Below are 72089 nucleotides of genomic sequence, written 5' to 3'. Positions count from 1 at the left end.
TGGAGGGAGTGGGTGGAGGGTGGTGTGGGGGTGTGGTTGGGATAGAGAGATTGGAGTGGGCTGCAAAAGACACGTAGCAAAGGACACTGTTGTCTTGGCATGGTGTGGTGGTTAAAGGATATTATGAGTGAGAGGGATGGGTGGGGACAGAGAGCATGGAGTGGGCTGCAAAAGACATGTAGCAAAGGACACTGCGTGTGGTGGGTTAGAGGATGTTTTAAGGGGGAATTTATGTAACATACATCCAAGGGCAAAATTTTTACTTTTAGAAACTTTACTTTTTACTTTTCAAATTCAATGGATTTTGTAAAAAATAATTAACATTTCATACATTGTAATAGTGATGTTGAGGCCCTTCCAAAAATATCCTCATACACTTTGATATAATTAGGAATGGCAACGTGACGAGTTTTTTCGGGTACCCGCCCCTAATGGAACGGGGTTTAAATTTAATAAATGGGTTTGGGACAGGTATGAGTTTTTTTTTTAAACCCAGGGCGGGTTCAAATATTGCTCCATCCTGTCCCGCCCCATTTACATATAAAATTAATTTTAAAATTTAATTTAATTTATAATTTAAAATTAATTTAATTTAAAATTTTATTTTACTATTTTTAATATATAGATAATAATAAAAAATTAATAAAATAATTTATAAAAAATATAATAACTTTATTATTTATAAAATATATTTATTTTAATGTAATTAAAAATTTTAAAAGTAATTTTAAAAAAAAAATTAAAAAAAAAAAACTAAACGGGGCGGGGCGGGACGAGGCAAGTATGAGAATTTCCCATACCCTCGCCCCGTTTAATTTTTTAAATGGGACGGAGATGGGAATTGCTTTTAATAAACGGGGCGTGGTTGGGATGAGAGTGACTCATCCCGAACCCGCCCCGTTGCCATTCCTAGACATAATCAATTGCTTAGAAAAGCCATGTTCCACTTAAGCCAATGACATGACTCATTTACATGTCATCGGCTATCTAGACACTCCACGTGGTAATATTTTTTATAAAATATTTACTAAAATATAACAGTGAGATTTACCCGAAATCCTTTCTTTTGTGTTGAACCAAAACCCTAAATTCCTTCTTCTTTCTTTGAACCAAACCCCCCAAATCCTTTCTTCTCTCTTGAACTAAACCAAACCCCCAAATCCCTTCTTCTCTCTTGAACCAAACCCTAACTCCAAAAACTCATATTTTTTCACAACCACAATTCGCGAGGGGAGCTTGCAGTAAAAACAGAGAGAGGTGGCCCGAGCTGAGAGGAACTTTCCCATGGACGAATGTAATGGATTTATGAGTTAATTTGGGTTGTTATCGTTGCTTGTTGAGATCGGATCTAGCATTCCTCCCTCATTTTTGTAACTGTCAGCTTAGTACTTGAGACGAAGGATTGAAATGTCGAAAAATTTTGGTGATATTTTGGAGAAATATCGCTTATCGGTCGACTTCGACACAATATTCGTCACCGATTATCAGTTGATAGAAATTTGGGTAAATTTTTAAAAATATCGCCGAGATTTCGGTATTAATAGGTATTTTTTACCCATTTTTCGGAAATTTCCCAATATTTCCTACCAGTCTAGCCCGCACACAAGATACAAAATCCTGGAAATTTACCGATGTTATTTTGTAATCTGAACATGATTTGTAGGCAAAGGTTGTGTTTTTCAGCCTGGCTCAAAAATCATGGATTTAGGGTTTGTGAAATTTAAATCCAATGGCACAAAAGCAAATAGACCCCTAGAACAGATCCAGAAAACGCAGGGAGCAAAAAAACTAAAAGCATTTTTTTTTGTTTTCCTTGGGAGTTTTGCATGGATTTTCTCGGAAATCAAACGAGGATGAATTTTCCCGAAAATCAAATGGGGGATGGATTTTCTTGGGAAGCAAACGCGGGTTGAAAAGAAATAATAATAAAATGATTAGATTAGTACCTACGAGGATTGAGAGTGGCAGAGGAAAATATGACATTTTTCCGGATGCTCGCTTGGAAATCAAATTCAGAAAAGGGCTTCTTGATGCCCGAGTGAGAGAAGTGGTGGCCATTTTGTTTTTTAGATTTAGTAGAGATATATAAAAAGGAAACAAATCATAAGAACAATATTATAAATCAAAATTATTAATTATTAATTATCCATCTTTATTTTGGTTAAATCAAAATTTTAGTTTTCATCAGTGATATTTTATAAATTAAAATTAATTTGATAAGATAAATTATTAATAATATTAATTATTTAAATAAATTAATGTTAATAGAAAATTTTGTTACCACATATTTTTAATACAAATGTAGAAATTAAATCTCAAAGAAAATATTTTATATAAATTAATTTGTTCTTTGGTCTAAATTGAGAATTAACCTTTTAAGTTGTTCCCATTTCAGGGACTTTGTTTTTCAAACATTGTTTTAAACATTTAAAACAATATGATTTTTATTTATCAATATAAAAAAACATTATATTTTAATTTACAAAAAAAATCAAAATTTACATGAACTGTTATATATATACATTATATATATATATATATATATATATATATATATATATATATATATAATATAACATTTTCAATGCTATACAAAATTTACTACTACTTTATAATTTTAATAATAAATTTAAGAAATTATATCCAAGACACTAAATAATGAATAAAAAGAATCTTTGTATTGATTTGGTGTCCACTTGAATACTCACTTGAATACTCATTAGTTTTTACTTTTAACTGTTATTTCTAAATTGTAATACTATAAGCTATAGGGAAAAGTGAGATTTGATTCACTAATATGAAAATATATAGAAAAAAGAACCTCAAATATTTGAAATTAGTATTATCTTCATCTATTTAAAAATAATTTAAAATGCATGTGCTTTTTAATTTGTGATTTAATTATTCCCAAAAATAACCCTTTACTTGTCATGTCATCCTAATCCATTGACAATTAGAATCCTTCATATAGATATTTCCATTCTTTTTAGATATTTTATTATTATTATTATTATTATTATTATTATTACTTTATTATTTTATTATTTAGGAATTTTTTTTCTCTAGAAACATTATAAAGTAAAAATTTGAAAAAAAAAAAACAGAATTTATTATAGTATTAATAAGTTAAAAATAAATTCATATTCTTGATAATAAATAAACCAATAATAAAGTTGTATTTATTATATAATATTAATAATTGTTTAATATAATAATGAATAAAATTTGTTATAAGAGTTTTTCAATAATAAATTTGTTATAATATTAAAATAATTATATATTACGAAGTTTACTATTTATTATTTAATAAACAACCTTATTACCTTTTGAATTGGTAATTATGATTAAATATGATTTGTTTGACAATATTTCCTAAACTTTTAGAAAACTAAAATAAGAATCTTATAAGGTGTTTGTTTTTAGAGGAAAAAAATCTTAAAGAATAAAATAATAAAATAATAAAAAAAATCTAAGAAAAAAAAAAGAAAACATTTATATGGAGGAATCTAGTTGTCAATTGATTTGAATAATATGACAAATAAAATGACATTTTTTGGAATAATTGGATAACTCAGTGCATGTATTTCAAATTATTTTTAAATAGATGAAGATAATACTAATTTAAAATATTTGAGATTCTTTTTACCATATATTTTCTTATTAGTGAATCAAATCCCACTTTTCCCTAAACTATATTGATTTGGTTAGATGAGTACGTAAATTTGAGGCATACCATTTGTTTAATTGGCTGACCCACTGAAATGCACATTGTGTGTTTTTTTTTGGGCAGTGGGTATCATAGTGGGTGACCCTATATATAACAATTTCACCCTTATTGATAACCATATTATTGAGAGGCTGAGGAAAATCGATCTCAATGATTTTCATTTACATGATGTAACAAAATGTTTCCCATTTCTTTGTTAATATATGTTATATTTGTGTAATAATTATGATGAGTGTATATAGGAACACTATATTCACGTTCACATGTCTTTAACATTTGATTAATTTATTAATGAATTATGGTTGTTTAATGCAGTGATAATATGAACATACGGTGTCGTTGTTCTGGCCGTAGATTCCTCTCTGGAATCCATTTGCTCTCAGAAGTGAAGAAGGATGTAATAAGAGAACTTGGTTTTGGTGGGCTATTACACACTACAAGGAAAAAGGTATATGGTGACATTTATAACGAGTCACCATAAACATAAGGTATCACTACAACATAGCGTCACCTTTTCCACTGACACCATAGAGGGTACCAATTGGTGACGTATTTGGAAGTGACACCAAAGTAGATAAATGATGACCCATTCAGAAGTGACACCATATATTTCTAGTGATGATAGGGTGTCACATTAAATACATCATCTTTGAGTTACGATGTCACATTAAATGCATCAGCTTTGAGTTATGGTATCACATCATTGTAAATTATTGTGGAATATATGATTGGTTTTAGTTGTTGATTTTTGTAATGCTTATGAATTAATAAGATTAACCTGTTTATATTTTGTCCATAAATATAACAATCATATTATATTTAACTCATTTTTCTGTAATGTTTCTGGAATAACTCATACTACATTGATCATCTAATAATATTTGTATATCAAATGTTCACAAAAGGATAGTACGTCCAACATATCAAACCCATCAAAACTAAAAAAGAAGAGTGAATACATACCAAAACATGATTTAGAAATGTTAAAGATCCCAAGATTCATGTATACCTCCATTTCATAAGCATAAAACCGGCTAACCATAAAATGACATAGAAATCCCATCTAAAAATCTAAATTTCTCAGTTGCAATTAAAGTAACGTTTATGTCCTACAACGTATGACATAAGAGTTGCATTTAAAAACCCAAAATCTTGTTGCTTTCTTCTTTCTTTTTATTCTCCATTTCACCCTCCCAAGAGTGTATACCTGTATTTCAAGATTTAATGAGTTTTAGAGATTTTTATTGAAGAAAATAAACATGGATCTATGTTATCATAAATGAACAAATCTAAGAATTAATTTTTTTTTTCAAATAGAAACATTATTCAAAGAATAAGCATTACTATACAATACCTATGGAAAAATTCATGTAGTAGCTAAGGGACTCACCATGCATGGTGATCATGATGCATCAACATGATTCATGATTAGTTGTAACATAAAAGTAGCCCGTTCTCCTCTAATTTCATCGAATTCTACTTGAGAATATGTTTTTTTTATTACCAAACTGAAATCAAATAAGAAAATAACATTAAAATGCATAACATTTGGAAGCCTAAAACTATGTACAATTCATTAAATAAGTAATACCTTTGAAGAAATAATTGTAGGATAAAAAATTATCTCTTTAATGAATCTCATAACAAAGTAGCCACATTCGAACCCTCCTTCTTGTCTTGGACACTAATCGATCAATTATAAAATAACATTAGTACTCACATATATAAATGGTGCAAATGCATAAGCTAACGTGTAAAGAAAAAATTTTGGATGTCACCTGCACTAGTTGCTAAGATGGCTCCCTCTTAGATGTTTTCTTTGCAGATATTCGAAGAGCCCTATGTAAATAAGTTCAATGGGTACATTTTTAAAATAGGTAAATGTTATATGTTTTAATATATATAAATAATAAAAAAAAATGTGTTTGAGGTGAATGTATTTTTTTTTATTTAAAAACAATACTATGAAAAATAATAGGAAGAACTTACATGTTTACGATATCCTTTAAGTCCTCACATGGTTTGTGATGCATAGGGTCAAGATAGTGGACTATCATTTTCCTTGGCTCAAGCACTACCTAAATATAAACCCTTTAAGTCCTCATATCTATTTCTATTAACAAAATATAAAAACTTTCCAAAACTCAACTATTTAAACATAAAAACAAAATCAAATAAAATATCTAGCTAATTGGATTTTAGAAACTAAATAAACTATAAATAAACTAAATATAAAAATTAAATAAAATATCTATGCCCATGAATTAATTGAAGAGGATAGAAAGACATAGAGAGAACATGGCTATGGTTATGATTTCCATCTTATCATTTCCTGTCAATACCACACATGCCCATTTTAAGGTTGGACACTACTTTTGTTGCTGGACTTGGAAAGGGAACTTTAAAATTGAAAACATAAATAAACCCTTATGTAAAAAAAAAAAAACATTAAAATATAATTGAGCATTAAAATATTTACTTCTTTCATCACTTTCATTTGAATATTAATAATCTCTTATTAAGATAGATACTTACAATTTAACAAAATAGAAATTCCTAATAATAAAAAGTATAAAATTTTTATTTCTATTAACAAAATATAAAAACTTTCCAAAACTCAACTACTTAAATATAAAAATAAAATCAAATAAAATATCTAGCTAATTGGATTTTAGAAACTAAATAAACTATAAATAAACTAAATATAAAAACTAAATAAAATATCTATGCCCATGAATTAATTGAAGATGATAGAAAGACATAGAGAGAACATGGCTATGGTTATGATTTCCATCTTATCATCTCCCGTCAATACCACACATACCCATTTTAAGGTTGGACACTACTTTTGTTACTGGACTTGGAAAGGGAACTTTAAAATTGAAAACATAAATAAACCCTTATGTAAAAAAAAAAAAAAAAACATTAAAATATAATTGAACATTAAAATATTTACTCTCTTTCATCACTTTCATTTGAATATTAATAATATCTTATTGAGATAGATACTTACAATTTAACAAAATAGAAATTCCTAATAATAAAAAATATAAAAATTTCTATTTCTATTAAAAAAATATAAAAACTTTCCAAAACTCAAATACTTAAATATAAAAACAAAATCAAATAAAATATCTAATTAATTGGATTTTAGAAACTAAATTAACTATAAATAAACTAAATATAAAAACTAAATAAAATATCTATGCCCATGAATTAATTGAAGAGGATAGAAAGACACAGAGAGAACATGGATATGGTTATGATTTCCATCTTATCATCTCCTGTCAATACCACACATGCCTTCCCGGATTGGTCTTTTTGGGGTTGGATACTCTAAACGAAATTCTATATCTCATTCCCACTTAGATACAAACAGAAAAATCATTCTTTTTTTTTCCTCTCTCGTTTTTTAGAAAGGATGAAGATTATGTGATAGTATATCTTAAAAAAATTATGTACCTGTCATTCTCACACAAATACATATTAAAAATCATTCCTTTTTTTTTTTTCCTGTTTTTCACTTTTTTTTAAGGACTTGATCATGTGTTTGGTTTAGATTAAAAAAATCAATTAATCTATAGTTTTTTCTTCCATGCTAGAAGATTAAACCTAAATTTTTCTTCCCTACAACTCAAGAAAACACAATTCACAAAAACCATAATACAAAGATGTTGAAACAATTAATATAATGACATTAATAAAAGAAAAAAAAAATGATAGATCCAAGAGATTTTGGGTTACCTGGGAGTCCACAAAGTGAAGAATGTCGGTTTTGAGCGTGTTGACTATGGATGGGTAAGAGAAAAGGTTGAAGAAGATCGTGATTTTATATATAGGATTTATATATTGAGATTTTTTGGATTGTGGGTGAGATATGGAAACAATGGGATTTTTATATAGTATCCATCATTATTAATTCTAAAAGTGGGCTCATTAAGTTATAATACTTTAAAAAATTTATTTTATATGATGTCACTTCCCAAAAAATGACACTATAAATATAAAATTAATATCATCTAACTACCTCAATTGAAGATTTTTTATATGATGTGTCACCTTTATTAATTATAAACCCTATGGTGTCATTATTTTAAAAGTGACACCGTAAATAGTGACACCATAAACTATTTTTGTAGTAGTGACAATTAGATTGTAGGGAGGTTAATTTAGATTTATGTTTTTGGTTGATAAAAAATACAAACATTGCTTATTCTCAACTCGAGTTATTTAGGGGTAAGAAGGTCTCTTTGACATGTCATGATGTTGGGATGATGATGGGCATTCCACATAGTGGAAGAAAGTTAATTGTTGACAAGGGAATTATTAAAGCTAGTCAAATGCCGAGTTTGCAGGATATAGAGTCAATGATGGTTGGCATTGAAGATATTGAGGAATTTAAGCAGGTCTTTTTTATTTTCACTTGTGCAACCTTATTGGCACCCACATCTCGTTTGGAAGGTAGTCATTTGTTATGGTATACACCTCAAGAGCAGTTACTTGGGAACATAAATTGGGGAGAATATGTCTTAGAATTTTTTATTCAAGCTATACATGGACATAGGAGGAAGGAAAATGTTTGGATTAAAGGGTGTTTGATGTTTCTACATGTAACTTTTTATCTTATTTTGAAGTATATGTTCAAGTATTAGATATTTAATAATGGTTATACACTATGTTGGCCATGATGTTACCACTAATTATGTTTTATATAATGCAACAGACATTCTACTTTTCAACATCTAATTTTCCAGCCATGTATGTGGAACTTACCACTCCTCGCATTGTTGCATGGAATGATTTTTTGGTCAAGCAACGCATAAAGTTGGAGTTGGAAATGCTTGGAGGATTTGGCAAAGTTGAGGTATAATTAGCTTTTAGTTATATTAAGATAGTTGATTACCATTGTAATTAGATTATTGGGATGACAATTTACATGTTTTGCAATGATAGTTGGTTAGCACATCGGCGGAGCAAGATGAAACAGAAAAAAATAAGGTTCCTACAGTTGACCCAGATGAGAATGAAGACTTTGATGTAATTCTTCATACCTAATGACTATGAATAGTAACTTATATTAAGGCTTAGTTTAAATATATGTCATTTAATGTTCTTTCATTATGTTTGACTTAGGTTACTTGTGCTCGCATGGAGGCAACACAACATCAAATCACCGATGCATAAAGTCATCTTAATAGTCTTATTGCATCATACAACCTTGACATGAAAGTGTTGAGGACTCGTTTCACCTCTTCACACTATCGCATAGATGAAGGCCAACCGTCGAATTGTCATGAACATGTTAATGAAAGTGGTGCACCATCTTATACAAATAATCCACAACATTCATCTGTTCATTCTGGTGGTCAAAGAAGATCTTTTGAAGATGACCTTGGATGTACAAATGAAGGGGTGTCAGAAAGACCCAACGTAGAAGAGGGTGTGTTTTTTGCAAATGAGGATCCCCTTCACCCTGGGCTACACAATATGTTGGTGTTAGTGCAATTGTGCATGGACAACAATGCGGATGTGTAGACCCTTAATTTTGTTCCTTGACACTTGTATTTATCCTATGAGTGTCACATGCACCCATGTTTTCATATGGCACCACTAGGGCCTCCTTTTGGGCTTAGTCGATTTTTTTGAGCCTTGTTTAGGTTCGTATGTGGTTCATTGTGGTGCGAGTATGGTTCATTTTGGAGTGCCATCGTGGCCATTTTCCTAGTTGTTGGCATCATGCCATAGGAAGAAAGTGGGGCCATACCGAAGTTTTAGCTCAATTGGAGTTTATCGGAGTGTGTCTGAGTTCGGAGCACTTGGGCCTGTTTTGGCCATATCTCCCTCATCCAAACTCGGAATTGCACACCATTTTTTTTTCATGGACTCCTTATTCTTCAGGAAAAATTCTCTAAAAATTTCATAATTTTTATCAACCGGCTCGACCGGTCCCCAAAGTTTCAGTTTAGGCAGAATGCATGGGAGCAAGTCCGAATTCGGAGTACTCGGGCTTGTTTTGGCCATATCTCCCTCATCCGACCTCGGAATCTCACACCATTTTTTTTCATGGACTCCTTATTCTTCAGGGAACATTATGTCAAAATTTCATAATTTTTCTCAACCGGTTTGACCAGTTGGCATCCGGTTCAACCAGTTCATCGAGCTAACTTGTATGGAGCACTGGTTTTGATGATTTTGAAGCCCAATTCCTACATGGCTTGGGCCCATAAGCTCCAGATCAGTCTTGGGCTATATTGTGGGTCCATTTTGGGCCTTGGTTTGGGTTCCTTGCAACCCACCATGAATCCATATGGATCCTTGGTGGTGAAGCAAGCTGAAAACTTAAAGGAGTCAGCTTGCATGGAAAATTGGTGAGGAGAGTTATTGAGGAGTGTGGTTTTGAGGTTGAAGGGCTGTTTTCTAGAGCTGAATGCATGGGAAAATGAATGGAAGCTGGAGGAACAAAGGGGTCTAATATAAAAGCCAAAAGAGGGGAAGAAGAGGCGGACTTCTCTCTGGATTCTAGGAAAAAACTCTATCAAAACGGTGAAAGCCAAAGGAGAAGAGGGCGAGAGCTTAAAAAAAAGAGAGAGAGTGGGGGAAGATTTCTAGACTTGAGAAAGTTTTGTGTGTTGGGAGAGAAAGGAAAAGAAAGAAGAGAGGAAAAAAAATAGAAAAAAGAAATAGAGGAAAGAGTGAAGGAGATGGAGGTTTTGAGAGATTTTCTGGTTATAGAGGGAGTAGTTTCTTGTTCGTGTTGTTGAAGGGGAAGGCCTTGATTTCTGGAAGCGGAACTTGGACGTTTGCTACCCTAGTGACTTCATTTCTACCTCAGCATCTTCAACGCATGCATATGTAACTCTTTGATCCTGCTTTCTGCTATTTTATATTCTCATTCTTTTTGAGGTTTGTTGCAATAATCTATTTAGACAAGAAAATGAGGGCCTTTGCTTATTAGTCTTTGGGTCAAGTTTGTAAGTTGTCTGAGACTATGCATGTCTGATTCAACTGAGAGTGAGTCTGTTATTTTTTGAGCATTCAAAACGGTCATTGGAGGTATATGAAAGATAAGGCTGGGATCCTTGCATTTTCGTTATTGCATGTCTAAGCTCCCATGTATGGTGTGATTTGTTTTGTGAACAAATCAAGTATTTCTCTCATTAGGAACCAGTTTTGATTTGCTTTGAGTAAGCAAAGGTCTCTCGTGCTCGAATTTAGGTTTGAAATGAGGGTTCTTTAGCCCTCAATTTAGGTTTGTTTTGCTTTCTTCATAAGGCCTTCGTGGTTCCCCTTGTCATTGAATCTAGAGGACCTTTGGGGTTTTGGTGCCCATTTGTGGGTAAGGATATGGGTTTTAGAATTAAACTGATCTCTTGTGTGATTTGGTTGTTACTAGAGATCCTCTGTTTTTTTCTTTATTTTTTTTATTTCTTTTTTTCCGCTATTATTTTCTTCTATTGTTATTTGTGTGTGGTTTTCTTGGCTAACTGATCATTGATTGGGTTTCAAAGGCTGTCCAAGTTTAGTTTTTTTATATTGGCCCTTGAGGCCTTAACCTTAGGAGTTTGCAAATAAAAAAGGGGCATTGGTTGACTATTTGATGCATTCGTTTGTTTTAAGCCTGAATGTGGAAAGAGAATTAATAGTCCTAATGGCTTATAAGGCAATTGTTTAAAGCTTTGGTCATATATGATTGCTTATGAAGGCAAGGCTTTTGTGCTCATTAAATGGTATTCTTTGGGATCTTGGTTGCATGTATGTTTGGGGTAAGGACTCCATTGTTTGGTTGCATAGTGATGGTGGAATTTGCATTCTGTTTGTGGCATTCAAGTAAGGTCCTTGCTGCATTATTGGTTTCAGGTTTGGAAGTGCAGTCAATTTTTTATTTTTTTATTTGGGTTGCCATTGGGCTTTCATGCTAGGTTCCAAAATACCAAAAAAGGGGCTTGCACCTTTAGTTTAGGGAACCATTCCCTTTAGTTTTGATTTGAGAAAAAGTTTCTTTGGACTATTTTGTTTGGAATTTGGGGTAGACCATTTCGGTTTGAAAATTAGGATTAGAGGTTATGGCATATTGGTTGAGCCACTGTGCTCATCATTCAGCCATTGGGGCCTCGTTGGTCCTAGATTTAGCAAGGGAGGGGACATGGTGTTAATTTCCTTTGATTGTAGGAAATACGATTAATTTGTTTAGGAAGTAGGCCCTTTCATTTGTGGCCTTGCCCTTTTAGGCATGCATGGTGAAGGCTTATGGAAAAATTGCATCTACTAAAGCATTGGCTTAAGTGGCGAATTTTAAAGAAAACAATGCATTTTGGGTGGCTCGGGTTTGGCCTTTTATGGAACACATCGCATTGTTTCGGCCGGTTCTCCCTCATCCGGGCTCGGAATTGAGTGCCGTTTGTTTTTTTTGGATTCCTTATTCTCTGAAAAATATTCTGGTAAAGTTTCAAATTTTTTCTCAACCGGATGAACCAGTTGGGAACCGGTTCAACAGGTGGCTTGGTGGCAGCCCTGTTTTATAAATACTTCGCATTGTTTCGGCCGGTTCTCCCTCATCCGGGCTCGGAATCGAGTACCATTTGTTTTGTTGGATTACTTATTCTCTAAGGAATATTTTGGTAAAGTTTCAGATTTTTTATCAACCGGTTCGACCAGTTCTGCTAGGTAGTTCCAGTTTTAGCGTGTTTTGACCCCCATTTTTGTTATGGTTTGGGCACTTAGGCTCCAAGGCACTTGTAGGCCACCTTTAGGGTCTAAATCCAGATTTGGTTTGAATTAATGTGGGCCCACCTATGAGTTAAGGGTATTATTGGCTAGGAAGGTCGAGGGGGTTTATTGTGAATGTTTGGCTTGGGCACATTTTGATGTTTGTTTAAAAAATGTTTGCCACGTGTTGACTAACCCCTCATTGCAGCGCTTGGCTAGGGACCCAAGGTACGTACTTTGACCCATGGTTTGAGCTCATTTGTGGGCCTTGGTATCTAGTGATTGATGTTTTGACATGTGATTGCCGTGCATGCTTGTTGAGTATTTATTCTTATTGGCTAATCATTTGTGCAGTGCTTGGCTAAGGACCACAGGTATGTGTTTGATTGTTGGCTTTTGTGTTAGTATGCCCACATGTCATTTGGATTGCGATGCTTGTTGTGCATTGATGCTTATTGATTGATCTTTTCTGCAGCGCATGGCTAAGGACCTCAGGTACGCCATTTGTTGATTTATTGAGTGCCTATGCATGCTAGACATCGAGTAGGTTTATGTGATTCGTGTTGTCTATGATTAGCCTAAGAGGCTATTTGATCCTTGACCTATATACTCCCACATGCCCAATTCAATAGTAGAGACCGAGTTTCAGGCCTAGAGGGGTGCTACCTCACATGAGGTACCTTCCCGATAGGTAACCTGATCCCCGGACCCAGACTCAAGTTTTGTAGACCGCTTTTTCCATACTGGAGTCATCAGGGGTTTTTGTTCTTACTTAATTTTTCCCCTTGAAAAAATAAAAATAAGAAGTAAGTGGCGACTCCAAACAAAACCGTTCCTCATCGGGGACGGATTTTTCAAAACTCGAAAACCACTTTTCCATTCCATTCCACACTACTTTTTAAAAAAAAGAGATAGCGAGTCGCGCCATCCGAGTGGATTGGGTGAGGGTCCATAGGATGTAGCACCACAAGCCTCAGAAGAAATACGACCATGAAGAATAAAAATGAAATCACATCGTCATAGGCAACGAGCAGCTGTGTGCAAGTCACCTTTTGTACAATTATGTGTATCAAAATACAAAAGGTTGACAGAGGAAGAGACACATGTTGCCGACTATGTGTTTGACGAGTAAAAAAATCCTAGGTTAGTCCCAAATCACAAGTTTAGTAAGTATTGTTCTTAAAAGACTATGATTATGGATTTGTCTAAAAAAAACAAATCACAAGTTTAGCAAGTATTGTTCTTAAAGCTTCATTTGATGTCTCAGTGTTTCAGTTTTTTATTTATTTTTATTTTTATATGCTACGTTTACGTGTTTGTATTTTGCTGAGGTTTCCCTCTGTTCCTGGTGACTATCTTTGGCGCCCACCAAGTGGTGCATTTTCACCTGGGGTAATTCTGGTTTGCTACCCGAAGACAAGATCCTCAGGGTGTTTCCATCTCTGAAATCCATAGGCTGCTGACTCGCTTGTATGGACAGTCCGAAAATACTCTGGACCCATTTCTGGTCATTCCTTTCATCAGGAGGTGCCGGGACTCAAAGCAATTTATATCTTCATGTTCTTGAATCAAGAGCATTGATGGACTTGGTTTCTTTTCATGGAGGAATCGGCAGCTTGTTTCTTGATACAGTTGGTCATACTTTCAGTCAGAAGTACAATCAGTTCGGCTTTGGGAAAAGAAGTCCCAGACTTGGATGTTCCAGTTTACAGGTGTTCTGGCTAGGAACTCGAGAAGGAGCCAGTGTTTTTGAAAAATGGCGATACTGATTTTATCAAGATGATTCTCATTGAACCCATAGTAGTGGAGACTTTCTCCTAATATCCTCCATTTGGGTGCTTTTCCGTTCGGAACAATGCGTTAAATTGTTGCCGTCGGCGACATCAAGAGTGTTGAGAGGAAGAAAACTGTTCTAGTCTGGATGGAAAAGGAAGCTTCTCTCAGTGGGCATGATGCAGACGAAGTCTAGAGGCTTGATGATAGCATGTTTCTGAATTGGGTAATGAATTTTGATGATCGTTGTCACAAACTTATCGATGGTGGTGGCAATGAACTAGAAGCTGAAAGTGCAGGAGAAGCTGAAGATGAAGATGAAGGAGGACAAGAATATGGGTACAAGGCTGCAGAGTGGACAGAGGATGATCAGAAGGATCTCATGGATCTTGGCACTTCCGAGATAGAAAGGAGCAAGACAATAACCTTGAAACAGGGAATCAATAAGAGACTCAAAGAGGTTAAGGATCGTGCTGATATAAAGGAGAAGATTGAGGCGTTAAAAGCTGAACTTAATAATTCTAAGATGCCCTTGTGTGGTAGGTATCCAAGTGATCCAAAGCTTGTATTTCTCACGAATGATGACGGTCAAGGAGTACTGCAGATTTCGGGTCCCATACCTAAGCAATTTAGAGTTGACTTCAGTTCAAATTCTAAGTCTGCAGCATGTGGAGGATGGAAGAGTAAAAAAATGAAGTTAGCAGCTCAGTGCATGAGTATCTAGTGTTGGAAATCAAGCCAGCATCTTCTGTTTACTTCCCTAATTAGTGTAATGTACAACCTTTATTATAATTGATTTAGGAGTAATTCTAGCAAGGTAGTTTATTCACTTTCCATGTAAGAGTAGTTTATTCACTTTCCATGTAAGAGTAGTTTATTCACTTCCCATGTAAGAGTTTATTCACTTTCCATGTAAGGGAAATTCCATTCCGGAATTGTCTCATATCTGTAGGTTATTTATTTATGCTTTCATTCATTGTAAAAAAAAAAAAAAAAAAAATTATAGAATGAATTGAGGTGTTCCTCCATATTTTGTCTTCAAATTCTTCATATTTTTCTTCAAATTCTTCATGGTATCAGAGCAGGTTTAATCCTGTCTCATCGTCTTCATCTTTAGTCAGTTTTTTTTTTACTCAATTCTATTCTTCTAATTTATGCCTAAATACGCCACAACCTGAAGCTAGCCCTTTTAATAAGGAGCAAATGGAGATGCTTCAGAAACTACTGTCTCCTCTTTTGTCAGTACAGTCACAAACTGGCTCATCTTCCAACCAGGTCATTGGTTCAGGAACCTTGGCTCACAAAGGTAATTTTTTGAGTGCCTTCACTGCTGGTAAGAAACGTAAAAAACCTTGGATAGTGGACTCAGGAGCATCTGATCATATGACGGGAGATGCGACAATTTTTGATACATATAGCTCATGTCCAAATAATTTAACAGTCCGAATAGCAGATGGTTCACTATCAAAGGTTGCCGGAACAGGTTCAGTTGTGCTATCAAGGGATCTTACTCTCAACTCTGTTCTCCTTGTTCCTAACTTGTACTGTAATCTATTGTCAATTAGTAAACTCACTAAGGAAAAGAGGTGTATTACTAATTTTTCCTCCACTCACTGTGAATTTCAGGATTTGGATTCGGGGAAGACGATTGGCAATGCTGAGGAATGCTCTGGACTCTACATCCTTAAGGAGCGCCACGATCCACAAGAACAACCTCAAATGACAGTTGGTAGTAATTCTTTTTCGGTTTCATGTCAAAATAACGATAGTGCAATTAGGTTGTGGCACTATCGCTTAGGTCATCCAAATGTTATGTATCTCAAGCATTTATTTCCTTCATTATTTAATAAAAATCCAAAATCCTTTGAGCGTGAAATCTGTCAATTATCAAAGCAAGTCCGGTCTCATTTTCCCATTCAACCCTATAAAGAGTCTAGTCCATTCTCAATGATTCATAGCGATATCTGGGGTCCGTCAAGAATAAAAAATGTAACTGGTACTAGGTGGTTTGTCTCATTCATAGATGATCACACTAGATTAACTTGGGTATTCCTCATGAAAGAAAAATCTGAAACGAGTCAAATTTTCAAAAATTTTAAAAATATGATTCAGACCCAATTCCAGTCAAAAATACAAATTCTAAAGTCTGATAATGCTAGGGATTATTTCAACTCCATTCTAGGAGAATTTCTAGCACAAGAAGGGATAATTCACTTAAGTTCATGTGTTGATACCCCACAACAAAACGGAATCGCTGAAAGGAAAAATAGGCATTTGTTAGAGGTGGCTAGATCACTAATGTTCTCCATGAATGTTCCAAAATTATTTTGGGGGCAAGCTGTCCTTACGGCAGCCTACCTCATCAATAGGATGCCGTCTAGGGTACTAAAATTCCAAACACCTTGTCAAACACTCCTAAAATCCTTTCCGACTACTCGTCTCATCTCCACCGTCCCACCCAAAATTTTCGGGTGCTCTGTCTTTGTTCATATCAATCAACAACATAGAAGTAAACTTGATCCTAGGTCACTCAAGTGTATCTTTCTTGGGTATTCTTCAAATCAAAAAGGGTATAAGTGTTACTCTTCGGTCACAAGAAAATTCTACAATTCAATGGATGTCACCTTTTTTGAAACCCAGCCTTACTATCCCAAAAACGATATTCAGGGGGAGAATTCAACTCAGGAATATCAATTTTGGGATCTTGAGTCATTCAGTGAGTCACTCATCACCACTGAAAATCACATCCCTCCAGAGTCATTTAATCAACCCGAGTCCATTGTTAACTTGTGGGATAAGGAGCACATCCAAGAGGAAACGGAGGAAAGAGCACTTTCTCAATAAACCCATGAGGCAGAACCGGGTCCTAATCCAAGCAAACTTCCAGGTAACAACGCTCCTGATGGTACTGTTGATTCCGAGTTAGAAAATGATATTCTTAATATGCCCATAGCTTGGAGGAAAGGAGTTAGATCATGCACTCAACATCCCATTGGAAATTTTATTTCTTATGATAAGTTATCACCTACGTTTCGTGCATTCACTTCTAGCATCACAGATATACAAGTTCCTCAGAATATTCAGGAAGCTTTCAAGTATCCTAAGTGGAAGGCGGCAGTCGATGAGGAAGTTCGGGCGCTGGAAAAGAATGGTACTTGGGAAATTACTAACCTCCCAAGAGGTAAGAAACCAGTTGGGTGTAAGTGGATTTTCACAGTAAAGTACAAGGCAGATGGTAATGTGGACAGGTATAAGGCTCGGTTGGTCGCCAAAGGATTCACCCAATCCTATGGCATTGACTATCAAGAAACTTTTGCTCCAGTTGCCAAGCTCAATACTGTTCGTGTACTTTTATCCTTGGCAGCTAATCTCGATTGGTCGCTTCACCAACTTGATGTGAAGAATGCCTTCCTCAATGGTGACTTAGAGGAAGAAGTTTACATGGACATTCCTGCTGGACTTGAGACGACATCAAATTTCAACAAGGTTTGCAGACTCTGAAAATCCTTGTATGGTCTCAAACAATCTCCCAGGGCCTGGTTTGAACGGTTCACTAAGGTAGTGAAAGGGTACGGATTCGTTCAATGTCAATCCGATCACACATTATTTGTGAAACACTTCCCAGAAGGGAAACTGGCAATTATCATTGTATATGTGGACGACATAATTTTGACAGGTGATCATGAAGAGAAAATTGACTTACTTAAAAAATTACTGACAAAGGAATTTGAGATTAAGGATCTTGGAAACCTCAAGTACTTTCTCGGAATGGAGATTGCTAGGTCAAAGAAAGGTATAGCAGTCTCACAACGCAAATACGTTCTGGGCTTATTGAATGAAACAGGAATGCTAGGATGCAAGCCGGCAGAAACACCTATGGATACAACTGTCAAACTGGAAGAAAGTGATGGAAGTGCGCCAGTTGATAAAGGAAGATATCAACGTCTTGTGGGGAAACTCATCTATCTTTCTCATACAAGGCCAGACATCGGCTTCTCCATTAGTGTGGTAAGTCAATTCATGAATAATCCAACCGAAAAACACATGACTGCTGTGATCAGAATATTGAGATACCTCAAGATGACACCGGGAAAGGGTCTCTTCTTTCAAAGAACAACAAAGAAAGAGATTGAGATTTTTTCAGATGCAGATTGGGCAGGTTCAGTGACTGATCGGAGATCAACTTCAGGCTATTGTTCATTTGTCTGGGGGAACTTGGTTACATAGCGAAGCAAGAAACAGTCAGTGGTAGCCCGTAGCAGTGCTGAGGCAGAATTTCGTGCTATGGCACAAGGTATCTGCGAGGGAATCTGGTTGAACAGGGTGTTAGAAGAATTACAGGTTCCATTGAAGTATCTCATGGTGTTATACTGCGACAATCAAGCTGCCATCAGTATCGCTAAGAATCCGGTTCATCATGATCGAACTAAGCACGTGGAGATAGATCGACACTTTATCAAGGAAAAGATTGAAGAAGGAGTTTTCAAAGTCAGCTACACTCCGACAAACTGTCAAACGGCTGACATTCTCACAAAAGCTCTTGCTCGAGTTAACTTCGAAGATCTGACAGAAAAACTTGGAATGATCAACATCTACAATGCGACTTGAGGGGGAGTGTTGGAAATCAAGCCAGCATCCTCTGTTTACTTCCCTAATTAGTGTAATGTACAACCTTTATTATAATTGATTTAGGAGTAATTCTAGCAAGGTAGTTTATTCACTTTCCATGTAAGAGTAGTTTATTCACTTTCCATGTAAGAGTAGTTTATTCACTTTCCATGTAAGAGTAGTTTATTCACTTCCCATGTAAGAGTTTATTCACTTTCCATATAAGGGAAATTTCATTCCGGAATTGTCTCATATCTATAGGCTATTTATTTATGCTTTCATTTATTGTAAAAAAAAAAAAAAAAAAAAATTATAGAATGAATTGAGGTGTTCCTCCATAGTTTGTCTTCAAATTCTTCATATTTTTCTTCAAATTCTTCATCTAGTTTGGAACCAGTCTTTACACCGAATGAGAGCAACCAGATTCATCATGCTGAGAAACCAGATTCCTTGACTTCTTTTGAAATAATAGAAATTCCTCTTTCAAAGATTATCAGACAGTCTTCTCCTCCACCTGTTCTAGTAGACCTACAAGATTTGATCTCGGGAATTCTGACCCAAGTTGGTGAGACAGATTACCCAATGGAGACTTCATTAACAAATGGGTTCACTTAAGAACAGAAAATTTGATGTCATAGCACATTTCCGAAGTAGGAGATAACATCAAATTCACGTCAAACCGCAAATGCATGAAGAGGCAAGGCTTGCAATTGGTACGCCAACTGGTGTGACTCGATTGAAGTTTGGGAAATGTATGGTTGAGTTTCCCAATCATCTGGAGTAGTGACAAAGCTTGGACCTAGTTCTAGTCATGAAGAGCGAATGGGATTCATCAGGTCAAAATATGAGCCTCAAGAATTTCTGAAACCTAGCTTGCGGATTGCTACGGTTTCTTCTGGAAAGAGCTCTCTCTCTATCTCTCCAATCACTACAAGAAAAATAAGATATAGTAGGATAGTTTTACGAGGGGTCAACAAAATCCTTAGCTAAAGAGTATGTATCCCAAGCCTATAGTTCCAGAACTAATTGAGCCACGGGGAAATGAATTTCTCGGCAAGCCTATGGTTGAGGGTTTTAATTAGACCGCAACAATAAAATCCCATTTTTCCGCGAAAAAAGATGGTCGCTACCATATATGGCCTAGTGGTCACTACCATAAATAGCCTAGTGGTCGCTACTATCCTGTGGGCCTTCTTTTCTGACATTAACTCTTAAAGTTTATGATGGAGATCAGTATACCTTTTTACAATATCTACTTACAGTGGGTTTTCCTTTTGTTAATGTCAATTACACCTAAAATTATAATTCTTTGAAACACTGATGATTGGAAAGGTATTTGATGCTATGGAAATTTAGTGAATCTTCTTGCTTCTTAATTTAGTTTTGGATTAGTTACTTATAAGTGGTATGAATATTTGGTAATTTCAAACTTAGTGAGAACACCGAATTGGATGATGTTTCTTGAGGAATATAGTAACAACAGCAAATAGAAACATTATTAGTACTCTATTGAAGAACTCACTGCCAGCTAGAAGGTCAATTATAGCTGGAGATGGATTAAAGTGGGTGTTGATAGTACAGGACCATTCTAGGCTGGCATGATTCTAATGGGAAAACTGGCGTTTACTTGTAGAACTAAAGAATAACAACCTGTACGAGGAGTAAAAACTTGGCATTGTAAGGTTGGTTTTGAGGTGGTCTTGCTCAAATTAATACAAGTTTATGTATTCGGTTTACAAGATGTGAAGAAAATCCATGTGGAAATGTGATCAATTGATGACACAGAGGTGGATACACGAAATTTTCCTTTGTTGCCCAAATTATATGTGAGGATTTATTTTAATTTATAAGTTAATTACCAAATGTTTTGGTAGTAGTTTAACTTCATCTGAATCAGTGAATTTGCTGACAAACTTATACGACAAAGAAAATAAAGGTCTAAAGATGAGGAGAAAAAGAAGTCGTCTTGTTGGTTGTGTCATTTACTACTGTTGCAGAATAGATTCTAGTTGTTATATGGGACAATCTAGCTTAGTATAATGATATGTCTACAAAATATCCATGTAGTCATTAAATAGACAAATAATCAGATTTTGAACCCACTGAATACTAGTTAATGAATTGCAGCCCATTGGAATAACCAAATAGTGTACCTTTGGCAATCATCTGCCTTCATGTATGTATTACTTGTTTTCCCTTAATTTCAAGAAATGTTTTATATCTAGTCATTATTCAATGGGAAAGGTATTTGATCCTTTGAAAATTTGTCTCTTTATCCAGCAAACTTGCCTTCATATCTGCCAAAGTACCCTCTGATTTGTTAAGTGATTAATTAAAACTTAAAGTAAGGAATGATTCAGTATTGTTGTAAAATTTATTTATGGGTTCTTTCTTGGTTCTCTTCTTTTTGTGTAATTTCCCAGTTCTACTTTGTTATACCTACATATATTGACAGCATACATTGGCATATAGAAAGAGCCTCCATCCTTGTAAATTGCTGTTTTGGACTAGCAGTTTATGAATTCAGAGTGATGTCCCTTTTCTTTTATGGACTAGCAGGTTGAGAATATGGTTGACAGGATGGTTAAATGATTGAAAGGTGGTGGTTTTCTCTTCCTTGGAGAGTATTCTTTTAATCAATTAGTTGATTTTCAAAAGAAGAACAACCCCACACGCTATCATGAACTAAGATTTTATACAAAGGTTAGACTTTCATTTTACTACATGTAGTCCATTTTTGTGATTTCTACACTAATAAAAGAAGGGTTATTGTTTAAGGAATTTGTACAAAAAGTATCCATATTGAAGGACTACCAGGCCATGATCTTGATCTCATAGCTTATTTGTTTATCTCTACTATATATTTGCTTTTAGGATTTTTTTTTTTTTATCTTAAATTTTGTAGTTTGGAGTTGTAATGTCATACTTTTGTCCATTATCCTTTATGATTATTCTCAAAATGGAGTGCATGTAAGTTACTGCATGTGCTTGCGTATCTACCATTATAGAATGCTTGGTTGCCATGGGTAGGCAAATACATGGAAATTTGATAGTGACAATGCTTAAGGGCTTCCACAATCATGTAAAAATACATTAGGAGCCAAATAAACTACTTAAGATTGATGAAGCAAATCCTTTCCTTGTCTTTTCATTAATTCCTTTTTCTACTTCAAAAATGTTTGTATCCTCGTGTTTTACTTCTTCATATTTCTAAACAAATGAAATAAAAACTCATGGCATGCTAATTTTTCTAGCCTATCCTCTGCTTTTGAATTTCATCTCAATTTAGTTGACAAAGTTTTCATTTCCTTTATCGTAAAATGACTATATTTGCATAATGCTTGATTGGTAAATGATAATATAGTATATATGAATACTCATGGAAGTAAGGTTCTGATTAATCACATGATTACATGGCTTAAAAATGAAAATCGTTTTGAGTGAGAGAATCCACTCTTCATGGTTCTAGTAGCTACCTTGATTTATAGTTAATATTCTTGAATCAAATTAATTAATATCTAATAGAAACGTCTTTAGGATGTAAGGAAGAAAAATCCCCATAAGTTTGAATCCATATTCTTTGGACTTATTTATAACATGATTATGTGGCTTAAAAATGAGAATCATTTTGGTTAAGAGAATCTACTCTTCATGGTTCTAGTCAAGGATGAAAATTTCTGTTTTTTTGGCCGAAATTTCGGCGAAATTTCGTGTTTCGGAGGTCGGCAAAACGAAAGAGGGGGGCGAAATGTCGACGGAAGAAATATCCGTAAATTTCGCCAAAAATCGGAGAAATTTCAGATAAATTTCGGTAAAAGGAGAAATTTCGGCGATTTTTTGAAAAAATCGCCTCCGGTTGGAAAATTTAAGAGAAAAATCGTTTTATTTCGGTTTATTTCGACGATTTTTTGGCCAAAAAAACAGAAATTTTCCTACCAGTCCAGCCTGCACACAGGATACAAAATCTGATCATGATTTGCAGGCAAAGCTTGTGTTTTTCAGCCTGGCTCAAAAATCGTGGATTTAGGGTTCGTGAAATTTAAATCCAATGGCACAACAGCAAAGAGAACCCTAAAACAGATTCAGAAAACACAGGGAACAAAAGAAAAGCAATTTTTTTTGTTTTCTTTGGGGGTTTTGCATGGATTTTCTCGGAAATCAAACGAGGATGAATTTACCCGGAAATCGAATGGGGGATGGATTTTCTATGGAATCAAACGGGGGTTGCAAAAAAAAAAAATAATAACATGTTTAGATTAGTACCTGCGAGGATTGAGAGTGGCAGAGGAAAATAGGGTTTTTTTAGGGATTCTGTGGGAGGGCATCTTCAGAAAAGGGCATGCCCGGGTGAGACTGTGAGAGAAGCGGTGTGGCCCATTTGATTTTTAGATTTAGTAGAAATAAAATAAATAAATAAATAAATAAATGGAAACAAATCATGACCCATGTGCATATGATGGTCCAAATTGAAACCGGATGTGATCCAACGATCAGAATTGAACCTCAAGCTATATGATAATATGTACAAATTATTAATATTTACTAGAATAAGTTTTTCATAAAATTTCATAATGAGTGTATAAGTACAACCGACATAATATAATTATGTCTAATATCGCGATTCACAAATCATATTATATATATATATATATATATCAAATTTTTCAATAAAATGACTTTAAATTGTCTATTATACTTCTAATTACATTGTTACAAGGTTTTTTTACATTTTCATGAGTTTTGATCAATTTTTTGCTTACCAAAATTTTTTTTCAAAATATCCGTCGATATTTCTCCGATATATCCGATATATCCGTAAAATCGAGTTTCCGATATATCCGTAATTACCGATATTTTCATCATTGGTTCTAGTAGCTACCTTGATTTCTAATTAATATTCTTAATCACACAAATTAAAATCTTTTTTTTTTTTGATAAATGTGGATGTTCGAACCAGGTTGCGCGCACCTCTATTAATCCCACGGGATCCTGAAGTTAATGACCCTAAGGGGACTCAAACTGGTGACCATTGAGGAGCAAACCCAAAACCAGACCAACTGAGTTACCCCTCAAGATTACACACAAATTAAAATCTAATGAAAACTTATTTAGGATATAAGGAAGAAAAATCCCAATGAGTTTTAGTTCGTAATTTGTTAGACTTATGGCTCATTTTCATTAATTATTAGAAATTTTTTATTATATTTTCCTTTTACCATTTATTAATTCATTGTTATTCATATATGTAGGTTAAATTTGTCAATGGAAATTTTAAGGATGCAACCTCACCAACTGTCATAGAGTCGATTGGAAACCTGGAAACACTTGAAGGTATTGCTATGAGACAAGCAAGGGAAAGATGTGTTGGTTGTTTGTATGCAAATATAGAACCCAACATTATTAATAAAATTTATTGTATAAGTTGGATGTCTTTCTTAGTTGTCTCAAATGGGTATATTAGCATTTACATTTGAATGTAATATTTGAATTATAAGATGCTCTCAACCTGCAATGTTCATTTGAGCACTCAAGAAACAAAAAGCCCTATGGTCATAAACAAAATCTACCACCAAACAAAGTCTATGGTCAAAGGACAAATGCTTAATTACCACCTTGAAGTGCCTTTGTTGTAATCAGAGCAGAACCCACAACGGAAATTTTTTTGCACTCATTGTTGTGGAATATAATATTCTACAGCAATAGACACTATATAAATGCAATTTAAAAAATAGTTGCACCCTACATGATTCTTGAGCTATAAGAAAACTATGGTCGCCGACACCGTTGAGGTTGCTACCATATCTTATTTTTGGTAGTGGAGACTTCCTGGCTGCAGCTATATAAGGCTCAAATGTTGAGCCTTATATAGCTGCATGACATATATTGGCTGCTGCCATAGGTTTTATCTGCGCCACCTGTGGCGACGCTCGGTCGCGGTCTCTTCTGCTTGCAACTACAGACTACAGTCGCAATATGTTTATCTTTAATTGCAGTCAGGGGGTCGCAGTTATATTCCACTATTGTTGTAGTGAATTAACTTTTCCGAGAAAGTTCATGGGTAATTTTCATAGTCCAAACTCACAGAAATTGGAAGTCATTGCAGAAAATCCATCAGTAGAAAAGGTGAAGGGAAGTGAAAACTGGCCTGGCCCCTTTTCAACTGTTATGAAAGATCGTTAAGGACGGAGAGAAGAAGCGGAACATAGCAGAATCCTAGTTCAGACAGAAATAGACCTGCACAATGGTTGAAATCATGCAATGACAAGGTTCTTGTTTGAGTTTGATAAAAAAAAAGGTGTAAAAAGAAAACGAAGTTTTTGTTTGATTTTTATAATTGGATGACTAATTAATTTATGGAATTAAGTTTTAAAATATTACTTAAATTTTTGTTGGTAAATAAATATTGGTAAAATTAACAAGTTAAGGGTTATTATAAATTTTAACTTCTTAGTTGCCGAAAAATTATTTTATATTTTTAATATTTTTATGGAATTGAATTTTGTTAATAGTTAATTATATCATGTTTTAAGTGAATTTTAAAGTAAAAAAAAAAAATGTTTCAAGTACTTATAGTCAAATTATACTTTTGGAAGAGTTTACTCGTAGTAAATTAAATTACGAATAAGGTAATATTTTTTTGAGGTGGAAAATCATAAGTTGGGTATAATTCATAATTAGGAAGGTGAATTTAAGAATAATGATTTTAATTTATTGAGAAAGGGATGTGCATGGTATTTTAGAATTTGTTTTAATAATATTATAATATATATATATATATATATATATAGATATATGTAAAGTGAAATTGGCGTGGGAGTTTAAAAAGAGAAGAAAGAAAAAAAATAAAAATTAAAGGGAGAGATGTAGGGAGTCGTCATCGGCATAGAGTGGGAAAAAATGGGTCGCCGGCTTTGGGACGTCGGTGGACCTACCAAATGATGTCCATTTCGTGTAAAATTCTGGAATGATATTTTATTTAATGCGAGAAACACTTCTACAATGTCTGATTTTAGTTTCAATGGTTAGATTTTTCAGATTTAAGGTAGGGTGATTTAACCCTAAACTTTGATTTAATATTTTCTTTGAAAAAAATTTATATATTGTGTTCTTGAAAGATAATAGATGTTATTTGTAGTATTTGAAGTGTGATTATTGCTGGGAATAATTTTATTTCGTGATTTATGGATTTTTTTTCTTAGAATTTTGGTAATGTTTGAGAAGATTGAATATGAAAAAAAAAAAAAAATAGTTGTATTGAGTACTAGGAATTATTGCTGATGTTGGAGATAAGAAAAATTAAGGTATAATTGTGTTTTGTTAATATTTGAATTATTGGAAAATTTTCCCGGAATTTTGTGGTGACTTAATTGTAGGAAATTGTTGTATTGGTTATCAAAATTATTAATATTTTTAGAAATAAATAAAATAATGATATAAATTGGGTTTTTGTTACTATTTGAATTATTGAAAAATTTTCCCCGAATGTTGGGGTGACTTAATTGTGGAAAATTATTGTATTGGATGTTAAAATTTTTGAGATTATTGGAGACAAATAAATTATGATATAAATTGTGTTTTTGTTGATATCTGTATTAGTGAGAATTTTTTTTGGATATGTGTGGTTATTTAATTGAAGAAAAAAAATTGTTATATTGGTTGTTGGAAATTATTAAGCATGTCGAGAATAAATAGAATTTATGTACAAGGTTTAAAACTATGTTTTGATGCTACACAAATTAATTGTGAATTTTCTTTGATGTTTGTGGTGATTAAAGTGAAAAAAAAATCATTGTGTGGATTATTGGAAATTATGAAATATAATGGAAGTAAATAGAATTATGTCTTGGAAAATTACGGATGCTAAAATATGATTTGATTGCACTTCATATGCATCATGATTGTATGAAGAAAAAGAAAAATTAAAGAAATGGAAATGAGAATGAATTAAAGACCTCGAAGAGGACAAAAATGAAAAGAAAAGAAAAATAAGAAATGGAATGATCCCAGAGAGGGCGAATTAAGAAGGGAGTGAGATCCTTAGAGTGAAAGACCCAAAAGTTTACCCCGGGAAGACTCTGAATGGGGAGTGTATTTGGGTACGGATGCATATCCTTCGGTGAAAGCCCGAAAACAATAGTGCATTGCGTGATTGCGTATAAGCATTTGCATCATGGTTGCATTTGGAAGAAGGATTTGTATTATTTATTAAGGGTATGTTTGAATATATTATTCAAAACTAAAATGATTTGTTTATTTTGTAAATTTAGAATTGTTGATATGCTAGACATATGATTTAATAAGGAAAATGATAATTTTGATTGGTTTAAATTTGTATGGTTAGAGTTTCTTTTAGTGTGTATAAAGTAAAGGTAATATTATATTTTGACATATGGTTGTGTTTTATTGACTTAGAATTTCTAAACAATTTGGGTGTAAAACACCCTATTGAGCAATGTGGAAATGCTCACCCTTTTATTTTCTAAAAATTTTTTGATGTAGATATAGTCTTTGAGGGACCATAGGAAGATCAAGAAGTATTCCAAAAAGCAAAAGAACCATAATAATGGTTGTTTTTAAATGTATATTACCTTTTTGACATGTATAATGAACTTTTGTAAGTTAAAGTATATTTTGTTAGTTTTTAAAATATTTTTGGAAATATTTTTTTGGACGTAAATATTATTGTAAATATTTGAGTTTTTAGGTAGGAAGATGACTGGTGAATTTATTACACTCGTGAATAGGAGATAATGTGATAGTTGGTTTTGGAAAAGTAAAATAATATGTTACAACAAATCTTAGCTTAATAAATTTATTTAGGATGAGATGCCTTATTGAAAAAGAAAAAAAAATGTAGGATGTTTTAATTGATTGCCAGCATGGATAGGATGTGAGTAACCCTTAGGGTCAAATCCTTGACTTGGGGTCATGAGTCGAGTTATGGGTTGCCTAGAATTTGGGGAGTGACAGCAAGGATGCTTGCTTGCTATTTACACCATAGAAGGACGCATGAAGCTGTATCATGCACCATTTTGTGAGTTCCAAACCACATTCTAGTAAGTTGAGAGGAAATAATCCACATCAGATTTTGGAAGCCACGACATTTAGGGGGTTATCAATACTTGAGAGGAACTTTTTCGACTTTTCGACATATTCGATCATTTAATCCAACTGAAAGCAAGAAAATCAGAGATCATTGGCGAATGAGGTTGTGGTATGATGCCTAAATTTCAGGTACAATAGCCTTAAGTTTGAGTTATATATCACATTCGATCATCAAACATAGGAGCAATAGATGACGGGGGTTCGGATTCTTCCATCCATTTACCAATGATGGCGGTGATGGTGAGAGGGTCTTATGGCGTGCTGTCAAAGCCATCCAAAAAAAAATCTCTGACCTAGATTGTGTCATCTACACCGATGACCATGATGCTTCTTCTAATAGCTTGATGGCTCGTGTCATTCAATGTTTTGGTGGAATTTTCAAGGTGAGGGTTGAGAAGCAAGTTTAAGCATGTTGGGGAAGAGATTCGAAGTACTGTGAGGATTTTTCTGAAAAGAGATCGCACATAGAGGGTGGTCCTCTCTCCATTTCAGAGAATTTGAAAAACAATAATCATAATTTATAGAGTAGTGGATGTTCAGATTTTTTTTTTTTTTTTTTTTTTTATATGGGACAACAATTAGAATTTTTCTGAGGACAACAATCACAATTTTTGGAAAGGAAGATGCAGCAAAGGAGCCATCATCCTAGCGCGCACTACCAGAATTGTAGAACCAATTCACCATCGACAACCTCTCTCCATCTTCATGCACGAGTTGATCACTCGACCATTGGGACACACTCTCTATGGGAAAACCAATAGAACTAGCCGTCATTTTCACATGAAAGAAGGTTGCCACGTTGAGGGGCTACCACTTTGAAACCATTGTTGGCATCTTTCCATCACAAAGGAGCTTTCGACATGCATCGCTTCATGGGAACACATTGTTTTTTTTTTTTTAATATAATATAGAGTCAAGAATGTTTGGATGCTAGTGGTTTGTTTCATTGAATTAAAAATTAAAGTGAATGTGGTGGGTCATCATATTGTTATTGGTTTACATTGTTATAAATTTAAAATGAAACAAACGAAAACTAATATCTATGTAGCTTTATAATATTCATAAAAATTTGTTTGTTTATTTATTCATTTTCATAAAGTTGTTTGTGTTGATATATTAGGAATGTTTAGATATTAGGAAAGTTAAGATATTATGAATATTGAGATATTAGGAAAGTTGAGATATTAGGATATTAGTTGTTATTTCCTTATATTATTCTTTCCTTGTATCATCATTTCCCATTCTTAGAATGGTGATTACCCTCTACATATACTCTGTACATGAACAAAGAAAGTATGAATGAAAAACTATCATTCATCAATTTCAACATGGTATCAGAGCCAGGGAACTGAAATCCTGGATATTTTGCCGTAAGGCCAACAATCGTCCCTCCTTTGCGAGAGAAAAAAAAATGAGTGAAAAAAGTACTATTGTTTTTCAATTTGAAGGTACTTTCAATCCAGGAATTATTTTGATTGAATCAAACTATGACGTTTGGTCACAACTCGTGGAGATGCATATTGCCGAATGGGAAAAACTTTCCTACATCCGAGGTAAGACAAATATACCAAAAGAGTCAGAAGATGGATATAAAAAATGGTATGCTGAGAATCAAAAGGTGAAGAGATGGTTGTTAATGTCCATGAGTCCAAAAATTATGAAGCGTTATTTACGCTTACCCACCGCACAAGAAATTTGGAGTGCATTATCAAAGGCCTTCTATGATGGAAGTGATGAATTACAAGTTTTCACTTTGAATCAAAAAGCCTTCACTGCCAAAGGTTTGAATCAAATAAGTCATTTGTAAATCAATTATCTATTGTAGTTATTCCTAACAGTGTGCAGGAAGCCTTAGTTGATCCAAGGTGGAAAGCAAGATTGGTTAGCCGATATCTTTACCAAAGCTGTCTCAAGTCAAGTATTCTCAAAATTTTTAGACAAGTTGGGCATGTGTGACATCTATGCACCAACTTGAGGGGGAGTGTTGAGATATTAGGAATGTTTAGATATTAGGAAAGTTAAGATATTATGAATATTGAGATATTAGGAAAGTTGAGATATTAGGATATTAGTTGTTATTTCCTTATATTATTCTTTCCTTGTATCATCATTTCCCATTCTTAGAATGGTGATTACCCTCTATATATACTCTGTACATGAACAAAGAAAGTATGAATGAAAAACTATCATTCATCAATTTCAACAGTTTGTTGCAAATTTTGAATATCCATGTTAGTTTATACTTTTCATAAAATCATTTATTGTTAATTTTAAATATCTATGTTAATTTATATTGCTCCTTGAACTTTTAATTTGTAGTTTTGGTCGATCAATGTTAATTTGTGTTGTCCTTAAAATTATTAATCATTATTTTGGTTGATCCATGTTAATTTTTTGTGGTCCTTTGAATTTTTAATTTTTAATTTGATGGCCTATGTTAATTTTTATATACCTCTGAGCTTTTAATTGTTGATTTTAATAACCTATGTTAGTATATATCACTTCTTGAATTTTTAGTTTTTGGTTTTGGTTGATCCATGTTGATTTATATTGCTCTTTGAATTATTAATTAATATTTTGGTTGATCCATGTTGTTCAATAGTTTTCTTTAAATTATAGGGTTTTAGTTTTTATTTACCTCTTATTAGTTTGTGATTTAAATATCCTTAGATGTTAGTTTTTATTATTTTCCAATTATTCATTCTTATTAAACCTAAATTAGTTCATGCTTTTATTATCTCCAGCATTAGTTTGGTTGTTCCCCATTAATTTAGGCTCTTAATGATTTTAGGGTTAGTTTCCATTAATTTATTTTCTCATGTTTTGATATTCGAGTTGTCAGTTTTCAATATTTCATTTTAGTACATGTTCTTAATATTTTAAGAAGTAGTTTTCACTAATTTAATATCTCGTGTTTCAATATTTCCTAGTTATTAATTTTCGATATTTTATTGTCAGTGCATGTTCTTAACATCTCTAGGCTTGGATGCCATTGATCTTGCTATTCCATGATTCTTAAAATTTATTGTTGGTAGTTTGATGTTAGTTTTATAAACTAGATGTTAGTATATATTTTTATTTTTATTTTTTTTAGGTTCAGTTTCCTTGACCCCTGATGCAATTAATTCATGTTAGTTTAAAATTGTTATTATCATTATTAACCCATATTGATTTTTTTTTTTTTGTTGTCCTTTGACCTTTTAATCTTAGGTATTGATAATCCATATCATTTGAGTATTATTAGATCATTTTCACATGACATTAAAAGTCTTATCCCTTATAGTTTATTAATTCTTAGGTTTTAATCTTCTTGTTTTAGCTTCATATCATTAGATTATTTCCCATGCTATTAAAAGTCTTGTAATGAAAGTTTGATAATTTTAATATTTGATCTTCTTATTTTTAGTTTCATGTCATTCGAATATTTTCCATGATATTGAAAGTTCTCATTTTTGAAAATTTAGTAGTTATGAGGTTTTAGATCCTCTTGTTATTATTCATGTATTTTGATTGTGTTATCATATTAAAAGTTGTCTTTTTTGGAAACTTGGTAGTCTTAGGATTTAGATCTTCCAGTTATTATTCATGCAATTTGTTTGTGTTATTGAATTAAAAATTTATCTTGGAAGGTTTAGAAGTTCTTAGGACTTAGCCTCATTCTTATTTTAGATTAATGTTATTTATTTATATTCATGCTATTTAGAATTATGGTTGCTCATCTTTTAAAGCTCGTTTTTCTTTTAAGGCATAGTTTCTTGTTACCACTCATGGTGTTTATTTATTTTGAAAGCATATTGGCTTGATTGGGAATCAGATCTCCTTATTAAAATTCATGTTTGATCTTTTATATTTGAAAGCATGTTATTTGTTTGTGATTTAGTTAAAATTCATGATGTTAGTTGTTTATCTTTGAAAGATTGATTTTTAGAAAAAGATTTTTAGAAATTGACATTTTGAATTAAGTCAAAATCACTTCTTTTCTTTCAAAAAATGAATTTTTCTCCATAAATGATGTGGCTCCTTGATCCTAAATGAAAGGTAGCCAATAAGAGGATCCATCTTGATAATTCTTTTGTTTTCAAACCCCTTTTAAATTAGAAATAAATAAAAAAAACTCCATTTTTGTGTCCAGTGTTTTGGATGTATCAAATCACATGGTTCCTTTGGATTTCCTAAAATCATTCTAAAAGGAATTTAAATATTTTTTAAAAAAAAAATCCATTCCAGGTTTTTAAGGCCAAGATCTAAGTTTGTTTTAAAAAAAATATGTAACTTAGTTTTATCCAGGTTGCATTCCTTTTTCTTAATTTTCTAAAACTTTATTTTCTTAACATAGATTTGAACTTGTGCTCCCAAGCTAATGGGAATACACAGGTGAATCTTATGAATACTAATTCGGGATTTGATAGGACTCCAACATAAAAGAATCTTTTCAAAATTTATTTTTGCTACCACTTTTACTACTTGTTATAATCATAACCATAAATTTTTTAAGAATAATATGCAAGATGTATGTGATAATTGATAACTTTGTATACTCTGATAATTTTTGCTATGCTATTTAGCTAGGATTTCTTTATTTTATTATTTATTACTATAATTTTGATCTAACCTTCCATGTCTTGTGAAAACACATTCTGAATTATCTATGTTATTCAGCTACTCATTTTACCTTTGAATTTTAATTCCATAAATTATGTATTGTTTTATATATGATCATTATGTATTGCTTCGTATGTGATTGTCATGTTTAGCATATATATATATATATATATTTATTGTTTGTTTGACTTGTTATGTTTGACTAAGAGACTAAGGTAAAATGCATGATGTGTGCTTTATTTTCTAAACTCACCATTAATGTCTTGTTATAGTGCTTAAGTTACGATTCAGGTATGAAATATAATCCTTTCTTTATGATTGTATTTTGAATTCTTGTTTGGCTTGCTAGTGTTAATAGAATTTCAAAAATCACCTTTGCACATCTAAGAGCCCGTTTGACAGTGATTTTAGAAAACACTTCTAACATTTTTAACATTTAAAATTTTCTATCATTCAAGTGTTAGAAATATTAGAAACGTTTTCTAAAATCATTACCAAATGCACTCTAAATATCCATAATCAACTGACTAATTGCTATATTTCCCTCAACTTAACTAGTAAAGACCTTGTTAAGGCTTATAGGGGTGCTACCCCTTTGAAAGTACTTTCCCAATAGGTAACCTAATCCCTAAACTGGGACTCGAGTTTTTTGTAGACAACTTTTCCAAAAGTTAGAAGTCATTTTTAGGGGTTTTGTTCTTACTTGATTTTCCCTTTAAAAATAAATAAAAGTAAGTGGTGACTTCAATATTTTATAAAATGCAATTTTTCCTTAAACAAAAGTGAGTTTCACTAATCGACTGAGGACATATAGTGAAAAATGTAGGTCCACAAATTGGTGACTCCACTGAGGATCAAACCCAAAATCTCCGGTTTCATAGAAGATCAAGCTTGAACACTAATTGAAAAAAATATGACATTTAATTGGTCTATTAGAGGGTACCTTCCTTTAAGGTCAAGTGATTTAATTTGCTTGCTTGCTTGATTTGATATCTTAACATGTCTTTATACTTGCTTGTCTTACATGATTATCTAATTGTTTGTTCACTTTAGCATGATTCACTATCACTTTTGTTTAGTTAGGACGCCGATGGTTTGCTATTTTACACCTGTCTTTTGCATGACTAGTTGTTGTATGATTCCCTCTTCTTTTGTATGATTGCCTATTGCTTGATTGTGTGGGACACACTTGTATCCTCTTATTTCCAAATACCTAGTCTTGGTCGACCTTGTTTCCTTTATTCACATACTTCATGTGAGACTTGTTACTTTCTGATTGTCTTTCGACCAAGTCGGTGGTTAGGAGTAGGGTCTAGCAATGGACTATATCTATGTTTGGGAGCACTATGGAGGTGGTCAACATATTGATCTTGCTTGGAGTCCGATCTTTGAAGACTTGTATAGCCCAAAGCTAGATTTCATGGATACTCGTGCGTCCAGTGTGTTTTCTTTGTTTATTTTAGATCATAGGTTTTCGGATGCACCCACACACATCATTATCCACAATAGATTACCCTTGAGTGTTGAGAGATGTGAGAACCTTGTCATTAGGAAACCCCCTGGGAAGCGAGGTAGTGCATGTGTAGAGGTGATGACCACATTACATGGAAGCACCCCGTTTCTTCGGAGGCGTATAGAGGGTTACGTACCGTAGGATGGTACGATCAATTTTGTTAGGGATCCCTTTAACCCACTCCCTTATGTTTAGAGCCACCTTATCTTTATAGGTTAAGCTTAGGACCAATTAAGATTTCATTCCCACGCGTGAGTGCATCTATGGGCTTTGAGAGCCGGGTTAGTACCCATAATATATATAAATCACTCTTTTGTGCATACTCCTTACAAAACCATAAACACACAAGATGTCTTTTATCATATATATACATATATCAACCATAAAACACCATGTCTTTTATCAAAAGACAACTGCGATTTTTAGATCATCAGGGTGGAAGTTTGCCTACCGCCTTAGCCTTTTCCCTGAGAACAAATTTTTGTATCTTTCCAGTGGAATTGACCGGTAAATCTCCAAAAATTATGGTTTGGGGAACCATATAAGTCGGCAATCGCTCTGCACAAAAATTAGTGATCTCGTCAGCACTTGTAGCACACCCTTCCTTCAACTTTAGAAACGCACATGGCGTCTCTCCCAAACAATCATCAGGTCTTCCAACAACAGCGACCTCCATAACCATTGGATGACCAACTAGCACTGCCTCTATCTCGATGGTGCTTATAGTCTTTACCCCAGAAATGATCACATCCTTGGAGCGGTCCTTCATCTGTATGTAACCGTCGGGATGCATGACTGCGAGGTCCCCAGTCCGATACCACCCGCCTCTAAAAGCTTCTTGAGTGGCTTTCAAATTTTTATGGTACCCCATCATCATAGTATTCCCCCTAAACATCACCTCGCCGATAGTTTTCCTATCACGTGGTACGCTTTTCATGGTACTTGGATCTTTTACATCAACCCCTTCCATTATCAGGTTGTGAAGCCCTTGGCAACACTTTATCTTTGCGTGTTGGTAAGAATTTGGCTCTGGGTGCCACAGTCTGGCTGTCACAGGACCAAGGGCTTCTGTCATCCCATATGAATGCGTCACATTGAATCCCAATTCTACAACCTTCATGAGAACTTGAGGTGGTGGCAAGGCACCAGCAATCACTATATCAACCTTGTGGGGAAGTGGCCTCTGATCAGTGACTGCTGCATCTGCAATTAAGTTCAAAAGGGAAGGCGCACCACAAAAGTGAGTTACATTGTGAAGAAATATAGCACCATAAATGACTTTGGCAGATACTTTTCTAAGGCAGATATTGGTTCCACAAAGAGCAGCCACTGTCCAGGGGAAGCACCAGCCATTGCAGCGAAACATGTCAACTGTCCATAGAAACACAGGCATTTGTTTCAAATCACTGCGAAATATTACGGCCAGGGAATTGAGATAGGCTGCTCTATGACTGTATACTACCCCTTTCGGATTCCCCGTAGAGCCTGAAGTGTAATTCACAGAGATGGGAGTACACTCATTGCTGGGTCGTATTATCTCAAAATCAGGCTGTCCCATAGCAAGAAGGCCATCATAATCCAAGTTACCAGCTGGGATTTTTTCAATAGTACTGGAGAATGTTGCTGGATGACAACACTCCAATATCAGGACAAGGATGGGTGGCTTAATTTTGGCCTCTGAGAGAATGTCTAATGCTTGTAGGAAGACTTGAAGGAATTGGTAGTCTACAAAAATGATTTTGGCCTCTAACTGCTGTAGTATCAATGCCAACATGGTTGAGTCCAGCCTTGGGTTAAGAGCAGATAGAATTGCCCCAGCCATTGGAACACCAAAATGCAATTCGTAGAGGGCTGGTATGTTTGGGGCCAAAGCTGCGACCTGCCATGGACAAAAGCAAGGTTTCAAAGCTTCAACTTGCCATAGAACAAACTATTTTCAAATAGGTGACATAATTCAAGATTCAGGAAGCATTTGTTGTTTCAATGATTTGAATATCAGGGTATACTGGGAAACCATGGAAATCAATTTATTAAGTGCAACAACCATCTAAGAATGAATTCAAGGATAGAGAATCTACTTTAAGCATTTAGACTTCATCTCAGTGCGCCTTGATTAAAAATTTGTGCCTTCCATTGTGGCTTCGGAAAGAAACTTGTTCTTTCATTTGGGATTCCACAGAGATACTTCTAAATTAATCCTTAATGATAGTGGCCATGAATAGAATTGTATTATAGAACTACCGCGTAAGTTTGGTTGACTTCAAAAAGTTAATGTTCGAGGTAATGAATTAAATATATATAAAAAATCAATGTGTAATCTTCTCTTAATTATAAGTAGATTCATGGACCATACCAAAGTTTTATTTTTGTTCTTCATGCCTACTTTAAACCCATATTGAAATAAAAGCAACAAGAATTTAATATTCAAAGGGGGAACCGGAGTGTAATTTATTATTGAAAGGGAGAACCAAAGATGGAAATATATCATACGAAGAATAAAGAAGAGAATAAAAAAAATTAAAAAAAGATTTCGATAGGGAGTCTTGAAAAAAAGATAAAGATAGAAAGAAAATGTTGTAGTAAGAAAAAAAAATCAATTGATGATAATTTTTGTTTTGGAAGGTGTTTGTTTTTTATTGAAAGAAATTTACTTTCAAATTTAAATTTTTTTTTAAATAGAAAAAGTCAATGTATTTAGCTTTTTCTTTATTTTTTAATATTTAATAGAAATAAAATATTATAAAAATAAATAATTTGATACTTAATACTATTAAACAATATTTAGTTTCTAATTCTATTTAAAATTAAATAAAAAACACTACTTAAATGATTATAATATTCTTAAAAAAGTGAATTTATTTTTATGATTTAAGAATTATTCTATAACTTTTTAAATATTTATTTAATTAATTTGAGAAAGGTTTAAACAATAGTATAAATTGTTAATAGTATTTGATATAAAAATTATCATAAAAATAATTAAAAAGTAAAGAAAATAGAAAAATTTTAAAAATAAGATTGAGTATAAACAATAAGAAATAAGATACAAAATGATTGAGTCTAATAAAATATAATAACATCTAAATACATAACATGATTGTATCACTTGATACATGTCAATTTAGCACGTAAAAGCCAATTAAAAAAAAATCATATGAATCAAAATTAAAATTACATCATGTTGATGTGACATAACTACAAGATTCTCAACCTTGACATATATAATATTGTCCTTATAGAAAAAAAAATAAGAAGACTTTGAATGAACAAATCCACTCACGCAAGCATATTCTCTACATGTTGTCACCATAATTAGAAAGGACGGAACAAAGAAAGACGTGACTAATCGGTGTAGGACACTAGTTTGTGCACCCACTACCAGGTGCTTATTTAAATGACCATTATACTTAAATAACATGCGTACTAATGTCTCCATCTCCATAATCTTTGCCAATGAAAAATAATTGAGAAATTAAACAATTGATAAGAGATTAGTACTTCCATGTTACATCACTTTGTACTACGCAGTTGACCCCTGGCTTCCATCGTTTACTTACAGTCAGCTATTCAGAAGGTTCCTCTACAAAAGCTTCTTAATTTTGATTCTACAAATTTTGAACGTTAAACTTCTTCGAGTTTAAATTAATTTTGAGGGGGTGATATTCTTTTCAAAGTTAAATAATAATAATAATAATAATAATTAAGCAAAAGGAAGAGCTGAGTACTGCAGCCCATTGATTCAATAAGGACAAGGTATTAATCAAGTATTCCAAGGAAGGCTGAGCAAACTTTACCACATCACCAGGGAAAATCTCCAGACGTGACAGAGCAGAAGCCAGGTTGACACATCGTTGAAGAGTGTCTCTCCAGGTATACCTCACCGTGCCATAAATGATGGAGTCTTTATCTCCATAAACAACAGCTGCTCTCTCTAAGAAGCATATAGGAGACAAGGGCACGTAATTCGCAGAACATTGAATCAGACCCTCCATGAATGCAGTCCAAGTATTGTTCTTCCCCTTGATCAGGAGAAGAACAAGAATGACGGTATAAGAAGGGCATTCATGTGATTTCTGACTCAGCCCATAAAACCTAATATAAAAGGGAAAAAAATGTACGGTGGTGAGTGATCAGGATGAGAACGTCACGTAATTTGGCTATAGTTGCATGACGCTCCTTTTTGTGCAAATTAATTCATAAATTCTCGCCTTTACAGGGATGAGAGTGGCATCGTGGGATTAGGATACAACCGACTGATACTCTATCGTCCTCTTAATGGCCTCATTGCTATCCACTAAATGAGCCCACTAGAGTTGTTTACTTAAAATTCTTTGAAGTGACTGTTGAAAAGAATCTCAAAAGCTAGCAATTTTGAGTCTATTTTTAATATTTTTATTTACATAATTTTTTATTAGAAAATATGTTATTCTTAAGATTTTGCTGTACAATTATATGATGAAGACATTTTGATTGAAATGATGATTCATTTTTTGTAAAAAAAAAAAATTAGGATTTAAAAGTTTTTAGGACTTTAATTACTATAATAAATTTATTTCCTTTCGTCGCATGAACATAGATATACTTTGCAACCTTGTTTTATCATGTGTTCTCATGTGATTGTTTAGTTGTTTATTATTATTATTTTTAATTTATTTCTCATCTGATTCTCTATATCAAATAATATCGTAATTGATATATAATCTTTGGGGTTAAGCACAAAATAGTAAAATTTTATGGAAATAAATTTTCTGATGCAACAACAAATTAAAAATCTATTCATTGAACAAAAAGTGTGTAAGACTATATATGACAAATGAGATGTTTAAGAGATAAATAATAATTAATAAGGTTGCTAGTGTGATCCATTTAAATCTTTTTAATGAGGCAATATATAATATGAACTCGATAAAGCCATGGTAGAAGATATTTGTAATGGTTTAGAGTGATTGTGCATGATGAAAACCTTCTCAAAGAAGTTATATGTGAAGAAGTAGTATAGTCTACTTATGACAAAAATGAACATCTACTATAATTCTTGAATACATTCAACCGATTGATTTCACAACTTTTGCAATTCAGGATCATGTTTAAAGAAGAGGATAAAATAATTTTATGGATAATAGGTATATCCATAGGAATTGAGCTCTAATCAAGATTAAGAATTTCCACAAGGGTGATCAAAGATTGGTAAGAATGATCAATTATCTTCGTGGTGTTTGTTCCTCAATGTACAAGGACGATCACATCTTTAGTACATGGGATGAGTAATCGTGAATGGTGACCATTTTCACTGAGGTAGGACATTTAAAGCTAGCTTCCTAGGAATATTAAGGCTTCAATGTATGAGGTGAATGATTGTTCATTACAACACTGTAAGATGATTAGAGGACTTTTTAGGATCGTCAATCATCATTATTATCGCCATCACATGTTGGCCTTGCTTTCCTTCTTTTATGCTACATGTTTACACTCGGATAATTGATTGTCATTCCTAAGCTGTCTGACATTCTGCTTATTTAAATGTTTACTTCCTTTCTCTTCATGATAAATGATCATCATATATCCATTTTTGGTAGCAATCGCTACCCATTTTCTCTGCGAATCTCTTATATCCATGTTCTCTCCCTCAATTATACACATGTAGCTCACCCATATCTCTTGTATACAGCTTACACATATTTCTTATAACCTGTATATAATACAGTGAATGGCAAAGGAAATAACATGCTCTCATTTTTCCTTCTTTTCTGCAAACCTAACAGCTTTTTTAGCTCTCTCTCTCTCTCTCTCTCTCTCTATATATATATATATATATATATATATTCTTAAGGGAAGAGAACAAGCTACTGGACGTCCCCATCGTGGCCATGCCCTGCTGGTAAACAATATTATGGGCGAGGAGTCAAGGACCCATGCAACTCAAGTTTCTTATGATTGGATTGGGTTCTATAAGAGGTGCTGAGTCATGTTGCAGATTGGCTATGGCGACAACTTGGATTGCTAAAATCAAAGGCCTTTTGCCTATTCTCAATGCTGTGTGAAGTTATGCTACCAAATGTACTGAAAGTTTGTGATCTCAGTGATGAAACTACCTAGAGGGATTGAATAGCTAATGCACCAACATGTTCAACTAAGAATATAAATAATGAGACCAAATTTTCCTGTGCAATGGAAAATTAAATTTGTTCTATCAATCACATTAATATTGTATCATATGGATGAGAATCCGTGCTCCATTAATTCTTGGTAATTATAGTCCGTGATTATAGTAAGTGTTTATAACCTTTTAAAAAAAATTATAATTCAAGCGTTAAAAAGATTAAAAATATTTATCAAAATCATTATTAAAGTACTTTAAAAATGTATTTGATAATGATTTTAAAAAATATTTATAATCTTTATAATATTTAAAAAATTTATCTTTTAAGTATTATAAAAATTGGAAATATTTTTTAAAATTACTACTAAACAAATTTTAAACTTTATTATATATTTTAAAAAACCACATCATTAAGTCACCGGTCAATTTAATTGGAACTGGGTTGCTTAGTGCTTATTTGGTACATTGCAAATTAATTGCCTCTGCAAATTAATTGCCATGTGAGATCTAAAAATGAGACGACAGAAGCAATTTAAAATGATATTCAAGTTGGTACGATGAGCACATCACTGTGCCATAAAGTGTGGATCGATTGGAGATTCTTTATCCCTAAGAATCTTATGGTAGAAAGTGCATAGCATGTGATTTGCAGAGCATTGATCTGGATTCTTCGAACTGGAATAGTGATATGAATTCTGAGTCAGACCATAAACCTTAATATAAAAACCAAAAGAATATGTGTACGTGCTGGTAAGGGACAAAGATCGAAGGCATCAACGTAATTTGAGGCCCATTGCATCAGAAACCTTTTTATTCCTCATTTTTTTTTTCCCGGAGGAGTAATGATGATGTCTAGTTGCAGGTTATTGGATGGCCATTGATATTTCACGGTCTGGATAAGGATAACCATCACACAACAACACCCCACCCAATTTATTTATCTTTTTTAAAGCGAAGAACGCCTAGTCATGATTGGACAGAGGCTGACTAGGGCCATAGAACTGAAACACAAATTGGATTTGCCTTCACTCCTCACACTAATCAAATAAAGATAAAAAAGTTATAATAATGATGAAGGTTTTTCTTCTCCTTAATTGTAGTTGTGTATATTTTTTTAGTTGCTAACGAAATCACTAAATCATATGAGGGTTAAGTACAACAAGAGAGGAATCTTATCATTCAACAAATAAAAAACTTCTCCTCAAAGTGTCACACCCTTCAATCGTAGAGAGCTTATAAGATAGTTCGACCATTGCAAGCTTGATGAAGAGCTTAATTGATCCCCAACATTCATTGTGTAACGTAATAAAATTGAGTAAGATTTCATAATCCAACAATATTAATTGATGACTTTGTAGTCAAACAAAGAAGCCGAAATTGTCACCCTATGACATGGAAAGGGATGAAAAAGAAACTTAAAAATATATAGCATATGATAACCAGTTTAATTACAAGTATCTTTGAAAATGAAATCTAAATATAGCATATAATAGGATTATTGGAGAGTTACTTGTAACTTTCTATTAATCAATGGAGGAAGGTACTTTTGACAAGATTTCAATTGCAACTACCTCCAAGGATGTATCAAAGATAATACAAAACACAAACAAAGCTAGTAGACAAGGGACAAAAAGTTAATCTGCAAAGTTTTAGAGGAGAATATGAAAATCTGAACATAAAAGAATTGAGATCAATTTCCAATTATTTTTGTAGAGTATTGGCAATTGTGAATTGATTAAAAAAATGATACAAATTTGACTAAAACTCTTATGATTGAAAGAAGTACTTTGATTTTTAAATTTGAAGTCAAATCGTTTTGACTATTGAAAATTTAGATTTTATGACCAGTGATCAATTTAACTATGAGATTATTGCAAGTCTATGAAGAGAGATTAAAGAGCAAGAATGAAGAAAAATTAAAACAAGTTCTAAAACAAAACTTACATTAAAGGACAATGGAGAAAATTTTGGAAATGAAAAAGTCAAAATAATAGTATTAGAGATATTTTTTTACACCTCATTGATTGTTACACTGAATAATCAAAATTCTTATTATCACCATTTTTTTTTTCTTGGTATCTTTGATTAGTTTGATATTTACTCTTATGAACCAATGAAATACCTATAATTTGGTACATGATAAATTGTCCATCATTTTTTACAGACAAACAAATTGATTTGATAATAAATATACCTCTTTTCATCAATTCTATAAGAGTTAAATCTTTATGAATGAGCATTAGATCCATACTCATTTCTAGTGTATTGACATCTAACTTGATACATCGAAAGAAAAAAACATAAAATTAAGATAAAAACATTTTGCAAAGGAAAAAAGGAAAATAAATAAATATAAAAATCATATATTTTTTAAAAGTATCTAATTATAAAAAACTAAAGATGATTAAGCATTCTACATTCTTTTCTAATTCTTTTAGATAATCCAAATAAAAAAAATTAGATATTTCTTCTTCCTTAATTTAAAAACACGATTTATCAATTTAAAATTATGAAAAAAATCATCATTCTTATTACATAATAATTATGGAACTAGTCTTCTTCTTCTTTTTTGTCTTTTTTTTTTTTGTAAATAAAAGTAAAAATTATAGTAAAAAAAGAAATGTTTTAGAAAACACATTCAATGTTTTGAAAATACTTTTTAGAAGTATTTTGGTATGTTTTAGATACCAAATTATAATGTTATCATAATTTTAATTTATAAGGGTTAAAAACCAAACTTTTGATTTTAAAATTAAGTGTTTATTAATTAGAGTTAATGTGGGGCCACAAGCTTTAAGTGCCCTAAAAATAAAATTTCAGCTTTTTAGGGCACTTTAAATGCTCCAAAAAAATTTAGTCACTTTAGGTAAAGGATAGTAATGAAATTTTGGCCCATTATCTTGCTAAATGGCCTTTGAGGGAGTCTCTCCTATTTTATTTTGTCTTCACAAGAATTATCAAATTTGGTTATTATCATATTTAGCCCACCTTATTTGATAATTTTATCTTAAATGAATAGCCCCGAGAACTGTATTCTTTAAATATTGAACAAGCACAAGGGCATCCCGGATGTATGTGCATGTGTGGGTGTGTGTGTTTTTTTTTTTTACTTTTATAAATCGTTCTTTATGGACGTCCCATTCGTATTTTAATCTTGTATCACTGCCTAATCAACTTAATTTGTATGTTTTTTCCCCTTTCCTCTTAGTGTGTACATGTTTACAGTTACTCTGAAACAATCTTATGCACCAAATATAGATATAAAAGGAATGGAACTGGAAAATTAATTGAATTTCAGTGAAAATTCTATCACATGAAAAACTAAACTCAATAGGAAATTCATTTAGACGGGCACTTTCCAAAAGCCTAAACTAGGTGAAAGAGCTAGCTTACTTGAGAATTAAAGTAAAAGCCCATTCATTTTGGTTTATATATTTGCAACTTAAGTATTTGTTGGCCGTTGATGTTCTACAGTCCAAATGATCATCCCGTAAGTTTGCAATGAAGCAGTCGATATTGCATACCATCCATTTATTTTCCATTAGAGTGGAGTCCTGTTCTAGAATGAACCAGGGTAGCCTTGGCAGATATATCTGAATTTCATATATAAAATGTCTCATTTTGTCAAACTGCTGTGCCCCGTGCTTCTTGGATCGATCTGATCAATCATATGTGATGTAGTTTTTCATAAAATTGATTATGCTTCCATTTAAGAAGCAAATTAATCTACTGATCTAATAATCCTTATTACTGATAGAACAGAAAGCAAGGTTAGAGGTGGGAGAATGTGATCCAGTCCAGCCAATCCTACAACCATTAACTAATTTCCAGTTTGGGTGTAGGTTCCCACTGGTAGAACATAATTGTGAGATCTCTAGGTTAATCACTCTGGAAAGCTCTGAAATCTCTGGAGGTTGGCTCTACTGATAGCCTGGTTTCACCATTCTTATCTTCTTTTCTCTTTAACATGAACCAAAATTTGCAGTCCATGCACTACCCTTTCCTATCTATGTGGCATCTGGCTCCTGCTTTCATGTGCCTGTCTTTACCTTCTAACACCTGGCTCACTATGAAGATTGAAAGGCTTTGCATTGCGGAAATATAATTTTGCACTTCACTGAAGTCTTCACATTGTTTGTCTGATTCAAAACTGAATCGGCATGATACAAAAGATAATGATGCAAGGGAAACATTTCTGCCACGTTTCGTAGCCCTTAATTTGTAAAGACCTAAAACTGCATTGAAACCATTAGAGAAAATCAAAGGTATTACCTCAGCATCAGCTGAAACCATTGTTCTTTTGTGCATTTTTCCACAAAAGAACACCACCTAAAAGTCGCGAGCGTTTCTTGACCACCATCTTTGAATTGAACACAGCCAAGGAGAACCGACATGTTACACTATAAATGTATGCTCTCAGTATCATGCATGCACCACACACTAGACACATACTAAGAGTGAGAAAAGATGAGGCTCTTGGCTGTGATTCTCCTTGCTTTAGTTTGCCTTTCAGGAATCTCCGCACAACAATGTGGGAGACAGGCTAGAGGTAAGAGATGCGCAGGGGGCCTATGTTGCAGCCAATATGGGTACTGCGGCAGTACTAGGCCATACTGTGGAGTGGGTTGCCAGAGCCAGTGTAGGGGTGGTGCTTCAGCCGTTGAAGCAAATACAGTCGATGACATTAGCACTGTCATCACCCCTTCCGATTTCAACCAAATGCTTTCAAAATGTGCCAATCGTGAACTCTTCAATTACGATGCTTTCATCAATGCCGCTCGCTCTTTCAGCGGCTTTGGCACCACTGGGGACATGGACACTCGCAAGAAGGAGGTTGCAGCTTTCTTTGCGCAGACCACAGGTTAGTTCAATCACTTAGCTTCTTAACTGCTGGTCATGTAAGTATTATTCTTATTTTGTGAACTAACTCTAAAATGACCATTTTTTAATACCCCAGATGACAAAAATGCATGTGTACCCATCAAACTCGCTCAGTAAGTGTCTCAGTCCTTTCCACTAGATTAATAATTCAGAGACATTGCTTCATTTCTGACTTTGGCCATTGTTTCCACCAGCAACTACAATTATGAGGCAGCGGGTAAGGCCATCGGAGCAGATCTTGTAAACAATCCAGAGCTGGTAACCAAAGACCCAACTGCATCTTTTCAGACGGCTATCTGGTACTGGATGACCCCACAAGGTGACAAGCCATCAAGCCATGATCTTACCACCGGCAGCTAAGAAGCCTTCCTGCTGGCGTGGAAAAGTGCTAAGTACTCTTAGCAAGTATACTATGTATACTACCAGTGTCTAGCTACTAATAAATAACCGGACGCAATTTTCCTATGTACTGGAAAATTGGTTTTTGTGCAAAAATAAGATCTTCTGATATATGAATGAGAAAATGCTTTCAGTTTCTTTCCAATGAATTCCAGTGTAGTTTTTGAGAGGAAGCATCTACGAATTACCTTAGAGCATAGGATCGAACTAGTCATTTTTCCACTGCTCGATCGTGACAAGTTATGGCAACACCTTGTCCTTCAAGCAAAAGTTAAAATAATTGCAAGGATGATTAAAATCAACTCTTGAATGAATGAACCTATCGCATTATGACTCTGCTATCATGTTCGCTTCTTCTTTTCTTAAAGCATTTTTGACATGCAGGCTCTTTGATACACGTTACAGCACTATAAGTATACCCATTTTTAAGTTTTACTAGTCCAACTTCGCTGTTAGAGAGGAAAAACAAAAATGCAAGTTAATTTCACTTACCTTGCTTGAAGTTTTAACTAAATATAATTAGTTGTCATTGGTTGAAAATTTTGTCTCATACTTCCCTTATTTTGAATCAGAGAAGAGGTGAGAAAAATATCAAATTAGAATGATAGAAGAAACATGTGATGAAATTATTTATAAATTATTTAATTTTTATATAAAAGATGAAAAATAAATGAAATTATTTTGAAAATTAAATAAACTTTTAAATTTTGTAGTTTTATTTTATTTTTATTATTTATATTTATAAATTATTTAATTTTTATATAAAATATGAAAAATAAATTAAATTATTTTGAAAATTAAATAGACTTTTAAATTTTATAGTTTTATTTTATTTTTATTATTTATATTTTTTTAAAAGAATTATCTAAAGAGTTTATCCTTTAAATTATTAAGTTTCTAGTTTGCTTCCTAGCACATGGTAAGATGGCGAAAGGTTTCCAACTTGATGTGTAGTATATTTTATTTTTATTATTTATATTTATAAATTATTTAATTTTTATATAAAAGATAAAAAATAAATGAAATTATTTTGAAAATTAAATAGACTTTTAAATTTTGTAGTTTTATTTTATTTTTATTATTTATATTTTGTTTTTGTGTTGGTGATTGAAGGATGGAGACGGGAAGAGGAAGCCCACAGGAGCAACCGCAACAGCAGCAGCTTACCATTTTCTATAACGGAAGGATCTGCGTTTGTGATGTTACAGAGCTTCAGGTATATGTGTTTCGGCCTGGTCTTTTTTTCCCCCTTTCAATGAAATTATTACTTGAAATGTTGCTTCTCTCATGGGTCTGTTGATGTGGGTGAAATGGGTGAAGTGACAGTCGCCCCCCAGCCTGTTTTCCTGTAAATTAAATCTTCTTTTGGGGTCTGTTGTACCTTTTGTATAAAGGCAGTCAAAATATAATCTATCTGTGCAAAAACAAGTATTTCACAGGTTCCATGAATGTGTTTGCAGCCAACTCATGCCGGCCCCCCACTTGTATTCAAAATTCCAAAGCCTTAGTTATTTGCCAATTTCATCACACATATAAGTTGTTGATTCTGTTTGTGAGCATATCATTTGACTAGTTTCTGATTGTGTTGAAACCATAAATCTAGCAAGCTGACAGTGAATTAATAAGTTTGTTGGCATATTGCAGGCTAGAGCCATCTTACTGTTTGCAAGTAGAGAAATGGAGGAAAAAACAAGAACCCCGACTGCCTCAGACGCTATCTCGCCATCTCTGCATTCTCAGATATATAGCCCTACTGGCCTTTCCATGAAGAGATCGCTGCAACGCTTCCTCCAGAAGCGGAAGAATAGGATGGAAGCAACCTCCCCATACCATCGCTAGTCATGAATCATGACCACCTTTTGTTGGTTTGTCCTTTTAATATAATCCAACGCGATTCCTGATTTTGATCCAGTTGAGAAAACCCATCTTGTAAATTTTCTTGCTATTCATCCCTGATGCCATATGAGACTTGTAAATTAAGAAAAATTTACACTCGTGTTCATTAAATTGCCTTTGATTTGTTACATCAATTTATAGAGATTTCTGCTAGAAACCATTGGTCAAAGTTCTTGACGGTTTGTGCAGATCACAGAGAGAAGTGAATAGTAGTATCAAATGAGATTGTGACATACTTCCATCCGATCAAGCACTGGGCCAATTAAGTATTCAATATGAATTATTTGATTAAAATAGGTAGTAGGTATGTTGAAAAATCTGTTCTGTTTGCCAAGGAAAAAAATTATAATATAAGACAGAGGTTAACTACTTTTATAAGTAAAGATTTTCTTGGAAATCTAGAAATTAGTTGTGGGTAATTCCTTCCTCATGTCTCCCACCTTTCCCTCACATGGTTTGCTAAGATTATCACGCCAACAAAGACAAAAGAAAACAATATCACTTGGGGATCGCTTTTGGTACATGGATATTCATTTTAAACTTCTTTTTACTTCTGAAAGCAAAATATGACCAAACGTTTAAGTGGGATTTTTGTTATTTAATTTTAAAAATTGACAACAAAATATCTTAATAGAAAAGAGTTAGAAACAACATGTTACATGAATTAAATGGATCCATTGTTCTTATTGGAAGCAATACTATATATTATTGTTATTTGCATGATGGTGATGGCTGACTTCCTCCTCCTCCCCCTCACCCCTCCAACCAACAGCCCACAAAACCCAATGATAAAGAATGTGAATATGGAAAAATTTTGTAGGTGATTAGGTGTGGAAAAAGACACTTTCAAGGCGAAGTAACATGTGAAAAGTTTAATTCGCAGTTGAAAATGTAGCACGATATGATTATTGAAAGCAAAGTATAAGCTAAGCTTTCTTCAATGGTTCCCTTGTTTTCAGTCTGGTGTTTGTTTATTTCTTGTTGGTCCTCCTCTCACGATCCCACGACGCTTGATTAAGGACGTGGTAAAGTTTTATCTATAACAAGTAAGATGCGAGTTTCTTTCATAGAGAGAACTCAGAGATGGTAAAGTTTTATCCATAACAAGTAAGATGTGAGTTTCTTTCGTAGAGAGAACTTAAAGAAGTATCTAACACTTCATATATCATGATTTCCTTCTTATATAAACACATTTTTAAATTGTGGTCTTATGGAATCCTAAAATGGTTAATATACAATACACTTTCAATGGACATCTAAATACCTAATTCATTTGTTATTATAAATTAAAAAACTTTAAGTATACTCAACGTCTTTTCATTGTGAAGTCTTCTCTTTTTATTTAAACACATTTTTAAATTGTGGTCTTATTGAATCCTAAAATGGTTAATATACAACACATTTTCAATGGACATCTAAATACCTAATTCATTTGTTGTTATAAATTAAAAAACTTTACGTATACTTAACTTCTTTTCATTATGAAGTTATATTTTCAAATTATAGAGCTCTTGAATTCCAAAATAGGCAATATATACACCACAGACGAAAACGTCCTTTGTTAGTAATGGACATTTAGGTTATGTTTAGTTTTTGGTAAGTATTAAGAAAAGAAAAAAAATATTTAAACAGTGATTTTCTCATATTTGATTTTATCATGAAAAATACGAAATAAATAAATATTATTAAAATTAGTTAAAATTTATAAAATTTTAAATTATTTAATCTTTTTATAATAAAAGAAAATAAATTAAATAAATTTAAATAAGTATATAAAAATAATTTATTTATTTTAAATCTAATTTTTATTTTGCTTTATTTCTTATTTCTTTTTACTTTTACTTTTTCTATTTTCTTTTTCTCACATTTTCTCTCAAATTTCTCACCAAAGATAAGAATAACCAACCATGGACCTCCAAGCACTAGAGTCATTTCTCCATACAAATTTAAGTTATATATATATACCAAATATGTTTTTCCTTATTTTGAATGTATATATATAACTTGGGTAATTATTTAAAAAAAAAATTAAAAAAATTAAAAACTTTTACCCATTACAAATTTGACCTTCAAAAATAAAAAATAAAAAATCATAATTAAATGTTATTAGAAAAAGATAACATTTACCCTTAGTACTAAATATAAATATTAAGATTTCAATAAAATTACAAAAATAAAAAATATATTATAAAATCTATTTAATTTTCACATTTATTTATCTTTTTATCTTTTTAAAATTTATCTTTATTTTTTTCATGCAATTAATGTTGAAATTTGTTTTTCACTTATCAAAAATATGTGTGAATTTTCTATTTTGTTTTATTATAAAATGTTCATAATAAAAATGAATATTTTGTAATTCTTTATCTTATTAAATAAGTTTCATAGTAGATTCCTTTTGCTTTCAATTTGAAAATTTTAATTTTTTGAACTTTGGAGATTTAATTGGATAATAACTAATTTGCAACTAAATTATATAATTATACTAAACTATATTTTACTTAATTTTTGATAAAATTTAGTCTTATTTAATTATTTATATTAAGATTTTAAAATTTAGCCAAAACTGAAATTGAATTATTATCATTTTTTTTTGGCACGATTGTTGGAGTGATTGATAGGCTGCCAGATTTGGATTTCCGTATTGAGACAAAGTTGATTATATCCACAAGCAGCATTCTGTTCCACCACTCTAAACAAAGAGCCTCCGTCTATAAATAGAGTCATTTGGCTTCAGTTATAGGCAACCCAAGTTACCCGGCCGGGACGCCGGGATGTTCAGTAACCTTTTGGAAGGGCTGAAACCAGTCATGGTAATGGTGATAATTCAGATCGCATTTGGTGGAATAAATATTGCTACGAATGATGGCATGAGCGTGAAGATTATGGTCGCCTGCCGCTTCCATGGTTCCCCTTGCTCTAATAGTAGAATGTTAAAAACTCGATCTCTTGCTATTCTCACCCGGTTGAATCAGCGAATGACCCGTGGAGTGCGAACGCGGGAACATTCCAGTGATTCGTGCCTTTCCATGTTTTCAATTTTCAATTTCAATGGCGTCGCTTGCCTGCTCAACATCTCTCTTCTGCTGCCCCTGTTATCCTGCATGCGCAACCGCTCTGACCGCCGCAGAGCAGCCACCCCCACCCTCCGAACTCATGTCGTTAGGGCAGAAGTTCAACCCCTCCATGGCTGTAATGATCGCCATCGTAAGCGCCTTCTTCTTTATGGGGTTTTTCTCAGTTTACCTCCGCCAGTGTATCGAACGCCGCGTCCGCGGACGATTCAACACGGAAATCGTTGGAATTGGCGGACATCGCTCGTGGTCTGAACAGCTCGGATATTGAGAGGTTTCCCACTTTCGTATACTCGGCGGTAAAGGCGCACAAGAAAGGGAAAGAGGGGCTGGAATGCGCGGTGTGCCTAAACGAGTTCGAAGACGACGAAACGCTGCGTTTGCTCCCCAAGTGCAATCACGTGTTTCACTCCGACTGTATCGATCTTTGGTTGGCCTTTCACGTCACTTGTCCGGTTTGTCGGGCCAACCTTACTCCCAAACCAGGTGAAAAATTCTGCGCTCCAGTACCCATTTTTGGGCCTGAAACTGAATCCGATGAATCGGACACCAGAGCAGAGATCGTTGAGGCGCCAAACCAAGTTCCGATTGCCGTGGACGCGCAGTCCCCAGATGTAATGAATCACTGGAATGTTCCCGCGTTCGCACTCCACGGGTCATTCGCTGATTCAACCGGGTGAGAATCGCGAGAGGTCGAGTTTTTAACATTCTACTATTAGAGCAAGGGGAACCATGGAAGCGGCAGGCGACCATAATCTTCACGCTCATGCCATCATTCGTAGCAATATTTATTCCACCAAATGCGATCTGAATTATCACCATTACCATGGCTGGTTTTCAGCCCTTCCAAAAGGTTACTGAACGTCCCGGCCATGTGATATCTTAACACTGGGTAACTATTGTACTGCAAGAACTTATGTACTGCAAGAGCTTTAGATAGTTGGGTTGTCTATAACTGAAGCCAAATGACTCTATTTATAGATGGAGACTCTGTTTTTAAAGTGGTGGTTGTGGACTAGATAGAGGCATGGCACAATAAAGCTCCTACGGAGGTGGGAAAATTCTTTTGAACTTACCACGTGGGTATAAAACGGCAAACCTAATTTTTGATAAAGATTGGTTTGGACTTATCTTGTGACATAAAACGGCAAATCTAATTTTTGATAAAGATTGATAAAGATTGATTTGGACTTATCTTGTGACATAAAACGGCAAATATTTTCATATAGCAATCTCTCATGTAATAAAAATCCAATCACCATTTGGAAGTATTTTTCCCTTTTTTCTTTCAACATTTTCTCTGCAACCAAACAGAATATAAAAAGTTAATCTACAGATATCCAATTATTGCTTTAGTGAAGACATGGCATGTTTCAAGGAAAGAAAGGGAAAACCCGCATTAGCCATCAAACAGAAGCAAATAATAAGATATACCATTCAAGGATCAAAGCAAGAGGAGCCATAGCAGCTGCAGCAAAAATATATCTGTAAGCCACCGTCATCATGGTGTTCATGCCATCATTCTTAGCCAGTTTCCACCAGAAATGTATCAAGATCTAAGAAGAACCATCAGGCGAAAGATCATGAGTTTACGAGATTTCTGATCATGTAGTTACATTGGAATGAATCCAAAGGAGTGTCTGTATACTCTATCACTATTGCGAGGTGCTGCTAATCAGTGTTGAGATTAATTCACTACACTATCTAGCTTGAGTTCATTAATTTTTGGGTGTTTGTATATTTCATGCAGTGCACATCCCTCAAAATAAATAAACAAAAGTAAGAAAAGAATTTTAGTAAAAAAAATGAAAATGAAGATGAACAAACTGGAGTATGGATTACAGCATATGCACAAGTTTCCAGGTATGGTTACAGCATGCTTCATATTTTCCCATTTCACACTGTTCTATCCTGACTCCTGCTGGTTTCGGGTTCATTTTGATGATTGCATGTGGACATTAGATACTGCGCATGTTCTATAGAATCTGAGACCCTTTTTATACATTTTATGTCTGGTTCTGCTCTGGCTCCTTTGGCTCTGTTTATGAACAATTTGTGTATTTCTCTATTTATGAATAACTTGAATATGGATCCATCACTGAATCTGATTATTAAAGATCATGCTTCTGCTTTCTTTTGATTCCACTCGTGTCTAGCTCATTGACAGTCCATGAAATAGAGCTAAGATTCATTGATGTTTGGTTTATTTGTTCGTTTGTACTCTGCCCCTGTTTTCGTTTCTTTCCTGGATTCCTCTGTTTCTGGTATCTCTGAGTGAGGATACAATAGCTATGGTCAAGCAACCAATGAGAAGTCTACATATATCTGGCATCCATCACCATTTGGTTGGCGTGTTGGAGAAGTAAGGCAACTTGCAGCTGAGGGTGGTCATTTGGCTGTCTTGACCGATGCTTGTTCCTTGAAGGAGTTGTGTGGATTTAGGCTTGCAGACAGTGATGACTTCAGTATATGGTGATTACCTATTTTGGTGTACGTGGGCTAATCAAAAGAAGGTTGAAGAAGGATGATCATCTTAAGATCGGGAAAGTGTACCTCTACTGAACCCTCGGTAGACCCAGAAAAGATGCACCAGATTCTGTTTGGACTCCTTAATGGTCTGCGGCATTCTCCTAAGAAAGTTGGGAATTCTTTTGCTCTGAAGAAACTGTTCGAACCTTAGGCAGAGGAATCGAGTTAAGAGCAAAGCCATGCACAGACCTGTCAATGGGTTGTTTGTGAATGAAGGTGAGGAAGTTATAAACCCAGAAAGAGGTTATTGAAGCTACATCGAGGGGACTGATTATTATCTGGACAGCTTCCAGGTGTTGAAGTCCTTCAGTTGATAAAAGCTAGAATTAAGTACATTCGTTGAAGGAGGCATTTTGGTAATGTTGATATAGGCATGAAGGTGGAAGTTGGAACAGAGAATTGATGCGGTTTTCTGAATGAACATGCTTCAGTTTTCTCCATATACCCATTATCATCCAGTTTGTGAAGATGGGGATATCATTGATTGCACTGACATTCACAAGCAGCCCGCTTTTGATCATCTTGCTCTAAAGAATCAGACCATTCAGATGCCACCCGGTTTATGATCCAACAACAGAGACGAGGACTGAAGACAGTAAGCACCTGGAGATACACTCGTCAGCATGGCCTCTCGTCCTGTTCCAACAGCATGCCAAGTTGATTCTACCGGGAACTTCCTGCGCAACACCTTCATTACCCATGATTTTGAGCCGCTGGTTGGGCATTTCGGCCTGGCTAGGTGGCAGCTTGATGGAGACACAGGTGTGGGAACAAGAGTAATTGGAACACTTGGGTATTTAGTTCCAGAATAGGCTTAAAGTGGCCAAATCACAGAAAAGGTTGATGTATGTTCTTTTGGGGTACCTTTGTTCGGAGATTGGCCCAGGCATTTCCAACATAGCAGTTTCTGTCAGTAGACTTTCAGTGCCATGGTGATTCAGCATCGATTGATACTCAGAGATGCGCCTTCTCATGGAATCTATTCCTGAACCTATGAGTACATGAGAGAGCAGCTTCACCCAGGCTGCTGAAGCTCTGACTGGTTTAGTGAAGGCTTCTTACCATCAGAACCATTTAGAAATACTGATCCAGAGAAATCAAATCAAGGAGATTGTATTCTCTTTATTTCCAGCAAATGATAGAAGCAAAGCATCTACCGTACTAGTAGGGAATGAACTGAAGTTGGGCAGGTGAATATGATGCCATCATTTTTATCTATTGGAGTTCTGCAAGAATTTGGACGGAGATGCAACTCAAAGGTTGTGTCCAAGTTTGTTGTAAGCATCTTTAAAGATGCTCAATGACAAGCTGCTGAAAATGCTCTTTACGTCTTAGCTGATAACTATGTAGCATATATCATACCACATTCGGGAGCTGGGGACAAAGATTTTGATAAGCTTTCACTTTCAAATGAAAATGGGTCTCTGTGGGATACTACTAGTGCTGGATCTAATGACCTGCTAACGGAAAATGGGTTGCCCAAAGAAACCATTTCTGAGGCTGGTAAAATGGCACATGGTACTGCTTCCTCCAGAAAGATAGAAAAATTCCTAAAAGTAATAGATTTGGTATCAAAACATACCCTAGAAGATAAAGAAATTTAAAATATATGATGATTCTGTTAAAGAGTTGAATCAAGAAAAATAGAAGTTATAAAAAGCTACTCGATCTTAAATTATTTATTTTGTTTGTTATTATTTTTTTTATAGACTTCATCATTATTAATTTATATTTCCTTGGGCCCTTAAGAATTTTTTTTTTTTTTAAAATAATCTTATGCATTTAGCAAATTCATTGATTTAATAGATTCGCCCTGGAGACCAAAAAAATTTACTATTTAAATTAGATTACGCTTTGTTCATTTTTTATTAATTATATACAACTTACTTTTTTGGGTTTTATTTGTCTCAAAACAACTCCAACTTCTTCAAATTCAAGTTAGATTATTCAAATTGTAAAAATGTAGAAATCCCTAAAGTACTTTATATTTCCTTATTTGGTTTCTACTATATTTTTAATTCCAAAAATTATTTTTGGTAAGTTTTAAAATTATTTTTTATCTTGTTTGATTGTAAAAAAAATATTTGAAATATTTTTTGGTAAGTTTTAAAATTATATCTATCTCTAAATTGGTATTTAATTCTAATTGAGAAAGATTTTTGGAATTTTTTTTTAAATTAGGAAACTCTCCATAATTCTAAAAAAAAAATATTTTATAAATATAAATAAAGATACAGCTCATTGTATAAGACCTTAGAAACTAGTTACATCCAATCAAGTAAAACTCTATAACATTTTCTCATAATTAGTATATTATTTAGCAATTGAGAAGCTACTCATTGTATTTTATATCTATTAAGTTGCTAGGTGGTTTTTCTATGTGATCCCCTATGTATGGTATGAAATCAATTTTATCTATCAATGCTTAGATTTTTGCTCTCACTAAGGAATTAATATGAAAGAAGAAACCTAAAATAGGTAATAAAAATATTAATTTAGGATTTAATTCTAATACTACCTATTCACCCCTCAAGGTAGTTTCCATTAGAAATTAAATTTATTTCATGAGGCTTGAGGTTGATGAATTTGTTTGAAATATTGTTGATTGATGACCAATGACCCACTTTATTTCAATTGGATTTAAAACCTTTGCCAAAATGAGTAAATTTCATATTATTGTAAGAGATTGATTTCTTCATTGAGTAAATAGAAGTTGATTTATTATTATTATTATTATTGATTTTATTTGGAAATTGTGTTTATTCTTAAAACTAGAAAAAAATGTTTTTGAAATTAAAGAATATGCTTAGTAATTTTTTGACATAAAACAATTTATTAAACACTTGTTTCGAAAATTGGTGTTTTTTTAGAGCACATTTTAATCATTTTCAATTATTTTTTAGGATTGTTGTAAAAAGTAATTATATTAATACTAAGGAATGATTCAAAATAAAACTCTACTAACATATAAAAATTATTTTTAAGAAATATATATTTAAAAATATATAAAATAGATTGAAAATATTCCAAATTACCTTTGTTCTAAAAACACAAAAACTTATTTTGAGTACTACTCTCAAAAACTATTTTGAAAAATAGCTTTGGAGATGTTGGTAAACAAGCCCTAAGTTTTCTTGACCAGTTATAACTGATAATTTTGTTTGGATCACTCATTTGTTAGACCTTTCGAGTGTCATCACATCTCACATGCCATCAAGACAATGCGCGCAGTGATGATTAAGCGGGTTCACTTCCACTCTCATAGAGAATATCTATGATTTGAAGTTTGAAATTGCTTAAGGAGGTAGAAAAAAATCGACTTCATGTCAACCTAAATGACTTGTCCTGCATGACATTCCAGCTTAAATGAGCTTACCTGTATGCCTCTGTCTGCAGTGATTATGGTAATTAATGGCTGGGCCTCCAACAAAACTGAAATCAGAGAGTACTCTGCAACTATGAGCCGTAGCAATATTTAAAGTCACACAGTCCTCGTTAATTTTAAGTCTGTCCCAAAATAACTCATAAGTGCGTATACGGCGACGGCAATACACACTCTGTAAGACACTTTGATAGGCCAGTTAATTACCTTTTTTCCAACGTTGTGTTGGGTGCATTTATTTACTAACACCATAAAGGAAAAGTGAAGTTTACCATTTAAAGCTAACAATAGATATGGACACATTCGCCCTCTAGAGCTGATGCAGCTTCTAAACACTGGGTTTTCACCGCTGAGCCCCACTCCCCTACTCCATTTGCCATATATATATATATATATGGAAGGGTGGACCACAAACAAATATCGTAGAAAATTTAAGTTGAGATCATTTGGCTCTATAAGATGGTTTAGGATTTCTTCCACTAAAAATGTGCAGATAAAATGGATGAAGTGTGGCATGCACCAAGCTAGCAACGTCATCAAGCATGATTAAAAAAGGCAGCAAGGGGGAATTTTTGTCGATCCCATTGGAAAATTTTTTTTTGGTGCTTTCGAGACCAAATTCCACGTTTATGTTTGTCTTTTTTCCTTTAGTACATGCATTTACCCTCATCTTCACGCTGGCCTTTTAAGGCGTGCATAGATATATTACCCCCACATGACAGCTTCATGACAGCTTCAGGATATGTCTTATCTCAAGATTTTTTCCCTCATCTCAGACTTGTTAGTGATCCAAACAAATGGAAGCCGGGCACATGGCAACCCTCTTTATACGCTCTAAATGGGTAGGTCAGAAGAAATAGAAATGTACGAAATGATAAAGCAGCCACGGACCTTTGAATTTTCCAAGCACTATCACATACTCTTTTTCATCTTCATCCTTAAGTCTATTTATAGCCAGATCTTCTATCGCCAATTCCACGGAGCACAGGCATAAGAAGCAAAAATGAAGATATGGGGACTGCGTTTGTTCCCTTTAATGCTCTTAGCTATAGGTGGCGCCTTTGCACAAGAGCAATGTGGAAGGCAAGCCGGTGGAGCATTATGTTCAGGAGGGCTGTGTTGTAGCCAATATGGTTACTGTGGCAGCACTTCTGCCTACTGCTCTACTGGCTGTCAGAGCCAATGTCCTTCTGGTGGTTCCCCTTCTACTCCCTCCACTCCAACCCCAACTCCCAGTGGCGGCGGTGGGGATATTAGTTCTCTCATTAGCAAATCACTATTTGATGAAATGTTGAAGCACCGCAATGATGCTGCTTGCCCCGGCAAGGGCTTCTACACTTACGAAGCTTTCATTTCTGCTGTTAAGTCCTTTGGAGGTTTTGGAACGACTGGTGACACCAACACTCGGAAAAGAGAGATTGCTGCCTTTCTGGCTCAAACTTCACATGAAACCACAGGTTCTCCCAATATAAAGATTTATTTGAACTTTGTTACACATGATGCATTAATGATTTACATATTAAAGGATAAAGGTAAACACAAATTGATATGAAATGGGATAACTGGTATAGGTGGTTGGGCAACTGCTCCAGATGGACCATATGCATGGGGATATTGCTTCCTTCGGGAACAGGGCAACCCTGGAGACTACTGTGTTGCCAATCAACAATGGCCATGCGCTTCTGGTAAAAAATATTATGGCCGAGGTCCCATCCAAATTTCATAGTGAGTACTACTATCTCTCCTGCACTTTGGATTACTGAAAGAATGATTCATATTATTTTTCCAGAATATTCATTAACATGGAGAAAATTATCTGGAACAATGATTCGAAATACATGTTTATATGTTGCCAATCTTGAAGAATTTTCTTTTCTGGGTTCTCCTATATGAAAAAAAATTTAACAGAGGTTGAAAGTGGCAACAGTAGGACCAAATTAAGTCAATTACCTTGAATAAAATATATTGGAGTCTTTCCCTTCAATAGGAATTCCAATTCAATAATTGTAAGGAAGAAATCAATCTGTGTAAAGAGATTTATCTTTTCTAATATGTGAACTTGGCCCATGACTTGACAGCAACTACAACTACGGTCCAGCAGGAAAAGCCATAAACTATGACCTTCTAAACAACCCAGATGCTGTTGCAACAGACCCAACTATTTCCTTCAAGACGGCTTTGTGGTTCTGGATGACCCCTCAATCACCAAAGCCTTCATGCCACAGTGTTATCACCGGACAGTGGACGCCATCAAGTTCAGACACATCAGCAGGTCGTGTTCCTGGCTATGGGCTCATCACCAACATCATCAATGGTGGAATCGAATGTGGTAAAGGCTCCAATCCTCAGATGGAGGACCGGATTGGGTTCTATAAGAGATACTGTGATCTAATGGGAATAGGCTATGGCAGTAACTTGGATTGCAATAACCAAAGGCCTTTTTCTTGATTAGATCCTTCAGTCGTTTTAGTATCTAATTGGGAATGATCTACTACCAACTGCATGTAACCTAAGACAATAAATAATCAATAAAAATGGGTTCCTCCCAAAACTAAATTAACAAGCGTGTAGTACATCGCCTCTGCATTTAGTTTTTGACAATTCTAAGAAAAATTTCAGAAAATGATTCATTTTCTAGCATCAAGGAACATAAGGGTAACTAATGAATGGATATGTGGCTAGCTCTATATTCATTAGTAGTATGAGGTAGTGTTGTAGATATGTATCAACCACTTGGCAACACCGAAGACAAGGCTAAAGTATGTGGTACACCTAGTGAAACTTGAGGGGAAACTAAGGACATTTAGAAACTACCAAGATAGGCAATAGAACATGGGCGAGGTCTCTAAAATGTAGCATTTGATTGGAGTATATGATAGCTTTTGAGTTGTGTATATGTGCCTTATTGCGTAAGTGAAAAGGTAGAGGAGACTAGTCTTCACATAGACTTAGGTGGTGTTTGTTTTTTTACTTAATTTTAAATAGAACCTTAATGTTTAATAGTATTAAATATTAGGTTGTTTGTTTTTGTAATATTTTATTTCTATTAAGTATTAAAAAGTAAAAAAAAACTATTATGTTATTTTTTTTATTTAGAAAAAGCCACATATTTTAGTTTTTTCTATTTAGCAAAAAGTTTATAATAAGTCATGAAAAAGTAAAAAATCAAATAACCTAAATTCTAAAACTAAATGGTTTTCAATAAAAAGCCAAAAAAACAAACACCACCTTAATATTATTTGAATGACGTGACTTAGTATATTGTGAGAGGAAACAAGACAAGTTGAGAAAAGAATTTCTTATACATACTACTGTGTGGCATGTATTGCTGCCCTTACAAGAAGAAATTGTTTTGCAAATGCAATGACAATATTTTTTTATTTATTTAGTTAACCAAAATTTTATAGATATATATATATATATATATATATATATATATATATATTGAATTAGGGAAATAAGAAATTTTCATGAAAAAAATATTAATAAATTGTTCATAAGCCCGATCATTTCAACCGGCTTGTGAATTGCACAACCTGGTCAATCAGTTTGTGAGACCAACCCTTAAGAGCTAAGGATTTTATTCGAACTTAGTCTCTATCAATGGTCCAAATGATCTGGCCAACTGTTTCTGAAACAAGATTCATCTTATCAAATAAGAGCCCGTAATTTAATTTAATTAGTTGCTTATCTATTTAAAATGTCTACAAAATTTTGTGCATCTTGGTGTGATCAGCAATCAACCAGCCCTAAAGAGTGGATGTATACAAGTGAATTGAATTATTCAAACCTATATTTGGTTACTAAAAAATGCTTGATTAAAAAAGAAATGAAAAAAAAAGAAAAGAAAATAAGAGATGTTAAGGTATTATTTGTTAATTATTTTTAAAAATAGTTTTGAAATATAGTTTTTAAGAATAATTTTTGAAAATTGTTTTGTAGTGTTTTGCAAAATTAAAAGTCTGTTTGAGAATTTGAAATATTTTTAACTTGTTTTTACTATTTTTAAATATATTTTAAAAATAATTTTTATAGCTAGAGTTTTATTTTTAAACATTAACATGTTTGTGTAATTATTTTTTAAAATAGCTCTCAAAAAATAATTTAAAACAGCTAAATATGTTATTTAAAAACATCATATTTTCTATTCTTAAGAGAAAACAGTTTTTCAATTTGTCAAACATGTTTTTCAATTTTTTGTCCTGAAAAATAAAAAATTATTCTAAAAAATAATTATTAAATAAATTCTACTTCCTTGTTTTCTTAAATAAAGTGGAAAAAGTGCATTTTATACTAATTTAGTTTTTATCCTATATCTTTTTCATCGACATCAAATTAAATATGAGAAAAAAATTATAATTTTTTATTATAATTTTCCTCTTTAATCTTTTCTCTCTCTAGAACTACATATAACCTAAATTTCCCTCTCCATCAGCCTTACTAGAGAAAAAGTGTCTCCAAATTAAGTAGTAAATATCATATCATATCATATCATTTAAAATATACCAAGTAAAATTAATTATTAGTTCTTTAATACAACAAAACTTAAAATTTAGAAGAAAAAAAACTATATTTTTATTTATTTATAAGAATTATCCATTCTAGATTAAAACCGAACTTATGTAAAATTAAAAAATAAAATAAAATTTTAAATAAATTTTATTTAATTGATTTATAAGAATTACCTTTTTATTAAATGGTTTGAAAATTTCTAAAACAACTATACAATGTGATAGAAGTAGCTTTTGGACTTTTTAGTCAAGTAATGATTTCCAATTTACAACTAATGTTCAAAATCTGTATAAATATCTTCCTATACAACATAATTTGGTAGGTGAATTTCCATGGTGTGGATCAACACGTCTTGGTCTTCGGCTTTTGTTTTCTTCGTCAAGTACAAGGATTTAAGTACAATGACCGCCATCTTCTTCCAGGCTTAAGGCGTGCAAATTACTCCGCAATTTTGTCCATAATAAGACAGATGAGAAGGAGCTCAGGCAGATGGGTATTGATGGCTTCTCTTTCCATCTCATAAAGAAAGAAACAAAGACGTGTTTGACAAGTTTAAAGTTCAGTTTCCACGGCACAAGAATGATAAAGCCGGCGAACTCTACTTTCTTTGGGTAAAATAAATGATAAATGACTTTGAATTTTCAAAAACAACCATGTTGTCTCCAACCTTGGTCTATTTATTGCCACATCTACATTCACTAAGTCCATAGAGAGCTGAGGTTCAAATTCACTAGGCCAAAAATGAGGATTTGGGGCTTGCTTTTGTTCTCATTTCTGTTACTAGTTGGAGCCAGCTTCGGACAAGAGCAATGTGGAAGCCAAGCTGGTGGAGCATTATGTTCAGGAGGGCTGTGCTGTAGCCAATATGGTTACTGTGGCAGCACTCCTGCCTACTGCTCCACTGGCTGCCAGAGCCAATGTACTTCTGGTGGTTCCCCTTCTACTCCCTCCACTCCAACCCCTACTCCCAGTGGAGGCGGTGGGGATATAAGTTCTCTCATTAGCAACTCTCTATTTGAGCAAATGTTGAAGCACCGAAATGATGCTGCTTGCCCGGGCAAAGGCTTCTACACTTACGAAGCTTTCATTTCTGCTGCCAAGTCCTTTGGAGGTTTCGGAACGACTGGTGACACAGACACCCGTAAAAGAGAGATTGCTGCCTTTCTGGCTTAAACTTCGCATGAAACCACAGGTATATATTTCCAGTGATGCCTTATTGATAGAAATGAATGGAGAAAGCTAATTGATATTGGATATCAAATGGTATTAACTGTGTATAGGTGGTTGGGCAACTGCTCCGGATGGCCCATATGCATGGGGATACTGCTTCGTTCAGGAACAAGGAAACCCTGGAGACTACTGTGTTGCCAATCAACAATGGCCATGCGCTGCTGGGAAAAAATACTACGGCCGGGGTCCCATCCAAATTTCATAGTAAGTAACTCATTTAATTTCTTCTCTGAATCAACAGAGTCATTGATTCGAACAAAAATTTGGTCCATACATAACATGATATCTTCTGGAGGATATAAAATTTAAACAATAAAAAATCAACGTCAAATTGGCAAAAGTCAGGCCAGAATTAATAAAATTTTATGCCTATCCTTGGGAATGGAAAGAAATTGTTCCTTGCACACACCAATGACGAGTAAGTCCAAACAGAGAGCGATGAGTTTGATTTTGACTAAAATATGGATTGTGCCGATGACCTGGACAGCAACTACAACTACGGTCCAGCAGGAAGAGCCATTAACTACGATCTCCTAAACAACCCGGACGCTGTGGCAACTGACGCAACCATTTCGTTCAAGACTGCTTTATGGTTCTGGATGACCCCACAATCACCAAAACCCTCATGCCACGATGTCATCACAGGCCAGTGGACGCCATCAAGTGCTGACACAGCTGCGGGTCGTGTTCCTGGTTATGGAGTCATCACAAACATCATCAATGGTGGAATTGAATGTGGGAAAGGCTCTAACGCGCAGGTTGAGGACCGTATTGGTTTCTATAAGAGATACTGCGATATAATGGGAATCGGCTATGGCAATAACCTGGATTGCTATAACCAAAGCCCTTTTGCTTGATTAATTAGGGCCTTAAATTGCTCTAGTTCTCTCTCTCTCTCTCTCTCTCTCTCTGAGACTGAGCTGCTGCCAACTATGTGTAACCTGAAGAAATAAATAATCAATAAAAGTGGGTTTATCCAACCCAAATAAACAAATACTCAGTGCCATCCTCTCTTTACTTTGGATTTCCCCCATTGCACCAAATATTCTGGCCCTTTACCATAAATCGTTTTTCTTTCCTTTTTGTTTGTATAACTTTTAAAATATTTTTTTTTTAAAAAAATTATTAATTACATAACCATTTTATTATTAATTTTAGGGGATTATGTAAATATGCATTATTTACAAATTATTAGTTACATCATGCACTCAACAACTTTATTGATCGATATTTCCTTTAAATATCCAATTTCTTAAAATTTCAAGTATGTTCAATACATATATATCTCAAATTTCAATAGAATATGAAGCAACTCCAAATTGAATATAACCAATAAGACCCTTGAAATGTATGGTGTTAGATTCACTACAATAATGGAACTAAATTGTCAACCTTTGACAATTTTGTGATAAAGCAAATATCACAATAAGCACCCCCACCCAAAACTCTCAAAACATAACCTTATTGAATCCAAATCTAAAGCCGTTTGAACCATCATGCACTCAACTGCAGCACTCTCGTCGACAAATATCTCACTTGCACATACTTAAACAATAAAGTCATAATACTTATCAGGAGGCAAGAATGTATGCGTGTTAGGACCCGACTATGAAGCGACCTAAGACTATGCTACTATATGTTTATCGTTTATGCTTTGGAGTCATGTGTCCATTGCCCCTAATATGGAATCTATGGTGCGGCTCGCCTACTGCTTGGACCAACTGCTATAGAATGTCTAACTAACCTATCCTGGAACTAGAAGAGAAAGAGAAGTAGATCAACCAAGTGAACGACCTTAACCACATCCTCTGGACCCTCAACCCTAACCTAGAGAAAATCCTGACTGATTTGGTCTCTGCTTAGTGGCTCAAATCTCCTTCTCCTTAGCCATTGCAACAAGATGAGTAACATGACTTTCTTTCTTGAACCAAAAGTTCCCCTCAATAGTTACAAGCTTTAAATTTCTAACATTTACAAAGTAGTTTAATTAACCATATTTGATAAATAATCAAACATGATCTATTTTTAAGGATGGAGCCAAAAATTGAATTCAGGGTGGAGAAAGTGAAAATTAATTTTAGGGCAAAAAAAATATCTAAAGCCAAGATCGGGTTTAGTGATCACTTTCTTTTGTAGTATTTGTTTCTCCCCATACTTGAATCCTTCCCTAAGAATACTTTATAATATGATGATAATAAATTCAACAATTAAGATTTTTTGGTATAATTTGATCTACTTGGTAAAAAAAGATATCGAATATTTCACTTTCAATGTAACTCACTTCTTGAATCTTTTATCTATAGTTGAAACCTATCATGTTCATGTTAAAATTAAATGGTCATAGTAAAGGATGACACCTGGTTAGGCTTTGGGGGCTAACTAGAGTATGGTGTCACACAATTGAACCATATTCATTTAACATTTTCCTCGTCTTCACATGCTTTATTTTGTGTAAGAGTGCAATTTGGGTAGATTCCCAATTCAACTCCACCCAACTTTTTATATAGGCTGTGGCAAACTGAATTTAAAATTTGGGTTAGACATGAGAAAAATTGTAACTTAATTAAATTTGGGTTGGGCTGGTTAAGGGTCCCAAACCCTCAGCCTAGCATGAACCCAATTATTCATTTCATTTATGTTAAGGTATATTTATAATTTTATGTGTTAGGGAAATGATAGAGAGTTTAGGCTTATTTAATAATACATCCATAAAGATTTTGATTATTTTGATATCTTAAACAATTAATTTTTCTTTATTCGCTTTACTTTTAAATGTACTTTTGTGATATCACGTGAAAGTTTAGCATTCGTAAACTTTAAGTTACTTTAAGAAATGCATTAGAGGAATCACTATTTTTTTCTAATTATGACGGGTCATTTGAATGATTGATTATGAATTGAAATTTCATGTTGATATACGGAGAAAGTAGGATTTTTACTTTTGATTTAATTATTTACTTAGAAATTTCTTGAACATGCTATTTAATATTATATGATGGTTTGTTGTTTTATTTTGTTTTTATTTTTTATTTTTATTTTATTTGGAGCCTATGATTAAGGTTTTAAAATTCTAGTTAAATAAATGTCACTAGTTTCAAATCATCATTCTGAATCAATTTATACAGACCTCTTGTGTCACCGAATTCGCAGAGAACAGGTTCAATAAGCAAAAATGAAGACTTGGGCACTGCTTTTGTTCTTGTTGATACTCCTAATAAGTTAATAGTATAGGAGGAGGCTTGACACGAGCTTAATGTGGAAGGCAAGCCGGTGGAGCATTATGTCCAGACGGGGTGGCGTGGTAGCCAATATGGTTACTGTGGCAGCAGTACTTCTGCTTACTGCTCCGCTGCTGCCATTGACAGATCCTCATTCAATGAAATGTTGAAGCACCGGGGTGATACTTATTGGCTCGTGTGTAAGAAGAAAGCTTGTAAGTAATGGATGCCAAATGTTATCTGCTTTGCCAATCAAAAATGGTCACCGTGCTGGTAAAAAAACAGACCATGGCCAAGGTCCCATCCGAATTAATCCTCTCTTTGGCTGACCTTGGAATGGACAAAGGTAGGTAGTTTCCTCTCTTTCCCTGACCTCTAAATCGACAAAACCACGATTCCAAAGATTTGGCTTAGATTCAAGTATTGCCATATATGCCACTCCAAAGAATTTTACTTTGTGATCTCATGAAAAAAGAAAAAAGCAATAATAAAAATCAACCTTGAAAAATGGCAAAAATTGGACCAGAAGCAAGTTTTTGTGCTTGACGTTTCATCAGATGGGAACGAAAAGAAATTGTAGCATGTCTCTTGATTTTCCTTGCCCCCCGCAAATGGTGAATAAGTCTTCTCAAAAAAAGATGGCGATGACCATGATGGTGACTAAGATAAGGATTGTGCCATGACGTGGACAGCAACCACAACTCCTGTCCAGCAGGAAGAGCCATGAGCTCTATGCTCACCTAGACAATCTGGGCGCCGTTGCAACTGGCCAACCATTTCCTTCCAGACAGCTCTATGATTGTGGATGACACCTCAATCACCAAAACCATCATGCCACGATGTCACCACAGGCCGGTGGACGCTATCAAGTGCCGACACAGCGGCGGGTCGTGTTCCTCGCTGTAGATTCATCACCAACATCATTAATGGAGGAATCGAATGCGTTAAAGGCTCTAACGCCCAAGTGGAGAATCGGATTGGATTCTACAAGAGATTCTGTGATGCGAATAGGCTATGGCAACCAAAGGCCTTCTGCTTGATTGGGGCCTTAAATTGCGCCAGACTTCCCTTGGAAATTGGAATAAGCTGCTGCCAGCAAGGCGTAATCTCGGCAGCAAATATAAAATGAAAACGGGGTTTTCCCAACAAATTTCCTCCTCGAAATTACTTCCAATCCCTTGGTTGAAGAGCCCTCATCAGTTCCCACTAGGGTGTGCCTTTTGCAATAATTTTCATCTATCATGCTATGATGGGGGAAAAGGCTAATTGAGAAAGACCAGCTGAAAGCCCCACTTTATCCAAGTACAAGAATTATTATGACTATAGAGATTTCATTATTAATTATATTGTTCTACTCGTATGTTTAAATTTGACAAAGGAGATCTAATATTTCTTTTGTTCTTATCAAAGGGTCAAAATATTGATAAATACAAAAATATCAATGAAATATCAATTGATATTTAAAAAAAAAAAAAAATCAGTGTGAGAGAAATTATTCAAATTTAAAAAAAAAATGTAGTAAAACTTTAAAAAATAATAAAATAAGTAAGAATACATATACTAAAATTATTTTGTAAGTATAAAACTATAATGTCTATTAAATTAACTTAAATTCCCTTTATATATTTATATTTATTTATTTTAAAAATTAAAAACCAATTTTATTAAAACATGATTTTATTACATTTTGAATAAAAAATGAAATCAATTTATATAAAATATTTTATTTGAGATTTAATTTTTAAAATTTTATTACAAATTTGTGGAGACAATTTTTTTCTATTAACATTAATTTATTTAAATAACTAAAATTATTGAAAATTATATTAATAGTTTATTTTATCAAAGTAATTTTAATTTATAAAATATTAGAATAGAACTTCATTAATTTTTTTTTTACATTTGATCAATTTTTGAATAAATTCATATTTTTGATATTTTAAAATAAAACCATTTAAAATTAAATAAAATTTGTCATGGCCTATGATACACATATTTTGTATGACTTTTAAAGGTACTCTCTACTCATGGTCCAATAACTCTTGACGATTTTAGAACACATCATACAATTAACAAGTTAGTCATACTTTATTAGTGTTAAGGACTTCTCTAGCCATCTCATAGATATGAAACATGAAATTTACCTTTTATATATTCATGATATCCATATTTTAGCTAATGGATCACAAGTGACAATGCCAGCACATTTCCAATTATGATCTTATACTTTTTATCATAATTAATGTAGACACCTTAGACCCATATATTGTCCCTAGCTTATGGTTTTAGAGCACATTTACATATATCGAATGAGTCACTTATAAATTGTAAGAGCTTCTCCCACCTAGGCAATATGAGAAATTAAATTCACCATCCCATGTACGCATGATATCCTTGTAGTGACTTCGAATTAACTTATGAGATGTCAAATTCTTCACACTTTTAAAAATTGGTTCTAATTCCAAAGCAGAGAAAAGTGGTATCAAATCCAATATTAATAAAAAATGTGTGGAGTTTAAGATTCAAAATATGAAACAAATTTAATATAGTTCAATCAAGTCATATTTAGAATGCCTATTGTGGAGACAATTGAAACATACGGAGTTCAAAATTCAAAATATGTTCGATCAAGTCATTATTAGAATGCCCATTGAGAAGACCATTTCAAATTTTTATCCAAGATTTTCAATTATAGTCATTACAATATAGTTATGACCAATTCAATTGAATCATAATCAAGATAACTGATATGACTAACTCTCAATCAAATTGTATCAATATTTACCTCGCAAAAGTAGCAACACCCTTATTGGCTCAACATTATTCAATGGGGATTGATTATGAAATTATAGAAAAATAATTATACGACAAAATTATGCATTTTTAGTTGAAAAACGCTAATTCTACTTGAATCAATTAATAGAGTTCTAAAATTTCATTGTTCGTTTATTATGAACCAATTTGAATATGTATTTTTATGATTATTTAAATATTATTAAATTTAGTAAGTGTTTCTTTTTAATTTGATGAATCCACCTTATTATACTTATTTTCCTAAATAGTGTCATTATATTTTTTAGATTTTTTTTTATATACTTTTTAACTATAATGTTATGCATATCACTTGGATATATATATATTGATTTAATTAACATGTCTCAACCCATTCATCTTAGACTAGTGAGTATTCAATGACTCATACTACAACCGCGATAACCATACTAGAGTTCGGATCTTCCTATAAGCCCTATATATTAAGAACAAGGACATTACGCTTATATGAGGAGTAAATGTATAGTCCCACATGATTTAGGAAGAAAATTTCATAGCATTTAAAATGGGCCACTGATCATCTCATATGTGTGCACCAGCCTCCGCATTAATTAATTTTTAAACCAGTAATGCGGCAAAGTACTAAAAACTATTGAAAGAAACTGCATAAGAGGGACCAAAACTTTGGAACAGGATATTATAATCATGGGCAAAGAGGGAGCCACTCAGATGTTAGTTGATTTAGTTTAGGACCCGTGATTTATAGCCTTCCTGCTTCATAAGTATATTTAAAAGAAGTGATAATTAACAGAACCTTAAGAAAGAGGTTTGAAATTAATGGACAACCATCTTCTTCTTGTGCATCGAAGTAAATAAAAATTAGTACTATGGAAATAAATCCATTTTAGTTTACACTTCATAAAGTTAATTTCAACATTTATTTCATGATTAGAACAAAGATGAAGGAAAGGAATTTTAGAAGTTGATTTATTTCAAAATTACTTCTCTTTTCTCTCACCTTCCAAAATTCCAATTGGGCACCCTAGCCACATTTGTGTATGCTGGCCGCTTCACCACATTGGGTATGGACTCGAGTTGTCTAACAACGGGCTTCTTAGCAGAGTCCAAAGCGGGTCAGCTGTCCAATCCATATGGAGCTTGGGCAATTGAAGCTCCGTCAAGTTCTCCTTCGCAGTTGCCACTCCTAGAGACGAACAAGCTGTTCTATTTTCCTGCTCTTCTTCAGTCAACACCACTTCTTCTTCTTCTTCTGCCTTGAGAACAATGTCATGCGGAGGCATTGCTGACCCAAAGTTTTGATGTGTGTCGTGAGAGGAGAAGCTTTCTTGTATTGGAGGAGAGGAATATGAATGTGTGAGATGGGACATCCTCGATTCCTCTTCCATAGCTGCCCTTTGCTCCATTACTTTCAATGAAGTTGCCTTCCTATAGATCTTGCAAAGCACTATATCCTCCTGCATCCATATCAGAAAACCATGTATTAGAAACAATTCTCAAGAATAAAAATCCCCTTTTCCCTTTATAATTGACTCGAATTCTCTATGGGTGTAACACAAAAAAGTACCTTAAGTGAGGAAGAGGTGTTGGGAAGTCTGTATTCATTCATGATCCAATCAGTCTTGGACCCTCGTGGAGCTCTGCCCTTGTAGAAAACCAAAGTTTTTCTCAGACCCAATATCTTTTTAGGATCTCTCAAGCATCGGATCAACCGGTCAGAACCAGTTGCCTTCCAGAACCCTTTCTCAGTTGTTCTGTTGGGTCTCCCGCCGTGACCATTTTTCCTGTCTCTAGGCACAAAGAAGTACCACTCTCTCTCCCCAACCTTAGACAGCCCTGCAATGAATCGAACATATTAGCCCTTATAATTAATTAGACTACAAATTTGTGAAAAAAAGAACCACAATTTTAACAGCATAGCATATATTATTACCAGGCAAATCCCAAGGTTCATGATGATAAATGTTGAGAAAACCAATGATACTCAAACACTGCTTTTTGCCCAGCACCATCTTTCTAAGATAAAAATCAAGCAGCTCTTCTTCAGTAGGGTGGAATCTGAAACCGGGCAGCCCCAGCTCCGATGTCGTTTTGTCCATTTTGTGTCGGTGCTTGCAGTGATCAGTAGTACTATTGGTCTTTGCAGGTAGCTTGTGGCACTCATACCACTCAAGGCGTATATAAAAGCATTTTGCATGATGCGGTTTATAGGTTTGAAGAGTTAGGAAGAAGCTACAGGCTCATGACAAGAGAGAGGAAGGTAAGGTCATCATGGAAGTGGAAATTGCGGTCACCCCCAGTGACAGGTCCCACACGCTTATGTGATGGCCCACACTCTCGAGACTAGACAACGGTCCAATTATATGACTTTACTTCTTCCTCCCATTTGATTTTTCCTTAATTCAGTGGGAAACCATTCTCCTTTCTTCCTCCATGTTTCCTTCCTGCAACAAACTTTGTTATCAAGACTCGTCAATTAGATCATATGTGCTCTTTAAATTTACAAAACAAATTGCATATAAGTTTTCAATCTCTCTATTTGGTTAAATAATCTATTCTCATCACCCTCATCAGAATTTTAAATCCACCCTAAAAGCAAAAGTAATGGTTTATTGTCAAGAATATTTTGTTTATGGCAATATATAGTGGGCACGTCCACCTATTACTTAGCTGCAAAAGATGATCTTTAGTACATGGGAGAATCTTCAAAAGTAAGGATTAAGCTCCTCTTAAGAGTCGAATTATGAATCCTAATTTAATTTAGTCACTTTTATGTTATCATACATAAAGAGAGAATGCACGGTGTAAACAAGATTGGTCTGATTGGATTAATTTTGAGTGGAAAATGTCATAAGTATCTCTCTTTCCCTTTCCAGAAGGACTTTGACTTGAGCTGTCTACATTTCAATGAATTCCTATATTTCTTATTCCCACCAGCCCAACCTCTTAATAGGGCATGAATTTGGAAAACAGTAGTTGAGATGACTTTGAATGATCTAATAGTGTAAGTAGTTTTAACTTGATTACTTGTGGAAGTTTCTTGTGTGTTTCCAGCGTTAATATTACTACCAAACTTATGATTTAGAAATTAGTCTCCGGTCTCTATAAACAGCAGAGTTGATCCATCTTATGAATCAATCTTGTCCTGGTATGATAACGACCATATGGTCATGATTAATTATGAAGGGTTTTTTAGAATAATCCAGGACAATACTTCACTTGCACCCTCTTCACACTGAGAAAAATAATATTCCTTCATGATGAACCATAAGAATTTAATAACCAAACAATTATTTCTCTTTTGATTTTTTCTTCTTCTTGCGGGTTTGAACATGGAAATTATGGAGATTATTAGAACACGTATCCAATCATATGCTAATATCATTTCTTTAATCCCCAGTAAAACCCTTATGGAGAAAAGGTCATGCTGACAAATGTACCAACCATGTTTACTAGCGCAGGTTCGTGGAGGAGAAATCTGGTAAGGTTGAAAGAGTTGCAGTCACCTATAGCCAACAAAAGCATAAGACTAAAGAGTCATTGTTCAAGGGTACTGAAATTCAAAGTGTATTTTCTATGTTTTGTTTTCTTCATGGAAAATTGAATGATGAGAATAAAGGTTTTTGAAAGTTTCAATGGTTGAGTCTTAGAGGTTTTGACCTCGAGTCAACCCACAATGACACCATTGGGAGAATTCCGTTTCTTTTATTTCTTTCCTATTCCCTTCCATGTCTTCTGTTTGGTCCGACTTTAATAGGGAGAAGAACATGAACTACAAAGAACAGCTGTTTCCTCTTCTCACAATCAGTTGCGGGGGAGTAACTTTCTTTGTAATTTCTCGGAAGCATCCTATGCTTGTCTAAGTTGTTTCTTGGTTTGGGAAATGATTCATTTTCGGAATTAATTCTCTTATTTACTTCATTGATGTATTGAAGTATACACATGTATTATAATGCATTATAATGTGTGACAAAAATTTTAAGAAATATACGCGTAATTTTGTTCTTGAACACCCCAATATATGTCAAGGCTTCGTAAGCCGAC

General features: G+C 33.8%; 6 protein-coding genes and 1 long non-coding RNA gene across 7 annotated transcripts; 4 read left to right on the top strand and 3 right to left on the bottom strand.

Annotated features, from left to right (window-relative positions):
* Nucleotides 1–5141: 5141 nt before the first annotated feature.
* LOC132253597 (uncharacterized) lies at nt 5142–5861 on the bottom strand. Its single transcript, XR_009465460.1, has 3 exons — nt 5717–5861; nt 5506–5566; nt 5142–5411 (listed from the first exon to the last, which is right to left on the bottom strand). It is a non-coding gene; the product is annotated as an uncharacterized LOC132253597 (long non-coding RNA).
* A 28532-nt stretch (nt 5862–34393) lies between these two features.
* On the bottom strand, nt 34394–38026 carry LOC100261122 (butanoate--CoA ligase AAE1-like). The gene is made up of 2 exons (XM_059736488.1): nt 37829–38026; nt 34394–35913 (listed from the first exon to the last, which is right to left on the bottom strand). Exons 1-2 carry the CDS (start codon nt 38024–38026, stop codon nt 34465–34467), a joined length of 1647 nt encoding a protein of 548 aa, XP_059592471.1. The 3' UTR covers nt 34394–34464.
* A 6529-nt stretch (nt 38027–44555) lies between these two features.
* LOC100255900 (endochitinase) lies at nt 44556–45559 on the top strand. Its single transcript, XM_002270184.4, has 3 exons — nt 44556–44995; nt 45092–45128; nt 45210–45559. The coding sequence occupies exons 1-3, from the start codon at nt 44602–44604 to the stop codon at nt 45373–45375; spliced, it is 597 nt and encodes a 198-aa protein (XP_002270220.2). The 5' UTR covers nt 44556–44601; the 3' UTR covers nt 45376–45559.
* Nucleotides 45560–46501: 942 nt separating this feature from the next.
* LOC100266330 (protein TIFY 5A) lies at nt 46502–47479 on the top strand. The gene is made up of 2 exons (XM_003634778.4): nt 46502–46630; nt 47059–47479. Exons 1-2 carry the CDS (start codon nt 46529–46531, stop codon nt 47251–47253), a joined length of 297 nt encoding a protein of 98 aa, XP_003634826.1. The 5' UTR covers nt 46502–46528; the 3' UTR covers nt 47254–47479.
* A 9795-nt stretch (nt 47480–57274) lies between these two features.
* On the top strand, nt 57275–58851 carry CHI1B (class I extracellular chitinase). Its single transcript, NM_001281121.1, is given in 5 exon segments — nt 57275–57752; nt 57867–57883; nt 57886–57919; nt 57921–58020; nt 58374–58851. Coding segments are annotated over 5 exon segments (975 nt in total). The 5' UTR covers nt 57275–57298; the 3' UTR covers nt 58744–58851.
* A 2603-nt stretch (nt 58852–61454) lies between these two features.
* Nucleotides 61455–63031, top strand: LOC100266184 (basic endochitinase). The gene is given in 3 exon segments (XM_002269691.5): nt 61455–61999; nt 62088–62241; nt 62525–63031. Coding segments are annotated over 3 exon segments (975 nt in total). The 5' UTR covers nt 61455–61548; the 3' UTR covers nt 62895–63031.
* A 5761-nt stretch (nt 63032–68792) lies between these two features.
* On the bottom strand, nt 68793–70284 carry LOC100243861 (protein ATAF2-like). The gene is made up of 3 exons (XM_002269566.5): nt 69979–70284; nt 69613–69881; nt 68793–69502 (listed from the first exon to the last, which is right to left on the bottom strand). Exons 1-3 carry the CDS (start codon nt 70142–70144, stop codon nt 69098–69100), a joined length of 840 nt encoding a protein of 279 aa, XP_002269602.2. The 5' UTR covers nt 70145–70284; the 3' UTR covers nt 68793–69097.
* Nucleotides 70285–72089: the final 1805 nt, after the last annotated feature.

The sequence above is a fragment of the Vitis vinifera genome, chromosome 4 (genome assembly GCF_030704535.1).
Source record: "Vitis vinifera cultivar Pinot Noir 40024 chromosome 4, ASM3070453v1".
NCBI lineage: Eukaryota > Viridiplantae > Streptophyta > Magnoliopsida > Vitales > Vitaceae > Vitis > Vitis vinifera.
The sequence above is the reverse complement of the archived record's forward strand: the minus strand, read 5'-3'. Positions and strand labels throughout refer to the sequence as shown.

What these genes read in the sequence shown, in the direction of transcription:
- LOC100261122 (XM_059736488.1), bottom strand. Translation starts at nt 38,026, where the DNA reads ATGGAGGGTCTGATTCAATGTTCTGCGAATTACGTGCCCTTGTCTCCT. An exon ending in AGATTTTCCCTGGTGATGTG is followed by an intron (nt 35,914 to 37,828) that starts GTAAAGTTTGCT and finishes TGTCCATGGCAG; the next exon opens with GTCGCAGCTTTGGCCCCAAA.
- LOC100255900 (XM_002270184.4), top strand. Translation starts at nt 44,602, where the DNA reads ATGAGGCTCTTGGCTGTGATTCTCCTTGCTTTAGTTTGCCTTTCAGGA. An exon ending in TTTCTTTGCGCAGACCACAG is followed by an intron (nt 44,996 to 45,091) that starts GTTAGTTCAATC and finishes TTAATACCCCAG; the next exon opens with ATGACAAAAATGCATGTGTA. An exon ending in GTACCCATCAAACTCGCTCA is followed by an intron (nt 45,129 to 45,209) that starts GTAAGTGTCTCA and finishes TGTTTCCACCAG; the next exon opens with CAACTACAATTATGAGGCAG.
- LOC100266330 (XM_003634778.4), top strand. Translation starts at nt 46,529, where the DNA reads ATGGAGACGGGAAGAGGAAGCCCACAGGAGCAACCGCAACAGCAGCAG. An exon ending in GTGATGTTACAGAGCTTCAG is followed by an intron (nt 46,631 to 47,058) that starts GTATATGTGTTT and finishes GGCATATTGCAG; the next exon opens with GCTAGAGCCATCTTACTGTT.
- LOC100243861 (XM_002269566.5), bottom strand. Translation starts at nt 70,144, where the DNA reads ATGGACAAAACGACATCGGAGCTGGGGCTGCCCGGTTTCAGATTCCAC. An exon ending in TGAACCTTGGGATTTGCCTG is followed by an intron (nt 69,882 to 69,978) that starts GTAATAATATAT and finishes GATTCATTGCAG; the next exon opens with GGCTGTCTAAGGTTGGGGAG. An exon ending in ACACCTCTTCCTCACTTAAG is followed by an intron (nt 69,503 to 69,612) that starts GTACTTTTTTGT and finishes ATATGGATGCAG; the next exon opens with GAGGATATAGTGCTTTGCAA.